Source organism: Vulpes vulpes, chromosome 10 (genome assembly GCF_048418805.1).
Source record: "Vulpes vulpes isolate BD-2025 chromosome 10, VulVul3, whole genome shotgun sequence".
Classification (NCBI taxonomy): domain Eukaryota; kingdom Metazoa; phylum Chordata; class Mammalia; order Carnivora; family Canidae; genus Vulpes; species Vulpes vulpes.
In genome coordinates this window covers 29174546-29244948 of record NC_132789.1, presented here as the reverse complement: position 1 = coordinate 29244948, position 70403 = coordinate 29174546, and the positions used below count along the sequence as shown (strand labels likewise).

The 70403-nt window shown below is 50.9% G+C and overlaps 2 protein-coding genes across 4 annotated transcripts in view; both read right to left on the bottom strand.

Moving 5' to 3' along the window:
* The window catches only part of MAPK1 (mitogen-activated protein kinase 1), a 120854-nt gene extending 110260 nt beyond the window's left edge, over positions 1-10594 (bottom strand). Inside the window, exon 1 of one of the 2 annotated variants that reach the window (XM_072723414.1) lies at positions 10252-10594. In XM_072723414.1, the coding sequence (XP_072579515.1) occupies positions 10252-10370 (119 nt within the window). In that variant the 5' untranslated portion in view covers positions 10371-10594. Of the gene's footprint in view, positions 1-9775; positions 10001-10251 lie in introns of those variants that run through there. The other variant, XM_072723413.1, reaches the window with a different exon arrangement.
* Positions 10595-36284: 25690 nt separating this feature from the next.
* On the bottom strand, positions 36285-67876 carry PPM1F (protein phosphatase, Mg2+/Mn2+ dependent 1F). 2 transcript variants are annotated; one of them, XM_072723412.1, is made up of 8 exons: positions 67799-67876; positions 60064-60310; positions 55508-55650; positions 50251-50453; positions 49444-49632; positions 46326-46469; positions 41575-41668; positions 36285-40382 (listed from the first exon to the last, which is right to left on the bottom strand). In XM_072723412.1, the coding sequence occupies exons 2-8, from the start codon at positions 60258-60260 to the stop codon at positions 40030-40032; spliced, it is 1323 nt and encodes a 440-aa protein (XP_072579513.1). In that variant the 5' UTR covers positions 60261-60310; positions 67799-67876; the 3' UTR covers positions 36285-40029. The 2 variants fall into 2 exon arrangements, with proteins under 2 accessions (XP_072579513.1, XP_025838441.1); XM_025982656.2 differs by lacking the exon at positions 67799-67876 and adding an exon at positions 66574-66804.
* Between the last annotated feature and the right edge of the window lie 2527 nt (positions 67877-70403).

Here is a 70403-nt window from a genome sequence, read left to right as displayed (position 1 = left end):
ACTGCAACATTTGTGAGGGAGATCAGGAACACGGCTCAGGGCTTGGCACAGAAGATGCTCTATGATTGTTCAATCAAAAAATAGGAAAGGCATTTGCCCAAGATCACACAATTGGAACTTGACAAACAACTTGTGTGACCCAATGCACATGCTGCTTTATACTACAAGAAGCTATTCCAAAAGACTGGAGCACCTGGGTGGCTCAGTCAGCTGAGCATCTGACTCTTGGTTTCAGGTCAGGGTCATGAGATCCAGCACAGTGTCAGCTCCATGAGCTCAGTGTGGAGTCTACTTGAGATTCTTTCCCCCTCCTTCTCCCTACCCTCTACTCCTCCCCCACCCATGTGTACACTCTCTCTTAAATTAATAAATAAAATGGGACACCTGAGTGGCTCAGTGGTTGAGTGTCTGCCTTTGGCTCAGGGCATGATCCCAGAATGCCGGGATGGAGTCCCGCATGGGGCTCCCTTCAGGGAGCCTGCTTCTCCCTCTGCCTGTGTCTCCGCCTTTCTCTCCGTGTCTCCCAGGAATAAATAAAATCTTTAAATAAATAAATAAAAATTTTAAGAGAAATGGATATTCCAAGAGACTGAGGTGAGAGAGGATCCAGATTTGCAAGGCCCACTGACTTCAAGGGAATAATTAGAGCATTAATTGGACACTGAGAACTCAGCACTTCACCTACATACCTCACTTAATACAACACTGAGGTGTACACCACTACTACCTTTCTACAGATGGGGAAAACAAGGTTCAACCTGGATAACCTGTCAAAGCCACATATGGAAGTGTTGAAAACCCATGCTCTCAATCCATTGTACAAGCTCCCAGAAAGAAGTTAAACCTTGGAGTGAAGGCTGTGGCCAAGTATCAGAATGCTGGCCTCAGACAATCTGGTCAAGAAGTCACTGAAGGGCGTGGGGGGCGGACTTAAATAGCTCAATTGGTTATCAAACATCTGCCTTCAGGGACGCCTGGGTAGCTCAGCAACTGAGCATCTACCTTTGGCTCAGGGCATGATTCGGGGGTCCCGGGATCGAGTCCAACACTGGGCTCCCTGCATGGAGCCTGCTTCTCCCTCTGCCTACGTCTCTGCCTCTCTGTCTCTCTCATGAATAAATAAGGTCTTTTTAAAAAATTAAAAAATAAACATCTGCCTTGGGACGCCTGAGTGGCTCTGCGGGTTGAGCATCATCTGCCTTTGGCTCAGGGCGTCATCCCGGAGTTCTGAGATTGAGTCCCACACTGGGCTCCCTGCATGGAGCCTGCTTCTCTTTCTGCCTGTGTCTCTGCCTCTCTGTGTGTCCCTCATGAATAAATAAAATTTTTTAAAAAATAAACAAAAAATAAATAAATAAAAAATAAAAAATAAACAAACATCTGCCTTCAGCTTAGGTCATGCTCTCAGAGTCCTGGTATCAAGCCCCAGGTTGAGCTCCCTGCTCAGTGGGGAGATTACTTCTCCCTCTCCCTACGCCCCCATGCTTGTGTTCTGAGATAGATAAAAAGAAAAAGAAAATCTTGCAAAAAAAAAAAAAAGTCACTCAGAGGGTGGTGAGTTCTTAAGTATTTATTGTTAGCCTGCATAAGTCATACATGTTAGATATGTATGAAGTATTAAAGTTTGAGATACCACTCAATTTAGCTGCCACCCCCATAATGCCAGAGACAGGAAAACAAAAGAATCCTAAAAGCAACCCAAAGCCCTTCTTCTGCCTCAACTACTTCTCCCAATCTTCATGTCTCCTCTCTTGCTTTCCCACAGGCTCCAAAAAGCAGGGGAAAATTCCAGCCCAGAGAAGAGCAGAGGAAGCAGCACTAAGAACTTGAACCTGGCAAGTCAGCAGTCAATAGGACTTTTGACTACCCCCACCTCATCCCTCACACCTTAAAGAAGTCCAGCCTTTTCAAATGACTCCACCAACTGACTGGATCAGAGGTGAACACTATCCCAAGCTGGATCAGATTCTCTCTCCCAGGAATTGGATTCAGAGTGCTCTTAACCTCTGGCTGTCAATGTACTAAAGACACATACCTTAAGGGAGCTAGAATAAACGCTCTTCTGCCAAATGCATGGGATGTGTAAAAGAGAAAAGAAAAAATCCCTAGCTGCGTAAAGACGCAGGATGCAAGATTTTTGTAAACATCAATATAGAGGGAGGGAGGTGATTTAGTCTATTTTCTAGTTCCAGGTTACAACCATACCTGAAGTTTTAACTGCACTTGCTGTCTCTGGAGTACCACGAGAAAGATCCCTGAATTTTAATAAAATCAATTTCTTCAGTCATTTTCTGTAAGGTAGTGGATGAAACACTCCAGCACCTTACAGCACCTTTCAATTTGCTAGCTCCAAATCATTCTTCAGGTCCCAACTTAAACACCACTTCCTCTAAGAAATCTTCCTGGACTACCAACCCAGCTCCATCTTTTATACTCTCCTGTAGCACTATGCACTTCATCAAACTCAGTAAGTTATTACTTTCCTGTTGGGACAGTAAACATCAGAGTAAAAACCATATTTTCTGTTTGCCACTTTGATCTTACTGCCTAGCACGTAGGTCAGGTACACACTTAATATTAAGCTAATGGAAATAAAGAAACTGCTGGAGGTAAGTAGAAGGGATGAAAAAAAAAATCAGCGCTACCCTCCTAAAAGTAAGTCTGACCCTACCTTTCTCATTCTTTCCAGGTATCAAGCTTTTCCCTCTTCTACCTTCCTATAGCCCCAAGTCATCTATGACAATTATCATTTTATATTTTAGTGCCAATGCATTCAAGAACTCAAGCTGCAGGAAGCATGTTTCCAGGTAGCTTGGTATACAGAGCAAAGCCAATCAAGTAATAATACAGGTTTGGGGATCTAGATAAATCTCAGTTCTGTTGTATATTTACTGGCTGTGAACCTTGGACAAATTACATGAGACCTGGTCTCCTTATCTGTAAAGTGGAAAAAAAAAATCAACTTAAAGATGAGAATGCAAATGAACTTGAAACCACAGTACCTAAAATAAGGTAGGCCTGTAGCTAATGTCAGTTAATTGATTGTGGCATACCCCTACACCCTACTTCCCAGCTCCTACGGGCCATGGATTCAGAACACAGAAAGTGTCCTAAAACTGCAAATCTGAAAAGGACCTTGGAGACTATCTATCCTGCCTGCTTTCCAATGTGAGGTAGCCCCAAGTAGTCAAAGAGAAACAAAAACAGAGAAACAGCACCTCATTTAGGTGGGTGGGTGAAGTGGAATGGAGTGTATTCAGGGTGAAATAGCTCTGGAAGTTTGTTGGGGAATCAGCTCTTTTTTAATGAGTAGATACCTTAACGTGAGCAAGGTATAGAATAAATTATATACGGTTCCTGAGAAAACTCAGATGCTTTTCATAAAAAACTTTTCACAAATACTTGAGAGGTGAAAACATACAAATTAAATTCATGGAAATGGCTTATCACTTACAGCTAATCACTAGAATCCCACACATTAATAGAAATGTATGTTATTAATATTAAAAGTAATTTCATTAAGTACTCAAAACTATTCAGAAACACTGTTTTCAATACCTCACGTAAACCGGTGTACTCAGATCTTTGAGCTCCCAAAAGCATACCAGAGACTCCCTTAAAAAGTTAACGTTCGGACAGCCCAGGTGGCGCAGTGGTTTAGTGCCGCCTTTAGCCCAGGGCGTGATCCTGGAGGCCTAGGATCTAGTCCCACGTCGGGGTCCCTGCATGGAGCCTGCTTCTCCCTCTGCCTGTGTCTCTGCCCCTCTCTCTCTCTCTCTCTCTCTCTCTCTCGTGAATAAACAAAGCTAAAAAAAAAAAAAAAAAGGTTAACAGTTGGGCACCTGGGTGGCTCAATGGTTGCGGCTCTGCCTTTGGCTCAGGTCATGATCCTGGGGTTCTGGGATCGAGTTCTGCATTGGGCTCGTTGTGGGAAGCCTACTTCTCCTTCTGCCTGTGTCTTTGCATCTCTCTGTGTCTCTCATGGATAAATAAATAAAATCTTTAAAAATAGGGACACCTGGGTGGCTCAGTGGTTGAGCATCTGCCTTTGGCTCAGGGCGTGATCCCAGAGTCCGAGGATCAAGTCCCACATCGGGCTTTGTGCATTGAGCCTGCTTCTCCCTCTACTTATGGTTTCTGCCTCTCTCTGTATCTCTCATGAATAAGTATATAAAATCTTTTTTAAAATTTTTTAAAATAAATAAAAATAGAAGTTTACAGTTAATAAGCAAAACTAAGAATCTGAATTCAGATATACTTGTAGGTCTTGAGCTTCTACAGGTGATATATACCACTGCTGGTCTCGTCTTTCAAACAATTGGTATGAATACCCAACAGTTTCAGGAAGGGAGGGAGTGCTACAGCCAACAGGAATAAGGGTAAGTTTATGGAGAAGATGAGCCTTAGAGGAGCACAGGACTTCAACATCCCACCCCAATGTTTCTCAGGGGTGGGATGGAGGGGTGCACTACTAAGCATCTTGACAGGACGATTCTCCAGTGCAGACTGTACCATGCACCGTAGGTTGTTTAGCATATCTGCCTCCACCATATGCACATGGAAGGCCTATAACATTCCCCAATCAATGTTAACAATGAAAAAACTAAAAATAAAAACAAAAAGAAATCCATATATATTTCAGACACCTGGGTGACTGTTGGCTAAGTGTCTGCCCTTGGCTGAAGTCAGGATCCCAGGATCCTGGGATCGAGGATCCAGGATTCTGGACCCCTGTGTCAGGCTCTCTGCTCAGCAGGGAGTCTGCTTCTCCCTCTCCCTCTGCCCCCCGCCCCCCCCCCCCAGCTTGTGCTCTTTCTCTAATAAAATGTTTAAAAATAAATAAATAGGAACGCCTGGGTGGCTCAGCAGTTGAAGATCTGCCTTTGGTTCAGGACATGATCCTGTAGTCCCGGGATCGAGTCCCATATTGGGCTCTCTGCATGGAGCCTGCTTCTCCCTCCTATCTGCCTATGTCTCTGCCTCCCTCTCTATCTCTCATGAATAAATAAATAAAATCATAAATAAATAAGTAAATAAATGGGCCACCTAGGTGGCTCAGTTGGTTAACTGTCTTCAGCTCAGGTCATGATCCCAGAGTCTGAGGATCAAGCCTGCATCAGAATCCTTGCTCAGCGGGCAGTATGTTTTTCCCTCTGCCCCTCACTCTGTCTGTGCTTGCGCTCTCTCTAATAAATAAGTAAAATCTTTTTAACAGAATGAATGAATGAATGAATGAATGGCTACAAAGTAGAGCACCTGGGTGGTGCAGACAGTTGAGCATCTGACTCTTGGTTTCAACTCATGTCATGATGACAGGATCCTGAGGCTAAATCCCACATGGGGCTCCAGGCTTAGCACAGAGTCAGCTTGGGATTCTCCCTCCCTCTCCCTCTGACCCTTCCCACTCGTGTTCAAGCACTCTCTCTCTCTCTCTCTAAAATAAATTTAAAAAATCTTTAAAAAATAGAAAATTACAAGGCTAAAATTTAATACAAGTAAAAGCAGACATGTATTTCTTGAAAGCATATACTTTCTCAACTTTCATCTTTGGTTGAGTATCATTTAGGAACCGGACAGAATGGGATGCACTATCATTTCCTAGTCATGTGTCTTTGGGCAAATTAACTAAACTCTCTGTCCCAAGTTTCCTCACTTTCATACAAAGTAATCATGTTTGCAATGTGGTTGAAGATTAACTGATGTACATAAAGCAAAGTGTTAACTAAATGGTAGTGCTACTAGTCTGCCATAATCAACATGCCTCAATAAAACAGGATATTGTACCATAGAGAAGGTGATCACACTGAAATTTTGCCTCTCTTCAAGTTGCACTGTTAGTCCTCTATAGTATTCAATACCAATCCCTGATGACTACAGTCTTTTTGGTTCCTTTGATGATGCACACTCCTCATTGTCTGGTCTCTCTAGCCACACTTTCTCTGTCCTCTTCTGTAACTTGCCCTCTCTGTTGACACCTAAAATCAGACATTCCTGTGGCTCAGTTCTTACATCCCGCCCCCCATCTTATCCATCCTCAAGGTATCTCTCTATCTCTATCTCTATGGAGATGACCCCATGACCTCTCAATCATTCCAAAAACTGTTTCAGAACTCAACCTATTCAAAATAGATACCTATCTTTTTTTTTTAAGATTTTATTTATTTATTCATAGAGACAGAGAGAGAGGCAGAGAGAGAAGCAGGCCCCATGCAGGGAACCCAATGTGGGACTCAATCCCGGGTCTCCAGGATCACACCCCGGGCTGCAGGCGGCCCTAAACCGCTGTGCCACCAGAGCTGCCCTACCTATCTTAATTAATAAATGATCAAGCGTAAACAACTTCCGTTTCTCCTCTCATTCATTTTTTTTCTAATTCTTATACATCTGACCAGTCTTTAGGATCCCATTCCTCTGCCTACCTCTTAAAAAATATTATCAAGGGGGCACCTGAGTAACACAGTCGGTTAAGCATCCAATACTTGGTTTCAGCTCAGGTCATGATCTTGGGGTCGTGAGATCAAATCTTGAGTCAGGCTCATGCTCAGCAAGGAGTCTACTTAAGACTCCATCTCCCTCTGCCCCTCCCCATTGAATGCTCTCAGGCAGAGAGCGCGAGCGCTCTCTCCTCCTTTCTCAAAAAAATAAGACTTAAAAGAAATATTTGTCAGGGTTACCTCTGTGGTATTCCTATTCTACCTCAGTGGATCTTAATCTTTCTGGGACAATGGACCTCTTTGAAAATCTACTGGATGTGTGAACTATTTACTAAAAAGATGAATATACACATCTGCTTGCAATTTCACCTAATCAGTCACCTCAGATCTCAGATAAGAATCTCATCCATGAAAGACCACTTACATTAATTTTCATCTCGATTCTATTTCCCTTTTCTATATTTCAAGATGCCTTCTAGATGTTGCCTAAATAGTCTATAGTCATCACAACTTACTAAGTCTCAACTCACTATGTATCCCTAATAAACTTGCTTTGTCTACAGTATTTCTTCTCTGATAACAGCAACACCATCCTCCCAGACTTCCAAACTAGAAGCCTTGGAATTAACAAACATGACCATACCCAAACTAAAAAATCCTTGTCTCAGAAATCCCTCTTAAATCCAAATCCCACCTCATTAAGACTCTTGTCCTTTAAGATCTCATCATCCTTTGCTTCTTCCCATATGTGCCATAATTCAGTCTACCATTCTTCTGATAAGAACCCATATGGATTATTTTTTTAAGATTTGATTTTTAAGATTTTATTTATTTATTCATGAGAAAGAGAGAGACAGAGACACAGGCAGAGGGAGAAGCAGGCTCCACGCAGGGAGCCTGACGTGGGACTCCATCCTGAGTCTCCAGGATCACACCCTGGGCTGAAGGCAGTGCTTAACTGCTGAGCCACCCGGGCTGCCCAAAGATTTGATTTTTAAGTAATCTCTACGCCCAACATGGGGCTCAAACGTACAACTCTGAGATAAAGAGTCACATGTTCCACTGACTGTGCCATCCAGGAACTGCACGAATTCTTTGTGTGTGCCTGTGTGTGTGCAGAGCCCAATGCATAACTTGAACTCATGACACTGAGATCAAGGCATGAGCTGAAATCAAAAACTGGACACTTAACCGACTGAACCACCTAAGCACCCACGATTCCATCTTAACAAGGTCTCTCAACACTTCCATCTGTTACTTTCCAATGCCATTATATCACTTCACCTCTAGACAATTACAATAGGTTAATTGATTCCCCTCATCACAGTTTTTTCTCTATCATTTCCACCAGTGCTGATCTACCCCTCAAAAATCTCAGAATTGACCATAGGACTTCTTTTTTTTCAAAATCACTGATGTTTCTTCCTTGCACTAATATACAACAACGCTCATTTTTGCTTTTAGAGTCCTCTACAGTTTGCTACTTAACTACTTTTCCAGGATCAGATTCCACAGCTCAAACTCATTTGTGCCTATTACCCATCAAAATTATACCCACTCTTAAATATCACTATTTAAATATTAACATTTCGGGAAGCCTGGGTGGTTCAGAGGTTGGGCACCTGCCATGGCTCAGGGTGTGACCCCGGGGTCCCAGGATCAAGTCCCGCATCGGGCTCCTGCAGGGAAGCCTGCCTCTCCCTCTGCCTGTGTCTCTGCCTCTGTGTCTGTGTCTCTCATGAATGAATAAATAAAATATTTTTTAAAATAAATAAATATTAACATTTCATTCAAGAAGCCCTCCATAAACCCAGCATTCTTAATCAACACTTATTAAACGCTAATGATGTGCAACATAAATTACATTCTTACTAAGATAAGGATTAAAAACGATAATCTGGACCAAGGATTTTAATTCCAGTTGTACTTGTATTTGGATTTTAGGAAAGGAAGATTACTGTAAAAGTACTTGGCATCTTCCCTGATAAAGACTTGGAAGGTCAAATATGTCTACAGCAATGATAGAAATAGTTACCCTATCTTACTTATCTTCAAACTAGTAACAATCTCATCGGGGGGAAAAAAAAAAAAAAAACTTCCAATTAACCTAAACCTAAAAAAATTTAAAAAAAAAATAGTATCCTAAACCTAGTTTTTTCAGTCCATATGTTAGATGCTAAATTTTCAAAAAGAGCCATGGGACATGACGGACAATTCTGAACCTCTCATGACACATGCCTACTTACCAGCAGGTGCCATAGCAATCAGATGTTATGACAGAGAAGTGATGCTGTGGGCAGTACTTTCTAGGGCCTTATTTCTTTTAGACCTGACCTAGTTTAATTCTTCTTTTGGCTCCTAAACCTGAGTTCACGTTAATTTTCACAGTTGTATATGTGAAGCATTTTGCTCCTCAAGAGAATGAAAATAGTCAAGATTCAATTAATCTTTTTAAAATTTAATTAGTCTAAAATACTTGTTAAAACAGGCCCTTTACGGCATTTCTAAAATCACAATCACTTAAATTTGAATACATTTTTAAAGCAGATTTGCTTACAACAGTAAAATATACCAAACTCTAAAGCTACTAATAACACTACTTAAAGACAAAATATAACGGAAAGAGTTCCAGCAAATGAGAGAGGATCTCAGTCTACCATCTCAAGTCTGTCTCTTCTAGACGTAGGACTTGAAGAATTTGCTCCACCTCGAAATATTTTCTCCCCTGAAAGAGGGATATCACCACCTCGAAGGCAGCTGTTCATATAAAATGAGATAATATACCTAGTACAGTACCTGCCACCAAGTGTTCCTTAAATATGTTTGCTTCCTTCATTCAACTCAAGACACACAAGAAAGAGGTGTAAGGGAGCCCACGCTTCCGTAAGTCTTCATCAGCACAAAATAATACAGCTAATTCTAATAAAAAGAACCAAGAACGTTTCTGAGGGATATGATCAAGATAAGGGAGGCTGCACGTAGTCCTGCAAGAATTCCATTAAAGCTACACATATACTGACCACTAAAACATCATTAACAGGACAAGTCCACAACAATTCTGCTAAAACGTGTGAATACATTTACGCCAAGAGAATTCACTAGGGTAAAGAAAAAAGTGAAATTAAGCCCAACTCCAAATGACTAATAAATCAATCAAGAGAGCGGCGCAGGCTTATCCTTCTTGAAACGCATACAGTGTGGGTATTAAAATCCATTTTAAAACTTCAAGATTAAAATATTTCACAACCCACAGTGGTACCACTGATGCTTTTTACGGCCAGCCTGCGCGGGGCACCGTTAGCACGACCGAAAATATTTAATGAAAGCCGTTCGCGGAATACCGGGGAGGGGAGATTATTTCAGGTTCTGCACACAAGACCGCGGCCAACACCACCACCGACGAGCATCCGATGGAATTCCTGGCTCTACAGTCGGATGTCAAGAGAAAGGCCACGATGCTAGCATCATGGGGGCGGGGGCCCGGGGACCACTTCCGTTCCCCTCCCGGGGGTCCCGGCTCTAAAACCCGCGCCGCGCCCGGATCCCCGGGTCCCCGGACACTGGCCTCCGCCCCCCGAGCCCCTCCCCTCGGCGAGCGGAGGCCGGCCCGCGAAGCGCAGTGAGCAACACCCAAACCTCCAGCGGCCCCCGGGCCCCGCCCGAGGCCCCCGGCGCCCACTCCGCACGGAAGCCACTGGCTGGGGGCGCCGCGGCGCGGGAGGCCGGGACGCAGACGAGGCCGCGGCTGCGTCCGCCGCGTCCCCGGGCGGCGGGTGGGCGGGCGTGGCGCGGCCTGCGGACAGGCGCCGACACTCACCACACCATGCCGTAGGCGCCCTCGCCGATGTAGGAGAGGTTGGTGTAGCGCGGCCCCACGTCGAACACCTGCCCGCGGACCATCTCCGGGCCCGCGCCCGCCGCCGCCGCCGCCGCCATGTTGGCTGCCGGGCCGCCGCCGCCGCCGCCGCGATAGACTCGACGCTCCGCGGCCGCCGCTCGCCCACGCCGCGCCTCCCGGGGGGACTGCGCCGCTGCGGGTGCAGCTGCCGACGCTGACCGGAAAAGAGCAGGGAGGGCAGCGCTCAGGACCGCGGGAGAGACTACGGCCACTCGGACCGACTGCCTGCCTGCCTCACTGACGGGCGGGCCGGCGGGCGGCGGGAGGGGCGCGCGCCGAGGAGGGCGCCGGGGCGGGGCCAAGGAGCGTGCGCGCGGATTGGTTCCCCGCCGCCTGGGGGCGGGGCTGCGCGGGCCGGCGGAAGCGGCAGGTCGGGGCGGGGCACTGCGGCGGCGGCGGCGGCGGACTCACCGCCCTGCCTGGTCACGTGCGCCCGCGGGGGTGTTGGCGCGGGAGGGGGCTCCGAGACGCAGAAGGAGGGCAGGGCGTCGGGACGGGGACGGTGGCCGCGGGCCGGAGAAACTTTCGGGGCGAGGCGAGCCCCGGAGCGGGGCGCTGACTGGGCTGGGGCACGACCTGGGGCCGCGCGTGCGGCATGCCGACGCTCCGCACACCTCCGCGGGCCCGCGCGACCCCGTGGCCCACGCACACACTGAGGCCTCCAGACGGGGCCAGAAAATGAAAGGCATGACCGAGACCACGGAAGATATTTGCATACTGAGAAAGTGTGAAACACAAAGGTCGAGACTCCAGCGAGAGGCTCAGGATCCGCTAATCAGACACCTTCCTTCAACCAGTGTTTGGTGAGCACCTGCATTGTTCCTGGGCATCCACATTCTAGAGTGAGGAGATAACCCGGTGGGTAGATGAGACAGGAAGGAAGAGAGGTAAAGAATACTCAAGTTGTGGGACCCCGGGGTGGCTCGGTCGTTGAGCGTCTGCCCTTGGCCCAGGGCGTGACCCCGGGGTCCTGGGATCGAGTCCCGCACCGGGCTCCCTGCAAGGAGCCTGCTTCTCCTGCCTGTGTCTCTTCCTCTTTCTCTCTCTCATGAATAAATGAATAAAATCTTAAGTGCCAGGAAGAAATACAAAGCTGACTGAGGGGTTGGGGTTAGTGGAGAAAGACAGAGTCAGACAGACTGAGACCCACGTCGGTACAGGTAGACAATCTTAGGACATAAAAAACAAATGCAAAGATGGAAACACCAAAACCAAAACGTTAAGATCTAGAGAAAATGAGACAGACACAGTGAGGCCCTGAAGTACTCACAAACGCCAGAGATTGAAAAATTAAAATCAGAATCCTAAAGCAGGTGAATACCAGGAATAGCTAAGACAAATCAGACAGGAGTGGTAACAGCCACTGCTTCTGAGCATTTCCCAGGCCATCTTTGGAGGGGAAATAAGGATGCAAGATCCTGCATCCCAGTTCTCCAAGACTGTGATCTTGAAAGCCCTCAACTCTGGACTTCTAGACGTCAGCAAAGTTCAGTTAGTCAATCTCAGAGGTGAATAAGCATATATTTAAAAACCTGCTAGCAGGACGCCTGGGTGGTTCAGTGGTGGAGCCGCTGCCTTTGGCTCAGGGTGTGATCCTGGAGACGGGAGATCGAGTCCCGCATCGGGCTCTCCGCACAGAGCCTGCTTCTCCTTCCTCTGCCTATGTTTCTGCCTCTCTCTCATTGGGTCTCTCATGAATAAATAAATACAATCTTTAAAAATTAAAAAAAAAAAAACCTGCTAGGAAAAAAAAATACATGGCATGGGAAATAAGACAAAGTTCTAGAGGCAAGGGCAGCCCCAGTGGCTTAGTGGTTTAGCGCCGCCTTTAGCCCTGTATGTGATCCTGGCGACCCAGAATCAAGTCCCACATCAGGCTCCCTGCATGGAGCCCGCTTCTCCCTCTGCCTGTGTCAGTGCCTCTCTCTCTCATTCTCTGTGTCTCTCATGAATAAATAAATAAATAAAATCTTAAAAAAAAAAGTTCTAGAGGCAAAAAATTCTCCTTTGAAATATATTTAGTCCACCAAGCAGAATCCAGTTTTAGAGGACACCTAATTTTTATTCTTTAAGATCTTATTTATTTATTCATGAGAGACACAGAGAGAGAGAGAGAGGCAGAGACACAGGCAAGAGAGAAGCAGGCTCCACAGCAGGGAGCCCGATGCAGGATTCAATCCCTGGATTTCAGGATCACGCCCTGGCCTGAAGGCAGAAGCTCAACTGCTGAGCCTCCCAGGGATCCCTAATTTTAATTCTTGATTATAAGAAAATCATCTTTTGAAGAACAGGCCAAGATAAATGGAGAGTACTGTGAAATTAAAACTACAATAGCCAAAGTAAAATTCAATAGTTAATGTAGTAAAAAGCAGATTTGACAATGCAGAAGAGCAAATCAGTAATATAGAAGATAAACATAAGAAATATTCAAAGCAGCAGAACGTCTGGGTGGCTCAGCGGTTGAGTGTCTGCCTTTGGCCCAGGGCATGATCCCAGAATCCTGGGATCAAGTCCCACATCAGACTTCCTGCATGGATCCTGCTTCACTTTCTGCCTATGTCTCTGCCTCTCTCTCTGACTGTCTCTTGTGAATAAATAAAATATTTTTAAAAAATTTTCAAAGTGGGGATGCCTGGGTGGCTCAGTGCTGAGTGGCTGAGGTCATGATTCCAGGGTCCTGGGATGGAGTCGCACATCCAGCTGCCTCCAGGAAGCCTGCTTCTCCCTCTGCCTATGTCTCTGCCTCTGTGTCTCTCGCAAATAAATAAATAAAATCTTAAAAAAAAAATTTTTTTTTAATTTTAAAAAAATAAAATAAAAAATAAATAAAATCTTAAAAAGATATGTTCAAAGTGGTGGAATTCTTTGAGAAAAAACAAGCAGGAGAACATCATGAAGATTCAAGCTTTAGGCATCCCTTAAAAGAAGAACAAATCAATTTCAGGCAATAATAAATTATAATAAAATTGTCTTTAGGTCTGAAAAGATCTGAAGTGCAGGTAGAAATTTGAGTAAATTCACTGGGATCCAGAAAAATAAGCAGACACCAACTTCAATATATAATCTGGAAAATTTCTTAGATTTCAGGGATAAAGAACAAACATAATATCTAAAAAGAAAAATATATTTATTAAAAAAATAACTTGGTCTTTTCAGATTCTTCCTTTGTAATAATCAAATGCAAAAGGAAAATGGGAGATCCCTGGGTGGCTCAGCAGTTCAGCTCCCGCCTTCAGCCCAGGGCGTGATCCTGGAGTCCGGGGATCGAGTCCTACATCGGGCTCCCTGCATGGAGCCTGCTTCTCCTTCTGCCTCTCTCTCTCTCTTTCTCTCTGTGTCTCTAATGAATACATAAATAAAATCTTAAAAAAAAAAAAAAAAAAAGAAAAGAAAAAATGGAACAAGACTGACAGCACTCTTAGGTGGTAGGTTGTAACTTCTTTGGATGATTTCATTCTCTCCAGTCCCGAATTCCCCTCAGGTCTTCAGCCGTTGCTCAGAATCCCATTCCTGACCTCCAGTCCAGCTTGTCGACCTTGACCAGCTTTACATGACCTCTCCACAGATGCTTCAACTCCACATATCCAGTCTGCCTTTGGTTAGCTGCAGGAGTCCTGCACTCAAAGTGCCAGAGGGTTTCAAGCTTGGCTGTTTCACTTGCTACCTGTATGACCTTGACTTCAGTTTCCTTACTCTTTTTTTTTTTTTCAGTTTCCTTACTCTTAAAATGAAGATCACAGGGGCTGCCCAGGGGGCTCAGTGGTTTAGCGCCACCTTTGGCCCAGGTTGTGATTCTGGCGACCTGGGATGGAGTCCCACCTCAGGCTCCCTGCATGGAGCCTGCTTCTCCCTCTGCCTGTGTCTCTGCCTCTCTCGCTGTGTGTCTCTCATGAATAAATAAATAAAATCTTTAAGAAAAAAAAATGAAGATCACAATAGTACCTATCTCATAAGTTTTTTGTGCAGAATGAGTAAGACAACATATATGAAGAGCCTGGCACATAGCAAGTACTCAATAAATGTTATCTTTTATTATTATCTACCCCACCCAAACCTGTTCCTCATCTTGTGTCTGGGTAGCATCACCACCCAGATACTCGAGCTGGAAATTTGAATATGATCTTTAACACCTCCTTGCCAACTCTTCCCTCATCTAACCAATCACAAACTCCTATAAACTGAATATTTCTGAAAATTCTGAGGCCAGTTCAGTTGGTGGAGCATGGGACTCTCGATCTCAGAGTTGTAAGTTCAGGCCCCACATTGGGTATAGAGGTTACTTAAAAATAAAATCTCTAGGGACACCTGCATGGCTCAGTGGTTGGGCGTCTGCCGTTGGCTCAGGGTGTGATCCCAAAGTAGCAGGATCGAGTCCCACATGGGGCTTCCTCCATGGAGCCTGCTTCTCCCTCTGCCTATGTCTCTGCCTCTCTCTTTCTATGTCTTTAACGAATGAATAAATAACATATTTTTAAAAAATAAAATAAAATCTCTAAAAATAAAATCATAATAATAAAATAATATTTCTGAAATCCTTGCTACTCAAAATGTGATGTCCAGACCAGCAGCATCAGCACTATGTGGGTGTTTGTTAGGAATGTAGCATCTCAGGCCCTACCCCAGACCTACTGAATCAGGATCTGCATTTTAACAAGATCCCCAAGTGGTTTGTGTACATATTTTACTTTGAAAAGCACTATTTATTTTTTATTGAGGTATAACTGACATACAACATTACATTAGTTTCAGGCGTACAACGTAATAATTCAATATGTATAAATATTGTGAGACGATTACCATAAGTCTAGTTAACTTCAAGTCACACACTTTTGAAAAGCACTGTTTTAGACATACCTACTTCATCCCCATTGCCATTCTGCTACTTAAAGCTTGCTGCATCGACTCTCTCACCTACAGCACCACGGAAACCTTAGTCCTTCTGCTTTCAGTGTTGCCCATCTCCAGTTGCTTCTCTTTACACCCAGGTCAATCTTTCCATAACAAATTTGACCATATCTCTTTCCTTCTGAAAGCAAATCAGTGGCTCCCCATTATACTCAGAGTGAGGCCTTTGCCAAACCATCCCTTCACCCCAGCTCTGCTTAACCTGCCCTCCTTACCTTCCATGTTTTGGCCAGATTGGACTATTTTCAGTTCTCTCCTGTCTTTCATTCTTACCACACACCTATCTCTCTCATCCTGTAACATGTTCTCTCTTCAGTCTTCCAGCATTTGTGGACATCTTAAAGCCACCAAGCTAGCAGGGCATGATGCACCTGACCGCTAATTTTCTCCAGAGAACTACTCTTGCCTGCTTCCGTGGGTGCTAAGTAACCTTATGATTAGAGTTTGGCTTCACTTGTGGTTTTCAACAGAGAAAGTTCACTAACCAGAGGATAGCTCTGTTCAGGTCCTTTGGCAATTACTATTTATTCTAAGATAGGAATTAGATATACATCAATCTCTGCTGAGTCAGGTTAGCATGAGCCAGGCCCAGAGGGAACAACCATCTAGCTACACTGACAGCAACAAATATTTGGAAGCACAAGGCTGAGAACGAGGTTCTGGAACACTGTGAGACTGTATGAAATCATCGTCTAAACACAAAACCCTGCTTAGATGGGCAGCTGACCACCTGGATGTCTTCCATGTTGTCTCTCTAGGGTGGTGACAGTTCACAGATCTGTAGAATCTTAGAAAACAATGGATGCCTGTTATTTTTGCCTGCCCAGCGTGAACTCCTTCTTCTGGAACCAACAACCCAATTTAGCTTTGAACTGTCCCCTCTATACTCTTATGTGGTTTGAAGGCTGGCCCCACCCCCCAAATCAAGTGTAAGCCTGTGACCCAGGGCTCCCCAGTTAGAGCCAGAGCCACAGACATTGGTTCAGAGGATGGATGTGTGACCTGATCCAGGCCAATGACACTTGGCTTAGACTTTTACAAAAAGAATTGGAAAAAGAGTACTCCCTTGCTGCTGGGGTTCTAGGGCAGTGACTATGAGTTGGGCCAAAACATGCCATGATGTGAGAAATGCCCTCTGAGAATGAAGGCAAGATCTGGAGGGCAGAGTCCAGAAATGGAGAGAATTTCCTGATGACACATTTTGAGGCCATATTCAACTGAATCTGGACTTCACAGGTTCATGAGCCAATATATTCTCTCCTTTTTTTTTTTTTTAATTGAAGTCAGTTTGAGGTAGGTTTCTGTCACTTGAAACCACAAGAGTTTCTGACTAATACACTACCCAAGCTCCCTTTTCTGCAAAAATTGCTCAGAATTGTATAATAAGCCACTGAGACATGAATCAGAAACTCATGAATGATGAAATGAGGGGAAAGAACTGGCAATAAGCCTTGAAACTAGCTAAAGATAGAGAGATAACTGAATAAAAACACCACTCAGTAGAGACTGTTTGATACTGATAAGTTGAAATATTTTCTGTTGCTATGGTAACAAACAAACTGCAAAAGAAAAAACTGAGTAAGAGGATTTTTTTAAAAATTGGATTTTAAACTTCAGATTAATGCAACAAAAACCAGAAAGGAAGAAAGAGGTTAGAAAGATCAAGGCAAAAAAAAAAAAAAAAAGAAAGATCAAGGCATTATGTCTTTGTTTTACATACAATGAAAAGTTATTTTGAAAATAGTATAATTCTATGTATTTTTTACTAAGAAATTTTATGTGTCTTATAAATTATTATTTTTTTTTAATTTTTTTTTTTTATGATAGTCACAGAGAGAGAGAGAGGCAGAGGCAGAGACATAGGCAGAGGGAGAAGCAGGCTCCATGCACCGGGAGCCCGATGTGGGATTCGATCCCGGGTCTCCAAGATCGCGCCCTGGGCCAAAGGCAGGCGCCAAACCGCTGCGCCACCCAGGGATCCCTGTCTTATAAATTATTAAGAGATAAAAGGGAAAATGCAATTCATGTAGCAAAAATCAAGCACCTTATACCAAAAAGTGTATCAGACATTGTCACATTGTAAATGGAAAAGAAATAGCAAGGAATCATAAAAAAAAAATCAAGGGAAAGAAAAGCGAAATTAAACTATTGGGACTACATCAAAATAAAAAGCTTTTACACAGCAAAGGAAACCATAAACAATAAAAACGGCAACCCACTGAATGGGAGAAGATATTTACAAATGATATATCTGATAAGGGGTTATATTCAAAATATAAAAAGAACTTCTAAAAAAAATTAAAAATAAAATAAAAAATAAAAAATAAATAAAAAGAACTTCTACAACTCAACACCAAAAAATTTAATAATCTGATTTAAAAATAGGTAGAGGAAAAATAAATAAATAAATAAATAAAAATAAAAAATAAAAATAGGTAGAGGACCTGAATAGACATTTTTCCAAAGAAGACATACAGATGGCCAACATGAATATATATGTTCAACATCACTCATCATCTGGGAAATACAAATCAAACTACAATGAGATAATTACCTCACACCTGTCAGAATGACTAAAATAAGAAACACAAGAAGTAACAAGTGTTGGCAAGGATGTACAGAAAAAGGAAACTTCATGCACTGCTGATGGGAGTGCAAATGGTGCAGTTTTGGTGGAAAACAGTATAGAGAGGTTCCTCAAAAACTTAAAAAGAGGGGCACCTGTTGGACTCAGTTGGTACAGCATGCAACTCTTGATCTTGGGGTTGTAGGTTCAAGCCCCATGTTGGGTGTAGATTTACTTAAAAATAAAATCTTTTTAAAAAAATTAAAAAGAGGGGCAGCCCCCGTGGCGCAGCGGTTTAGCGCTGCTTGCAGCCCAGGGTGTGATCCTGGAGTTCTGGGATTGAGGCCCACTCCCCTGCATGGAGCCTGCTTCTCCCTCTGCCTGTGTCTCTGCCTCTCTCTCTATGAATAAATAAATAAAATCTTTAACAAAAAATTTTTAAAAATTAAAAAGAGAATTATCATATGAGCCAATAATTCCACTATTTACCCAAAGAAAATGAAAACACTAATTTGAAAATATACATATGCACTTATGTTTATTGCAGCACTATTTACAATAGCAAGAGATGGAATCCAAGTGTCCTTCCATAAATGAATGGGCACAGATGTGGTATATATACAATGGAATATCACTTCAGCCATAAAAAAGAATGAAATCAGGCAGCCTGGGTGGCTCAGTGGTTTAGCGCCACCTTCAGCCCAGGTTCTGACCCTGGAGACCTGGGGTCGAGTCCAAAGTCAGGCTCCCTGCATGGGGCCTGCTTCTCCCTCTGCCTGTGTCTCCGCCTGTGTGTGTGTGTGTGTGTGTGTGTGTGTGTGTGTCTCTCATAAACAAACAAACAAACAAATAAACAAATAAATAAATAAATAAATAAAATCTTTTAAAAAAAAGAACGAAATCCTGTCATTTGCAACAACATGGATGGACCTAGAGGGTATAATGCTAAGTGAAATGAGTCAGACAGAGAAAGACATACCATATGATTTCATTCATATGTGGAATTTAAGAATGAAAACAAATAAACAAAGAGAAAAAGAGATGAAAAGCCAAACTCTTTTTTTATATATAAAGATTTTATTTATTTATTTGAGGGAAAGAGAGCATGAGCATCGGAAGAGGAGCAGAGGGAAAGCGTGAGAAACAGATTCCCCACTGAGCGGGAAGCCAGATGCAGGGCTCCATCTCAGGACCCTGAGATCATGACCTGAACCTAAGTCAGATGCTTAACCAACTAAGTCATCCAGGTGCCCCCCAAAAACCAGACTCTTAAATACAGAGAACAAACTGGTTTTCACCAGGGAGGCCTGTCAAAGGAGGCCTTGAAATCATCCTTGGGCAAAAAAAAAAAAAAAAATTTATTTATTTATTCATGAGAGACACAGAGAGAGAGAGAGGCAGAGACACAGGCAGAGGGAGAAGCAGGCTCCCTGCAGGGAGCCCCATGTGGGACTCGATCCCAGCACTCCAGAATCACACCCTGGGCCGAAGGCAGGCACTAAACCGCTGAGCCACCCGGGCTGCCCCTATTTTTTAATTTTTTAAATATTTTAACATACAGTAAAATTGACTTTTAAGATGTACAACTCGGGATGCCTGGGGTCTTCTTATCTACTTATCAGTTGAAAATGAAGAACATTTTTTTTTTTAAGAACATTTTTTTTTTCCAGTTTAGGGTTGTTATAAATAGAGCTACTATAAACATTTCTGTATAGGTTTCTGTGTGAATTTAAGTTTTCATTTCCCTAGAGTAAATACCCAACAGTGGAATTGCTGGGTCCTTTGGTAAGCCTGTATTTAACTTTACAAGAACCTGCCAAATTGTTTTCCAGAGTGACTACACCTCACACACCCACCAGCAATACAGGAGAGTGCTAGTAACTGTATTCTTGCCAGTCCATGGTATCGTCAATATTTTTTTATTTTGGCTATTCTAATAGGTGTATAATGGTATCTTTTATGTTTTAGTCTATAAGTTTTATAGTTTTACATTTAGATCTATGATCTATTTTTAGTTAATTTGGGCATAACATGAGGCTTAGAGGTTCTTTTTCTTTTTCTTTTTCTTTCCCCTCCCATGGAGGTTCAATTGTTCCAATACCAATTGTTGAAAAGACTGTTCTTCCTCCAGTAAAGTGCCTTTGCAGCTTTGTCAAAAATCAATTGGCAAGAGGTGACATCAGAGAAGATAGCAGAGTAGGGAGTTTCAGGACTCTATTTACAGAAACAACTAAAGTGGCAGAAGGGCCTGCAGCGACTATTTCAGAACTCTAGAGGCCAAAGTCTAGCGAACACTTGCAGTAACAAGGGGGGGGGGGGGGTTGATAAAGAGGCTGGGAAATTTCAGTCAATTTCAATTTTCTTATGGGAGCAGATGCCATGGCTGCCCCTCATTCTGGTAGCGGGCAGCTGCAGGGACTGTAGCCTGCATTCCTGGCAAAGCCTGTGGGACCCAAGGAGTTCAACAACAACCTTGTCCTCCAAAAATTGAGATTGTGGGGTCTGATTACTAATTGCAGCTTTTGATTGCTGAGAGGCCGGCACAGAGGTTGGCCATTGTTTCAACCCCAGCCTGCTGAAGCAGCTCCCCTACTGTGAGAGTATTTAAAGAGATAGAACCTCTTTATTTTTCCTCTCTTGGGAGCCAGACATTTTTTTTCAATCTTTTATTTTTTTAATTAATTTATTTATTTATTCATATAGACAGAGAGAGAGAGAGAGAGAGAGAGGCAGAGACACAGGAGGAGGGAGAAGCAGGCTCCATGCCGGGAGCCCGACGTGAGACTTGATCCCAGGACTCCAGGATCACGCCCTGGGCCAAAGGCAGGCGCTAAACTGCTGAGCCACCCAGGGATCCCCAGGAGCCAGACATTTAAGGAAATTTCATCAGATCGTTAGCTGACTTTAGAAACAATGAAAGAGGAACTTCAGTGGACACCATCACGAGGAATACACCCTGTAAAAATAGTTTGGAAAAGTCCTAAAAGGATGGCTCCAGCCATCAACAAGCAAAATCAACAATCCCTAAAAAGCGAGAGAATTAGATTCCCAGAATTACCACAGAAGAGTACTCAGAATGTCCAGTTTTGAAGAAAAAATTTAAAAACATACAAAGATGGACACCTGGTGGCTCAGTAGTTGAGTGTCTGCCTTGGCTCACCGGAGTCCTGGGATCAAGTCTCCCCACCCCCACCCCCGCCCCATCCGGCTCCCCACAAGGATCCTGCTTCCCCCTCTGCCTATGTCTCTGCCTCTCTCTGTGTCTCTCATGAATAAATAAATAAAATCTTTAAAAGAAAAAAAAGAGTTGGATGCTTAATTGAGCCACTCAGGTGCCCCTATCTTCTAATTGCTTTTAATTATTATTTAATTATACTTGTTTATAACTTTTATAATTATTTTGTAATTGTTATAAGTTTAAGATATTGTCATTCCCAAGACAATCGTTAAGAAAATAATTTGAAATATATAGAAAAGGAAAAAGGAGGGAATTAAAATGGTACACTCCAAAAATAATCAACTAATTTTTTTTAAATTGGTGGTAATAGAATAGACAAACAAACAAACAAACAATATATATATATATATATATATATATATATATATATATATATATATATATTTATATGACACACAGAAAACAAATAACTAAATAAATCCTTCTTCACTGGCAAAAGGAAATTCCAGGACATTTGTGTATCAGGCTTAGTGAGGAATCAGTCCAAACTGGAGCACAAAGAGAATTCTGAGGAGGAGGTCTTCAGGGAAAAGATGAAACTGATCAATTATGGCATGAACATTTGGAAGGATTATTGCTAATGTGTTTGGAACATTTGGAAGAAAATAGGTCTAGGTACTTAGAAAACTAAACAAGTGAAAAAAAAAAGAAACAATTATAAATTCCAGGTAAAACCACCTTGTAAAGGAAAGAAAATCTAATAGTTTACAGCTTGAGTAAAGAATGTTTATGTGGTCAATAATGTAAACACAAACTATTGATTCAACTATAAACTATAGAAACCTATAATGTGAGAATAAGAGGAGAAAAATGAGGGTTAGAGTGATGCACAAAAGCTCATTCCTCACTGCCAGAATAAGAAATAAATATTGGGGCAGCCTGCAGCCTGGGGTGTGATCCTGGAGACCCAGGATTGAGTCCCACATTGGGCTCCCTGCATGGAGCCTGCTTCTCCCTCTGCCTGTGTCTCTGCCTCTCTCTCTCTGTGTCTATGAATAAATAAATTTAAAAAAAAAAAAGAAAAGAAATAAATATTGTCTAAAATTGATAAATAAAAAAATAAATCCTTGTTTTCTAGTAAACACATTAAATGTAAATGGATTAAAACTATTACAGTAAAAGACAGAGATTGGCAGAATGGATAAAAAATAGGACCTGTCAGGGAGCCTGAGTGGCTTAGTTGGTTGAGCATTTGACTCTTGATTTCAGCTCACATCATGATCTCAGGGTTGTGAGATTAACACACACACTGTATGGAGCCTGATACAGTGAAGAGTCTCCTTGAAAATATCTCTCTCCCTCTCCCCCCTCCCATGTTCTCTCTCTCTTTAAGGTAAATAAATAAATCCTTAAAAAAATAGGATGTGTCTTTATGATGTCTACAAGACATTCACATTAGATATAAAGACACAAAGAGATTGAATGTAAAAGGATGGGAAAATGTACTCCATGCAATAGTAAACAAAAGTGCTGGGGTGGCTATACTATTATCAGACAAAATAGACTTTCAATCAAAAAACTTTACAAGACAGGGACGCCTGGGTGGCTCAGCGGTTGAGTGTCTGCCTTTGACTCAGGGCATGATGCTGGGGTCCTGGGATCGAGTCCCACATGGGGCTCCCTGCAGGGAGCCTGCTTCTCCCTCTGTCTGTGTCTCTGCCTCTCTGTGTCTCTCAAGAATAAATAAACAAGGGCAGCCCTGGTGGTGCAGTGGTTTAGCACCGTCTTCAGCCCAGGGCGTGATCCTGGAGACCCTGGATCGAGTCCCACATCGGGCTCCCTGCATAGAGCCTGCTTCTCCCTCTGCCTGTGTCTCTGCCTCTCTCTGTGTCTCTATGAATAAATAAAATCTTAAAAAAAAAAATTCTTAAAAAAAGAATAAACTAAATCTTAAAAAAAAGAAATTAAAAAAAACTTTACAAGACAGAAATAAGTACATTATATAGTCATATAAAGTTACATAAATCAAGAGCATATAACTATAATACGTATATATGTACATAGGGGCTCCTGGGTGGCACAGTTGGTTAAGCATCCAACTCTTGTTTTTGCTCAGGTCTGATCTCAGGGTTGTGAGATAAAGCCTCACATCAGGCTTCATGCTCAGTGAGGAGTCTGCCTAAGATTTTCTCCCTCTCTTTTTCTCTCCCCCTCTGCCCCTCCCACTGCTCACAGGGGGTCTCTCTTGGAAAGAAAGAAAGAAAGAAAGAAAAAAGAAAGAAAGAAGAAAAGAAAGAAAGAAAGAAAGAAAGAAAGAAAGAAAGAAAGAAAGAAAGAAAGAAAAAAGAAAAGAAAAGAAAAGAAAAGAAAAGAAAAGAAAAGAAAAGAAAAAGAAATGAATCTGGGGAAATTACTACTGACTATAGTTCTTGAAAAAGAATTATAAGAGAATCCTATGTACAATTGCATGTTAACAAATTAGATAACCTAGAAGAAACGGACAAATTCCTTGAAACACACAAATAACTTAAATTGACTCAAGAGGAATTACCAGACTTCAGCAAACTTGTGACAAGAGATTGAATCAATAATCAAAACCTACCAACAGGGCACCTGGGTAGCTCGGTCAGTTAAACACCTGTCTTTGGCTCAGGTCATGATCCCAGGGTCTGCACTGGGATCAAGCCCCGCATTGGGCTCCTTGCTAAGTGGGAGTCTGTTTCTTCCATTCTCTGCCTGACACTCCCTGTCACTCTCCCTCTATGTCTCTGCCTCTCTCTCTCTCTCTGTGTCTCTCATGAATAAATAGATACAAATCTTTTTTTTTTTTTTAAAGAAGTTACTTTAAAAAAAAAGAAGGAAACAGAATGATATCCTTAAAAAAAAAAACTACCAATATACAGGGGCGACTGGCTGGCTCAGTTGGTAGATAAGGGGCGCCTGGGTGGCTCAGCGGTTGAGCATCTGCCTTCGGCTCAGGGCATGATCCTGGGTCCGGGCATCGAGTCCCACATCGGGCTCCCTGCGAGGAGCCTGCTTCTCCCTCTGCCTGTGTCTCTGCCTCTCTCTGTATGTCTTTCATGAATAAATAAAATTAAAAAAAAAAAAAAGATATGAGCTTTCAACACTTCCATTCGACATACTATTAGAAGTTCCGGTCAGAGAAATTAGGCATGAAAAAGAAATAAAAAGGCATCCAAATTAAAGACGAAGAAATAAAATTACTTCTGCTTGCACGTGGCATGATCTTATAAGTACAAGACCCTAAAGATCCTACAAAACACTGTTCAAACCAATAAGCAAATTGAGTAAAGTTGCAGAATACAAAATCAACACACAAAAATCAGTTGCAGGGCAGCCCCAGTGGCTCAGCGGTTTAGTGCCACATGCAGCCCAGGGCGTGATCCTGGAGACCCTGGATCCAGTCCCATATGGGGCTCCCTGCATGGAGCCTGCTTCTCCCTTTGCCTGTGTCTCTGCCTCTCTGTCTCTGTGAATAAATAAATAAAATCTTAGAAAAAAAATCAGTTGCATATCTATGCACTAACAATGAATGATCCAAGAAGAGAATTAAGAAAACAATTCCACCTGAAATAGCATCAAAAAGTATAAAAATACTGGGGATCCTTGGGTGGCTCAGCGGTTTAGCACCTGCTTTTGGCCCAGGGCGCGATCCTGGAGTCCTGGGATCGAGTCCCACGTCGGGCTCCCGGCATGGAGCCTGCTTCTCCCTCTGTGTCTCTGCCTCTCTCTCTCTCTCTGTCTATCATAAATGAATAAATACATCTTTAAAAAAAAGTATAAAATACTTAGGAAAAACTTACTAAGGCAACCAAAGGTTTGTATGCTGAAAACTATGAAGCATTCCTGAAAGTAATTAAAGAAGATACAAATAAATGTAAAGACCTCCCAAGTTTGTGGATTGGAAGACGGTATTGTTAGGATGTCAATGCTACCCAAAATGCTACACAGATTCAATACCATCACAACCAAAATTCCAGTGATGTCATTTGTGAAATTCATCCTAAAATGCACATGGAATTCCGAGGTACCTCAACTAGTCAAAATCAAAACAAACTTGAAAGAGAAAAAAAAAAGTGTAGGACTCATGCATCCCGATTTTAAAACTTATTACAAAGGGACAGTACCCAAAACAACATAAACAAATACAGGCATACAGACAGACATAAAGCTGCTTTGAAGTCTTTGTCAGACATTCCCACATCTATGTCATGTCAGTGTTGACATCTACTGATCGGCTCCTGCCAGGCAAATTAAGGTTTTCCTGGCTCTCTGTAGGCTGAGTAATATGTGTTCATTGTTACAAAAGCGTTGGATTGTATCCTGGACATTTTGAATATTGTGTCATAGGACTCTGCGTTCTGTCTAAATCCTATGAGAATGTTGATGTTTTTGTTTAAATAGGCAATTGACTTGGTTGCATTCAGGCTGGAAGTTTTATCCAGTCTTCTGTGGGCTGCAATTTGGCATCAGCTCCATTTACAAAGCCTTTGCAGTCCTATTCAGCTCCGTCCTCCAGATGTACCATCCAGTGGCCAGTCTGGGGCCTGGGAGGTGTCTGCCCTGGTTTAGTCTTCAAATCTACAGTGTGCTGTTGGGAGTCAGATCCACACAGTTAATAAACCACTTTGCAATCTTCCCAATCCTTTTCAGTTCCCTGGGGTTGGTTCCTTTTTGTGTCCTCTGGCCAGAGATGTAGGGCTTTATTTCCCCTACTTTTCCACATTCTCCCACGACTGGACCTATATCTGGAGCCAAGTGGTGGAGGAGAGAGAGAGAGAGAGAGAGAGAGAGAGAGAGAGAGAAAGGGAAAAAGAAAGAGAAAGGCTCACCCTCTTGAGAATCACAGCTCCTCTGATCAGAGATGAAGATTCTTCTCACTCAGAATTTTAGGTTCCTGAAGGCCCCCATTGCCACTGCTACTGCTGCTGCCACCATCAACTCAAAATTGCCTAGGGAATGAGAAGAGAAAGACCAGAAAAAAGACAAAAAGAGAAACAGAATCTTTCCATATTTCTCTCCATGTTTAGAATGGCCTTTCCCACTCCTCTAGCCAGAGTAAGGGAGTTCTCCTGACGCTCTCTTGTTCATGCTATGTGCATTTCCAGGTTTCAGACTGTGTTGAGTCTAGACTGGGTGATACTTGAGGGAGGGGAAGGAGAAAATTCACTACTAATTCACTACTAATACTTTGAATTCTGGCATTCTTCCCTAGTGTGTCCATTATTTTTTTTTAAGATTTTATTTATTTATTCATGAGAGAGAGAGAGAGAGGCAGAGGGAGAAGCAGGCTCCATGCAGGGAGCCCAACGTGGGACTCGATCCCGGGTCTCCAGGATCACACCCTCAGCCGAAGGCAGGTGCTAAACCACTGAGCCACCCAGGCTGCCCCTAGTGTGTCCATTATTATTTACTTTTACTCTCCAGCTTTTATATCTGTATTCAGTGGGAGAGACAGGGTGGAGTTTGCTGATTCCATCTCATTCTCATCTGGCACATTTCATTTTGTAGAGTGTCCTCGACACAGAGATGCATTATGATTTTGGTAGGTTCTAGGCACTTTTGCATTTGTGGGCTCCTTCCTCCAGGAAAAAAATTAAAATACATATTATATTGCTTTGGTACCAAGATGAATATAATCCAGGCTGGATTCATTACTATTAACAGTCTTTTATGTCTTCTGATTGCATGATAAATTAAGACTAAAATATTTTTGTGGGTCTCTAAAAATATGATGGATAAATTGACTCTGTCTCAATCGGGGTCTGTTCAATGTTTCTTCGAGGCTAGACCCAGGACGTGTCAGAGTACCGCTGAGATGATAGTGTGTTATCCTCATCATATCACGATGATGACTTGATTGTCATGGGACCCTCGACTGGTCACAGGAACCTTGGCTTCATTGTCAAATTGCTGTCTGCTGGGCTTTTTTTCCATACAGTTTGCATTTTCTCCTTTGTGATGCATAAATATTTTGTGGGGAAATATCTGAGACCATGCCAGTTGTCTCTATTTGCCTAATAAACTATCCTCAAACCTAGTGCCATCACAAAAAGCACTGTATTGGGACACCTGGGTGGCTCAGCAGTTGGGTGTCTGCCTTTGGCTCAGGATGTGATCCTGGAGACCCGGGATTGAGGCCCACGTCGGGCTCCCTGCATGGAGCCTGCTTCTTCCCCTGCCTGTGTCTCTCTCTGTCATAAATAAATAAATAAAATCTTAAAAAAAAAAAGAAGAAGAAAAAGAAAACCATTTTATTGTTTTTATGGATTCTGCAAGGCACAGTATGTCTGCCTTGGCTCTGCTCCCCCATGATCTGAGGCCTCAGTGGAAACGACTTGAACTGCCAGTGACGTCCTAAGTGGCTGGTGACTGGAGAATCCACTTCCAAGACGGCACCTGGGCTGGGATGGCTGACAGGCTCAGTGGGGATTATTGTCACTGGAGACACCAACATGTGATTTCTCTCTGTGGCTTGGATTTTCTACAGCAGGACTGCGGTTCTGAGAGTTCGCAAGAACACCAGAAAGAGTGTTCCAGGAGACAAGGGCAGAAGTTGCAGGGTTCTTCTGGTCTGGCCTCAGGATTCAGTGTCCTTCCTGCCATGTTCTTTTGGTTACCGGTGAATCTCTATGCTCCCCCGGATTCAAGGAGAAGGCAACTATTCACCTCCTGGTAGGGGTGTGGCTGAAGATCATGTCGGGTGGGGAGATTCTGAGATTTTATTCATGAGAGAGAGAGAGAGAGAGAGAGAGAGAGAGAGAGAAAGGGAGAGAAAGAGCACGAGCAGCGAGCCCAACGCAGGGCTTGATCCCAGGACCCCGAGATCATGAGCTGAGCCAAAGGCAGATGCTTAACTGACGGAGCCACCCAGGCACCCCTGGAATCAGCTTTTTCTTCAAGAAGACCTAATTCCTTTTGGTGAAGGATGATGTTTAGAAACCAAGATCTGGGTGCTGATGTGCTTGTTGCTAATGGGATGACAATGCCTCTAGGCTCTCTCAGTGGGCAGTGCTAGGGCAAAAGTGTGCACACACACACAAACACATGTGTGTGTATAAACACACACTCTCTGTGTCTCTCATGAATAAATAAATAAAAATAAAAATCTAGGGATCCCTGGGTGGCACAGCGGTTTGGCGCCTGCCTTTGGCCCAGGGCGCGATCCTGGAGACCTGGGATCGAATCCCACATCGGGCTCCTGGTGCATGGAGCCTGCTTCTCCCTCTGCCAGTGTCTCTGCCTCTCTCTCTCTCTCTCTCTCTCTCTCTCTGACTATCATAAATAAATAAAAATTTATTTAAAAAATAAAAATAAAAATCTAAACACACACTCATACATATGGTCATATACACACATATATACATACACATGTACAAATATATAATACAGCATATACAATCCTGTAATTACACAATATGTATTTGTTCTATATATGCATGCGGACCATACACACACATACAGTTCACCCTGACACCTCCAATTCCTCGGCCTGCCCCCTTCCCACGTTTGTGGTTCTCCTCCAATAGTGAGAAAAACCTGGCTCCCATTATCCTCAATATATTTGCTCAATCCCCTTGTGTGTAACTGATTTTCCGACCATACCAGCTGCCTCCTTGGCTTCCAGCCATGCTGCCATCTCCAAGGAGAGGGAGGGAGGAGAGGGAAGAAAGAGAAGGAGGGTTTCAAGCACTTTGCAAGCTCACCCTCTACTCGGTCCCTACTTCCCCTGCTTCCTTTGGTCCTGACCCGGCTTGCCTGGCCTCTCCCTGGCTAGGAGCCCTGGGCTCTCCCTGCCCCAGCCCCTGCTTCAGCCCTTTACTCCTTCTGGCTGCCCTTTCACTCTTTCTTTTCATTTTATGATTTTTTTAAATTATAAAAACATTTCTGTGCTCCTCTTTACAAACTCAAATAACGCAAAGCATGCAGAGCAAGGCATGGAAGTTTATAGCTATGCTCTGCACTCCACCTCCAAGACATAACCAGACTTTCCCCTGCTTCTAGGAGCACACTCATGTTGTGCATTCATTTTCATACAATTCATATTCATACAATTTTAAATATTCATAGGATAGTTTGATATATTTTCATTGCTTGTTGTCTTGGTCTGAGCATAACACATCTGCCACAATCTTTCAAAACAGATACATTGGGATCCATTAAAAGAATGTACAGTAATTTCTCCTTTTACCTACAGTTTTTTTTTTTTTTTTAAGATTTTATTTATTTATTCATGAGAGAGAGAGAGAGCAGGCTCCATGCGGGGAGCCCCACGTGGGACTCGATCCCAGGTCTCCAGGATCACACCCTGGGCTGAAGGCGGCGCTAAACCGCTGGGCCACCCGGGCTGCCCCCTACAGGGGCAGGGTAACTTTCATGGGGGCCAGATGCCCTCCCCAAGCACTGTCCCCCTCTGGAGCCCTGTCCAGCATCCGCAGGGGGGCTTTGGCCTGGGTTTGGTCGGGGGAGGCGGGCAGGCCTCGGAAGGGGCGGGAGAGCGAACTCCGGGGTTGGCTCCCTGACTCTTCCCCTGGGTGCACGGGGCGGCCGCGACCCCCACAGCTCCCGCAGGGGGCGCTCTCCCCCACCCCCCGGCCCGGCCCGCACCCCCACCGCCCGCACCTTGCGGCGCCCCACACCCACCTCTCCCCCAGTTGTGTAAATCCCCCTCCGAGGAGCCTGCTTGCGTGCGCAGTGCGGGTGCACCGGGCAGGCGCAGCACGGTCCCAGGCCGTCTGCGCAGTCCCCCCCCCCCCCCCCCCCCCGCGCTCGCCCCGCCCCGCCCCCGCCCCGAGACACTCGAGGGCTTGTTGCTGCAGAAGAGGAGACCAAAGCCTGGGCCGCGGCCCTGGAGGCCCCCGCCCGGCCCGGCCGCACAGCCCGCACCCCCTGCTCCAGCCAGGCCAGGGGATCGGGGGTGCGGCCCCCACTCTCCCACCTTTGCTGGCTCTCTGTTTCCCTTCTAAACGGAGCCACCGGGCAGCTCCTGGGACGTGAGATTTTTGAGCAAAGCATGCTTGAGGCTAATGGGCCGCACGCGCAGGATTCTCAGATTTACTCTATTCTGACTCAGCCACACGGACGGCCACGCAGCCGGGCTCCGTCCCTCTAACACGCGCGCACACGCGCACACGGCGGCTTCCCAGCCACAGCGGGTGGTGCCCGGAGGTGCGAGTTCGAGTTCGGACTCGGGGGAGGAGGCGGCCTGGCCGAGTTGGCTGCACCTGGCCCCTGAGCCTCTCCCTCCAGGGCCTCTGGATGAAACCCGGGCTCTCAGGGAGTGCTACCCCCTAGCCCCCGCGGCCTCCTCAGGCTTCCTTGGGCCCTCCTGGCCCAGGGTCACCTCTCAGCACAGCCCCAGCCCTGCAGCTCCAGGCCCGGCCCTGCTGCGGCAAACCCCCTCCGCACCCCGCCTTCCCTCTCAGCTTTCTGGACTCCCCCAACCACACTGCCCAGAACCCAAAGTCTGGCCTGAGCCTTTTTACTTTTTATCAAGGTGTGCCCCCAGGAGAAGGGGCCTCTGTCCCCCGATTCTGCACTCTCAAGTCCAGACCAGCCAACCCAGCAAGTGCCTGTGAAGAACTGGACTGTTTTGGTGTCCTGAGATAACACTAAAGCTTTTTTTTTCTCCCCTTATGATCTTAAAAATAAAACATACTTACCAAAATTTGGGAAAATACAGAAATAGTAATACAAAACCAAAATAGAAATCCAACCACCCAGAGGTAACTATGGTTCCAATTGTGGTAATTCCTTTGGGTCTTTAAAAGAAACTTTTTTTTCTTTTTTTTTAAAGTAAGCTCTACACCCGACATGGGGCTTGAACTCCACTCACAATCCAAGATCAAGAGTGGCATGCTCCACTGACTGAGCCAGGTGCCCCCCCTTTGAGCTTTTCCTGTGTGTACATACACATTTATGCATAAGCTTTCATACACTTTGTGTTTTACTTTTGTCATTTAACATCTTCTCAAAATTTTCTCCTAATTTTTATATTTTTCTGGTTATTTAGATTCCCCCCCACCCCCCGTAAGCCTCCTAAAATTCAGGAACAGCATTTTAAAGGCTGAGTAAGATTCAACCCTATGAGCAACTCCAGCTGGTGGAGATCTGGGCTGTGCTCCATCGCTGGCTACAGTCGCAGGGCCCTGGTAATTGTGTTACTCCTTGTCCTCCCCTCCTGGTGGACACAGTTCTGCATCCAGACATGGGAATGTTTGCCCTCGTCCCAGTTCGATCATGAATAGGGGCCTCGCTCACCCACACGGTGTCACCCTGTGGATAACAGATGACCTGGACCTCCCTGGGAGGTCCTCCCAGAGGACAAGGGGTTGGCAGGGTGGGGGGAAGTGGATGGAGGTGGTTCCTGGGTTCTGTTGTGGGCACCTGGGTGGAGTGGAGGACGGTGAACCCAATCCCTAAGATGAGGTGGGGCTCACAGGGAGTGTGGTGAGTTTGGATACATTGAGTCAGAAGTGTCCAAAAGGAGGGCAGCCCAGGGTGGCTCAGCGGTTTAGCGTCACCTTCGGCCCAGGTTGTGATTCTGGAATCCCGGGATCGAGACCCACGTCAGGCTCCCTGCATGGAGCCTGCTTCTCCCTCTGCCTGTGTCTCTGCCCCTCTCTCCGTCTGCCTCTCAAGAATAAATAAATAAAATCTTAAAAAAAGAAGTGTCTAGAAGACTTTCCAGGACATTCTCTAGAAGCAGTTGGAGACCCATTGCTCGCCCACCAGAGACCAGTGGTGGGGGTGGGGGTGGGGGAGTACTTTGCTTGCCACGGATTGCTTAGCAGCTCGGTGGAAGGGAGAAGCCAGCCACCCCAAACATTTCACTAACACCTGTGTTAGGGCACCAGTGAGGGGGGGGGGAGGAGAAGGGACACCAAAGTTTCTGGCAATTTATCATGACTGTCCTGTCCCTAAGCTTATCATGCACAGGTCTCAGATGGTCTGAAGTGCAGCATTGTTATCAACTGAACCTCAGTCCAAAGAAAAGGGGGCACATGCTGATGGTCTCAGCTGGAGCTCTAGCTTGGCCAGATTTACCTTCCAACTTGGAACCTCTGCCTCTGTGACTCAGTGGCCCCTGGTGGGGCAATCAATGATGGCCCCTCCCCTCACCGCCAGAGGAAGGATGGTGCCCAGAAAGAAGAGAGACCCTTAAGGTCAGCAGTGGGGGATGTATCCTAGAATTCCAGAGGCGGGGTGAAGAGAGTCTCCACCACTTCCCCGTCTAAGTCAATCCTCGCTGCAGCCCTAGAAGGGGGTTGTCATCATCCCGGTTTGCAGATGAGAAAGCAGAGGCTCCGAGAGGTGAAGTTCCCCTGGCTGCAGAGGCAGGCTCGAACCAGGTCTCTGCTCCCTGCCCCTGCCTGCCACCCCACCTGCTTCCCCAGGGAAGCTCCCTCACCTGTCTGCCTCTGCTGACACTTACAGACCTGGTGAGTTACAGCCTTCCTTCCGTGGATGTGGCAACACCAGCCTGGGGCCCGGCCTTGAGCTGAAGACACAAGATGCAGAGAATGTGGCTCCTGACCTAAGAGAGAGCAATCTAACTGCACAACTGCAAAGCACCATATCTCTATTGCTCAGATGACAAAAATAAGCCCCCAGGAGGGCAGTGACCCACGCAAGCCCACATGGTCATTTAGGGCCAAGAGCAGAACAAGGCAACAACCTCATCCCCCAAGAGTCAATCCACACATACGTTGCCCACCCCCATGGGTAACTGAGGGAGTACAATCTAAAACCACAAGGAAAAAAATAAAAGGAAAAAAAAATGAAGTCACAAGGAGATGCCATTTCATGTTCCACTGATAAAAATTAAAAAGACTGATGGAATCAAGCAAGTGCTGGTGAGAGTGTGAAATGGTGGGCGCCCCATGCACTGCCGCCCGTATAGCACAAGGCCTTTGCACAACCCTTTCCGGGGGGTGAAGAGGCAGTGGCTGCTGCTGTCTTGCAATTCCTAATAGTTTACCGAATGAGGGATCCCTGGGTGGCTCAGCGGTTTAGCACCTGCCTTTGGCCCAGGGCGTGATCCTGGGGTCCTGGGATTGAGTCCTGCACTGGGATCCCTGCATGGCGCCTGTTTCTCCCTCTGCTTGCATCTCTGCCTCCGCTCTCCCGTGCCTCTCATAAATAAATAAATAAAATCTTAAAAAAATTTTTTTTCAAATGGGTCTGCATTTAGATTTGCACAGGGCCCTGCAAGTCCCGCAGCCAGTCCTGCCTGGCAGTCTCACTCCTCCATATACACCCTAGAGAAACTCTCTCATGTGGGTACTAGTAGACCCATCAAGAATGCTCAGACCAGCTCCATTTCTGCAAAAGGCCAGAGACCCACACAGCACGAATGAATTGGAGAAACAGAATGCTGAGAGACAAAAATGTGAAGAACGCACACAGCCAAGTCCTGTTTTCATAAAAAAAAAAAAAAACAAGCAAAATGAATAGCAGCGTGGTGGGCGCCTGGCTGGCTCAGTGGATGGAATGTGTGACCCTTGATCTAGGGGCTAGGAGTTCGAGCCTCGCATTGGGTGTAGAGATTACTTAAAAATAAAATCTTGGGGGCAGCCTGGGTGGCTCAGCGGTCTAGCGCCTGCCTTCAGCCCGGGGCATGACCCTGGAGTCCTGGGCTGGAGTCCCACGTCGGGCTCCCTGCATGGAGCCTGCTTCTCCCTCTGCCTGTGTCTCTGCCTCTCTCTTGCTCTGTCTCTCATGAATAAATAAATTATTTAAAAATAAAATAAAATAAAATCTTGGGACGCCAGGGTGGCTCGGTTGGTTAAGTGGCCAACTGTTGATTTTGGCTCAAGTCATGATGTCAGGGTTGTGAGACAGCCCTATATAGGGCTCCGTGCTCGGTGGGGAGTGGGCTTGAGATTTTGTCCCTCTGTTCTTCCCCTTGCTTGTGTGCTCGCTCTCTCTCAAATAAATAAACTAATCCTAAAAAAAAAAAAAAAAAATCCTCTATAAAGATGATGCAGAGAGGTAGGCCCTCAAAGGCATACGTGGAGCTTTGGTATTGTTGGCCAGACCATTTGAGTTTGGTCGGTGGGTCTGTAGCGTATGCATTATTATCTAGGACATCAGTTCTCGGGCTGTTTAGGGTGGATACTCCTTATTTTGACCAGGGAAGAGCCCACCCGGGGGTGCTGCAGTCAGGATAGGGGGGAGACCTGTGCGGCCGGAGCCAGGGACCCGGCCCTCCTGAGGCTGAGCAGAAGCTGCTAAGATCCAGCTTCCTGATGTGAGGCCTTGGTTTCCAGAGAACACAGCGCTGCCGCCAGACAGTAAAGGTACTAGGTTGCAGCATGTGTACATATAGCTCTGACTCCAAGATTTATAGCTTTTGTATTTTATGTTTCATTTTTAGTGACTTTATATTGTTTTAGTCTCTGGGCAAAAGATGTCTTTCATTTCAAGAGGTTTTCCTTTTTTGAAAAAAAGGTTTTATTTGAGAGAGAGCCAGTGAGCATGCGCACGAGTCGGGAGGAAGCACAGAGGGAGAAGTAGCCTGTCCACTGAGCAGGGAGCCCGATGTGGGGCTTGATCCCAGGACCTGGGGAGGGGAGGTGGTCTCCCGTGCCACAGCCATAGTGGCCCAGGGGCCTGCCCGGGAGGAGTAGTGGAGCCACCGTGGCCGCCCGCGCTGCGGCCAAAGCTGGAACCTGGCCAGGGCCCTCCACCTGGGTGGGAGCAAGCCCACGGCTGCTCTGAGGAGGTTGTGCCCACTGCTTGGCCTTGGGCAGGTGGATGGCTGGGACTCCACCGGCCCAAGTGCCCAGAAACTGGCCCAAGATGAAATGTGGCTTTGTGTCTGGGCCTTGACTGTCCTTGACTGGTTCAGAACCTTGCTCTGGCCCAGACCAGCCAGACCAGAATGGGGGTGCCATGCAGGACCAGAAGGAGGTAGGTAGCTAGGTCTAGGACCTTCTGAGGGGGACTCTGGGGGCAAGGGAGTCATCAGCCCTCCCAGCTGGCTCCCAGTCTCCATCTCCCTGGCTCTGCTGACTGTTGGGCTTGCTTCCCCAGGCCTCCCTCCCCTGCTGGCATAAGACGGGGTCCTGACCACCCCGCTCTCACCCTTCCTGGAGGCAGGCGGTTGTGTGTGCCAGACTTGGCCTCTGGGTGCAGGTTTGTCTCCCTCTGGCTGATGTCCCAGCCCCCACCCACCATCGTGATGGGCTGGACTGGCAGGTGAAGGACACCCAGCTGCCCCAGAAGCCACTCAGCCCCTGCCTGCCTGCTGCCTGGCCCCTCAGGCCTCCCCCTCCCCCTCCCCAGCGGCCCCAGAGGGGATGCTCTCCTGGGCTCAGGCCTCTGAGCTCAGTGAGAGTGGGGTGGGGGTGGGGGAGTGCGGAGCCGCCATCTGGCTACAGCAATGAGATTCAGACAACGAGGCAACTCGTTTGTGAACAATCAAGACAGCATATACTTAAGAACGAGGTTCTGCTGGGCAGATTCTGCAGGGAGCTTCCAAGGAGGCGGAGGGGACCGGGCAGGGGGAAGACAGATGGGTGAGTAGGTGGGGCTGGGGGGGTGGTGCTCAGGGCCTGGTTGGGAGCCCCAGCCCCCTCTCGGTGACATGATGGAGACAGATAAAGCTGCCTCCCTTGCAGAGAGGCCTGGAACGGGAGGCGCACAGAAAGCTCTCAGGGTGATTTGGGAAGGGACTAGAAGCTGGCCTGGCAAGGCCCAAATGTGGGCAAAGGCTTAGCATCCAGGGCAGGGCTTGGGAGGAGCGAGGGACACAGCAATCTGGCTAGCTGGTCCCAACCAAACAAACCCCAAAACACAAGTGCCTCCCTTACACTTTGGGGCCATGGCTTAGCAGTGTCTGCATGGAGGCATTCTGGATGTTTTCCTGTTGCCCTGGAGTCCGAGTTCAGCCAGGAGCACAAGAGAGCTCCTGGCAGCTGCTGGCCTGCCCTCCCCCATCTGAGTGTTCCGCTGGGAGGGGCCCCAGCTCAGGATCCTGCGGGGTCCCCAGTGTTGTGAGGTCCCCCTGGGCCTCGCCCCTCTCCTGTCAGCCCCTGCACAGGCTCACAGTGGCCAGACCCTCGTCCTGCTGGCACAGGGTGGCCTGGAGCCCAGGGAAGAGAACCGGGCTGGACTGGCTGGCCAGGAGGCAGGGCAATCTCCCCAATTAATCTAATCTGCTGGCTTTGTGGGGAGATTGGTAGATGGCCCCCCAGGGCCCCAGCGGCTTTTAAACACACCCTGTAGACACTCAGGGGCACCAGGTGCTCAGAGGTGAGAGAAGGCAGGACTCAGGCGTCAGGGTTTCAAAACTTGTGGTTTATTGACACTTGAGCACAGTGACCCCTGGGAGGAGACTGAGTTTCTGCCCCCACATCCTGGGACTTGGCCCTGCAGACAAGGGCAATGGCCATCCCATCTTGGAACAAGACGCCCCTTGCAGAGAACACCTCTCCCAGGAGCCCTGCTGAGACGTTCATTCAGAGATGAACCCTTGGCAAGGCTGGCATGGCGCACTGAATGGCAAAGCTCGGCGCATTTGGCAAAGCTGCGGAGCTTCGACGAAAAGCGCGGGCCTCCTGGGGCTGCCTCCCATGGGCTACAGGCAGAAGCAAACCCAAACCAGCTTATTTTGCACGGGCCCATTGGGCTTCGGTGCAGCCCCCGTCAGGGCCAGGCCTAGACCCGCCCGAGCCGCGCCCGAGCCCTGGAATACTGCTGAGGTAGCCGGGGCACCCACGAGGGAGGGGGTCGGGACACGGGGTTGCGGCCCAAGGCTGGCTCCGGGCCTCTCCGGGGGGCCTGGGCCCGCCACCGTCCTCCCTACAGCGCACCCCTTTCCTAGTCCTGGGCACGAGGACAAGTGAGGTCGGGGAGGCTGCGCACCCGGCCCCGCACGGCAGCAGGTTGGCAGCACGACTGGGCGCGGAGGGTGCGGCCGAGCCCCGCCTTGTCCCCGGGCCTGGCACCTGCTGCCCCCCTGCCGCTGTCTGGGCTCAGCTCCACCTGGGCCCCAGCTTGTGATCCACATACGGCGCCAGCGTCCGTGGCTCCTTTCTCTTCCAACCCACTTAGCTGCAAGAATAGACACTAATAATACTTCATCACCCCTCCCTGCTGGCGGTCGGGGAGGGCTCCCCAGGATGCACCAGGCTGGCCCCTGCACCTCCAGAATTCCAGGATCTGCCACACAAATCCAGCGCAACCCTGTACCCTCTAAAGGAGAAACTGAGGCCCAGGAAGGCTCCAGGACTTGCTCAGCTCACACAACGAGCTAGTGGCAAGGCAAGGGTTGGGAAGGGGGGCCCGGCTAGGGGCCCTCCTGGGACTGTGGCCTGAAGAGAAGGGGGGCCAGGACTTTCAAGGCTGACCAGCCCCCGGTCAAGAGGGAAGAAGCCTCTGTGCCTAGGTGCTCGCACAAAGCCAGCGTCTGTGCAGCATGAACCAGGGCGCCCTCAGCCCCAAGGCAAGGATGGGCAGCACCAGACAGCAGAGGCCTCTGCCAGAGGGGGGGTGGGCACTGGGACAAGCCTGGAGAGATCTCCTGGGAGAGCCTCGAGCCCGGGCAGGAGTCAGACCATCATGTGGGGGATCCGGGCCCCACAGGTGAAGCCGCACTCCTGATGGCAATCACGGAATAAGATTAGCAAAGAAATGAGAAAAACAGAAGCCCGTGCTTCCTCCATCTGCTAAGATCATGCCCAGGAGCAGCCAGGCTGGTGGTGAAGGGCAGGGCCACATGCCGCCTCCTGCCGGCCCAGGGCCGGGAAGGGCAGAAGAAGGGCTTTGGAACCCTGGAGAGTAGCGGGGCCTTCCGGTTAAGTGGGGCAACACAAGGTCACTGTTGGCTCCCACCAAACCTTCTTGGAATTGTGGTGTTTAAGGTACTTCCCATCATTTCCACGGCACTGACCCCATCATCCGAGCAGCTCTATCCCTGCTGCGGGAGTGAGGGATAAGTGCCAAGCCTGCGGGTGGCACCTCACTGCCCCACTGCCTGCCCTGAGCTGGCTCCCTCCCTTCCTGCGTCAGGGTCCGCTTGTCTGGGGCCTGGAGGGGGGCATCTCACCCACTGCCCTTCCCTGGGCTGAGGGCCCCCGAGGCTCCCACTGCCCACTTCCTTGTCAGCAGGGCTCCCTCTGTGCACGCGATCAGGGTCCTCCCTGCGCTCTCCTTGCTGGGGCCTGGCTACTGCGGGTGGACTCTGCGGACCTCCTGGCCTGGGGGCTAGTGCCACACTCCCTCCTGCTGCCCACCTCCCAGTAACATTTTCTAGAAGCCTCAGCTCAGCTACCTAATGCTCTTCCCAGGCCTGTAGGCCTGGGTCCTCCCACCAGAGATCCCTCTCCCACGGCTCTTGACCTCTGCCTGGACTCCACCTAGCCTGCCACTTCCAACTTGACACACATGCCATATCCGCCTCACTGGATGTGAGCAGCCAGGCACCTGGGGTTTCGTGGCTCCCAAGCCTCAACTGCCCAGAGCATGCTAGGGAATGTGGAGCCCTCCCTGAGGCGGTTAGGCTGTGGGCAGAGCCAGGTGGCAGAGGGTGACAGCCATGGCGAGCGGGAAACAGGAGGAAGGGTTTTGGGGGCTGTGGGGCAGGTGAGCGGGACAGGCCCCAAACCAAGCCAAAGCCCCCCAGCCTGCTTCAGACTTGCCAGGGCCTCTTTAGCGTGTTTCCCAATGAAACCGACTCGATTACTAACACAAGACATTCTAGAACATTCCAGTCAAACAAGGAACCCGCTTCAAGGAGCTCAGTCCCTCAGCCTGGGCACCAACCAGAGACATGAGACATGAGCAGCAAGGCCAAGGTGTGGAGGGAGGCTGGCGGGGCCATGGTCACCCGGAGCTCCTGGAGGCCTGTGTTCTGGCCCAGGTTGCACAGCACAGCCTACACTCTTAGGGGCTGCTTTGCTAACTTCCAGCAGCGAATGGAATCATGAAAAGTGGAAAGAACTCGTCCGGGAAGAATTCTAGCCAAAATCATGCTACTAGAACAAAATAAATCCTGCTTTTGTAAAAACTGAAGCATGCCTATTAGAATCCGTCCCAGGCCTGGCGGGTCTAGCCTTACCTAAAGCTGTTTAAGGCACTTGAATGGCTTATTAACACCACCTGGAAAAGTGTTTGTTTCAATCCTGATTTAGGAAAAAAAAATTCAGTAATACTGCAAAAGAAGTTTCTTCAAAAAAAAAAAAAAATCAATACTTAAGTTTTCTAAGAATAAAATAAATGCTAAGCTCTGCTTTAAGTTATATGACACAACAGGTCAACTTGGCACTGACAAAACAAAGGCAAAAACCTGAAATACTGCTTCTGAGTTAGACTTCCCTGGGGGGGAAAAAGCCCACAAATAAAAAGACACACGTGTTATCGTTCTGACCTTCCCCTCCCTGGGTGTGCACGGGATGGGGGGGCAGGGAGGCTGGGGGCTGTGAGCACCCACTGCAGACCAGATCCCTGGTACTCCCTCCCTCCCCAGGGTTCGCTCTCCCCACTCGGGAAGCCAGCTTGGCAGGCCAGGCCCAGCCAGGCCCATCTGTAGAGACTGGGGCCTCCCAGCCTTGGCCAGTGAGGAGCAAACGAGAAGCCTGAGCCAGGCGCCCAGGACACGCTTGGAAATGTCCCTCGTTCCTGGGTCTGCTCGGGGACTCACGTGCAGCATCTTGCTGCCCCGGGCGCAGGCCCAGCGTCTTTGGTCTGGCTGTGGCCCACGCCTGTGGCCTCTGGCCCTGCCCCTACCCAGTGGGGCTGGGAGCAAGAGCTGCTCCACTTCCTGGGTCATCTTCTCTTTGGTGAGGTCTCTTCCCTAGGCCTCCTTTGGGGATCCGGGCCACCCCACTGCCTGCCCTAGCAGGGCATGAATAACCCCACCACCCAGTGCAGTTCCCAGACACCAGGATGGACTGATGCGAGCAGGGGGTTCAGGGCCCTGGGGAAGCACTGTGAGGGTGGCACCGCCTGCCCACTGCCGCCAGTCGGGTCCTAAGGCATCTGAGGGGTAGGGGTGCGGGTGGGGGCAGGGGGCCTACACCTCCTAGCTGCTCTGCGGAGTGCTGGTTTCTGGCTGTGAGAGGCCAGAGGGCACATCCCCTGTCCCCTGGGCCCCGCCCTTCAGTAGGTCTCGGGGGTCCCTGAGGAAGACCACCATGACCGTGATGTTGTCGTGGGAGCCCCGCTCCCGGGCCGCGGCCACCAGCTCCTCGGCAACCTGCAGCCCGCTGCCCTGCTGCCGGGCCAGGTGGCTGTGGACGAGGCCCGCAACCTCCTGGTGGGGGACGACGTCGAAGAAGCCGTCGCAGGCCAGCAGCAGGTAGTCCTCAGAGCCCGTCAGCTCCCGAGAGGCCGAGTCCGCCTCCCCTGACACGTAGGGCTTCTGGAACACGTCCCCTGGGCACGGGAGAGAAGGGCCTCAAGTCAGAGGGCCGGGCTGCCCATGGCCAAGTGCCATCCCAGTGGGCCCGGGCCTCACTGTGGCCACCCTGCTCCGACCCCTGTGTTCACCGTGGGGCAGGTAATTTCACGTGGTGCTAAGGGCTATGAAGAAAACACAAGAGGGCAATGTGGCAGGCTTATTCTGGTGTCCCAGAGGGCAGAGTTAGAGCCCAGCCGGGCCAGAGGTCAGCTCTACAAATGGCCTTTTCACTTCTAGCGGAGCTGGGCCTGGAGTCGGAGAGGGCAGCTGGCTGAGGTCGAGGGCCTGCTGTTCCTTCCTTGTACTCACGTCTGCAGGTTCCCTTCCTCTCAGGCTCCTCTGCCTGAGACCCCACATCCCATATGCTAGCAAGTCCCATGGGGGTTACCTCCAAGGTGGGCGTGGAACCCACCGTCCCCTCCTCACACCTTGCCCAGGCCCACGGGTCCCCTCCTTCCACGGGTCCCCTGCCCTCCAAGCGTGCACCAGACTGCGCCACTCCCCGACATGGAACGACCCGGGAGGCCCCCTCCGTGGAAGGAGCCTCCGCTTGGAGAGGCCCACCTGCCACCTCCCCAGCCCTGTGTGTCCAGGGACCCAACGGTGGCAGCAGAGGGAGAAGGGCTGTTCAGCAGGCACGTGTGGCAGGAAGGCCAGGAGGGACAGGTGCCACATGGGGCTCGGGAGGAATGGAGTTTTAGTACCTTCAAGGAGACGTGCGGCTGCCGAGCCCTAGGCGGGGGCCCAGCAGCCATAGGATGCTGGGAAAATAGCCTTGTGGAGGACAGGGGGCTGCTTTTTTTCTTTTCTTTCTTTCTTTCTTTTTTTTTTTAAAGAATCAGGATGAATGGGGGGCAGGTAACCAATAATCTTAAATTATAGAATATTTCTAAATGACCTTCTAGCACGTATAGCAGCTATCCAAGGGTCTCCTAGGAGGTTTTTGTGGGGAGCTGTTTTAGTGGGGAGATCATTGCTCCAGCTTAAACCGGGAGGTGGAAGTTTCTGAGGTGTCTGCAAGTGCGCTAACTTTACCAGAGGCCCCTCGCAGTCTGATTACATGGCTCCACAGGCACTTTAGCAGCCCAGGACGCGACTGCCCCAACAGCCGGGTGACCCTTGGGCCTCAGACAAGAGGCCTCCATCTCCTGCCCCTTGGCTCCTTACCGATGGCTCTGGACACGGCCAGGGTCCCGTTGACTCTCCAGCAGTCCATGTGGGACACGAAGCCGCCCAGCGCCTCAATGCGCTCCTTCTCATCCTGTGGGGGAAGCCAGAGTGGGGGCCGGGGTGCACCCGCGGGGCAGGTGCGGGAGTGCGAGGGGAGCTGCAGTTCGTGAATGATGCCCAGAGGAGGCATCAGGACAACAGTCAGAGACCGGGGAGACCTGAAGGGTCTCCGGCTGCAGGAACAGCCACCTCAGTTACCGTGCAGACATGGACCACCCGCGGCCACTGACCCCCGGCTGCCTCACCTTTCACTCAGGATACTGTCCCTTCCTTGCAAGCCGCTGGGACAAGAGCACAGAGAGCAAGCCTGTGCTCCGTCCTGGCCACCTGCCAGGGCTGGATGAAACCTGACCCAGGCCCTGTTCTTTCTCAAAGCCCCTCCCCTAACCCCAAGTGGAAGCAGCACCCACCATCAGGGCACCAGCCTCCCGGCTGGGAGCTTCCCACGCCACCCCCCCCCCCCACAGTGTCTGCTGACAGCCCAGGCCCCTCTCTCTGGGACCACAGATACAGACCTACTGCGGGGGGAGGGGCACACTGACACCAAAGGCTGGGCCTCCCATGCGGTTCCCACGGAGGTTCCCACACGGGAGGCAGGACAGGACCTGACCTGCCTGCACTGCTCCCTCTGGGCCAGAGCACCCACCGTGGTGTGGGCGGTGCCAGAAAAAGGCCAAAAGGGCCATGAATGTGGGCAAGGAGGAAAGAATAAGCAGGTGGAAGGGGAAGAGAGACTCGCAGGGTCTGGGGAGAGGCAGGTGGATCCGCGCACATGCAGAGGCCTACGGACAGGAGCAATCCCTGGCCTCTGGCCAGATCCCCACCCCTTGGGGGCTTTGAGGAGCTTCGCACAATTCAGAGGGCACCCCCAACCTGCGTCTATAGGAAGATACGGTTTCCTACACACTCCGGCCCAGCCCAGTCCACTCAATGTCCACGAGGCGGGGTCATGGCAAAGGGGTGACAGAGGGTGAACTGTGAGCTGCCTCCGGGGCCCTCTCACAGCTGGGCTGCACAGCCCCCAAGTCCACCTCTGCCCCCTGGGAATGGGAACTCCTGGGCACTGCCGCTCCCAGTGGGAGGATCTCCCAGTGGGTCCAGTGCTCCCTGGCACACTGAGCCTGCAGAGGCCATCCAGCCAGGGGACTCAGGCTTTCTGAGCCGGCTGTGGACAGGGCTGGGCTGAACGGGAGGGCAGAAAGGTTGCTGGGTCACAGCTCTTCTGTGGCTGCCGCTGATGGAAGCACCTTTGGGAAACCACTAAGCTCAGGCCCTCGGCTTGATGGGCCAAGTCGTCTGTGAGTCAGAGAGCAGGCGGCCGAACCAGGCCTCACTTCTCTATCCCAGCATCCCTCCTCCCACTCACTCCCTGTCCTGACCCTGGTTTTCTCCCTCTACCCTCATGCTGCATCCCAGCTGCCTATCCCATCCCATGACTCCCACCTGTGTCACCATGCCTGGCCCAGGACTAGGGGATCATTGGACTTGGGGCACCCCTATCTTGGTCTCCTATCTCCTTGACACCCACCCCTCAGCTGCCCTCCCTCTCATCCTCCCCACTGGCCCGAAACAGCTTCTCCACAGTAGAGCTCAGAGCTGGTGGCCAAGTGGGTTTCCACTAAGGGCCATTTCCCACCCGATCTAGATTTCGAGGCCCTACTCAGCTGGGCCTCTGGTCCCCTACTTCAGAGAGGCGACCCTGTCCAGCCATTTCCTCTCATTCCCTCCTGCCCTGGACTGAGTGGCCTCACTCACCTGAGTACTTCCCAGGCAATGGCCTGTTCCTCCTGGGCTTGGCTGGCAGTGAGGTCAGCTGCACAGCCAACGTGACCGGCACTGCACTCGGCCACCCCCAGGCTCCTCCCAGGGTTCCATCAGGCTGTGCTTCCCTCCTACTTCTGATGGCACATGCCCGCTCTCCTGCCATACGCTCCCCCCCACCTCCCACACACCTCAGCTCTGTGAGCATGCAGCCCCTAGGCCCGCAGCCCCAGACCTGCCTGCCTTCACAGGGTGTCTTACCGACCCTGCACTCATAGGGAACACCCCACCTTGTCCTCCCTGGCCCCTGGTCCCCTGACTAATGGCATCACCATCTTCTTGGATACCCAAGGTCCCCGCCCCATCTTAAAAAACCTGGATTCTTCTCTGTCCCTCCTGAGGCTGCCTTGCCAGGCAGGTCCTCCCCATTGCTGGCCAGGAGACTGCAGTGGCCTTTATTGTTACCCAGCTCTCAGCCTACCCTCCGGTGGTCTGATCATTCCAGAAGCTTCCAGAGATTCCTTATGAAGTTCCTAACACAGGAGCAGTTTCTCAGTGGCTGGTCCTGCCTAAACCTACCCTTTCCTTCTGGACTCTATGCCTGGCCTACTGGGGACCACCGACTGCCAGGATTCGGCTCCTGCTCCTTCCCCTCTTTGGCATCTCCCGGCACTTTGCCCACTCCCGTGGCTTGTGGCTGCCCGTTATCCTGAGAGGCGCTAGGAGGCTCACTGTCTCAGTAAACTCCTGGGTGCTGTTTGCTGGCCTGCACTGAATCCAGACAGCAGATCCAGGCTCTGTCCAGACAGCAGCAGACCAAGGTAGAGTGCCATGGGGTCCCCACATGTACCTCACAGCCGGTTTTGGCAGCTGCCAGGCCCTCCCTGCAGCTCACCAGGTTGTCACCAGTTTTCTACTCTCGTGAACAATGTGGTGATGGCTGCTTTTTGTGGGAGACCGTTCACTGGGTCTTTGATTACTTCTCTGTGTGGGTGACAGGCTAAGCTTGGGATCACAGGGTTCATTAGCTGGGCATAGCTGGCGGGGTCAAGAGAGCTCTGGGATCTAGTCTCTCCAGTCATGTGGGGTGCAGATTAACGAGAGAACAGACACTTTGGCAGGCTTCTCCCATGCAAGCTGTGGTCCCAGCACCCCACATGTCCCAGGCAGCTTGATTCTTATCTCCTGGGAACCCCGTTTCACAGACAGGTGCTCAAGGCTGAAATGGGTGGAGCCAGGACCAAGCACAGCTGGCTGGTTGTGCTCTTTGTGATGCTGCCACATTGCAGGGCTCAGGCAGTGCCTGGGAAATGCTGCCCAGAGAAGGCCCTACTGGGCTGGAGAGGAGGCGCGCCAGCAAGCTTGCAGGGGTGCAGGCAGGAGCAAGCCAGGCAACCTGAACAGAGGCTCGTGCCTAGTCCTGACTTAGACTGCATTTCACCTGACTGCCTGTCTCAGGGAAGAATGGTCCACAGGGGAGCAGGTGCCAAATGCCTCAGGGCTGCAGTGAGGGTGGAGGGACACAGGACAGATGCCACTTCTCAGCTGTGTCCTTTGGGCAAATTACTTACGTCTCTGAGCCTCAGTCCTCTCCTCTCTATGGTAGGGAGAACATATGCAGGAGCTGAGGCCAAGGAAAGATGCATTCCCTGCTGTTTTGGGGAACACTGCCTGACACTCCCTGCAGTACTTTCCAAATCCAGAAACCACAGAAGGACAGCTCCGGTTGGTTATATAAAAGCCAACGTGTCTACAAGGCGAAAGCCCATAAGCAAAGACCAAGTGGGGGGCTATGTGCAAACTGCTGCAGACAAAGTGCTGACCTACAAACTGATAAGAACAATAGCAACAGCTCTGGAGACAAATGAGTCAAGGACAAGAACGAAGGGCTCTCCAGAAAGGCAATGTAAGTGATCTTCAGTGTTTGAGAAGGTGCTCAGTCTTGATCCATGAGACAAATGCAAACTGAACAGCCGCCTCCCTTCCCCTCAGACTGTCAGGAGCTGGCAATTCGGTGGGGCCATGGGTAAAGGGACTCCCGTGGACACGCAGCCTGAGGGGAGCAGTGTGGCAACTGTGCCAGGACCGCAGTCGTGAACACTTGGACTCCTCCGCCCCACTTTTAGGAAGCTGCTCTGTTAACGTGCTGCACCCTGAGCAATGAAATATCGTACAAAGCTATTCACTGCGGTGTTGCTCCTAGCACAGAGACTGAGGGAGTCTGGATGTCCACGGACAGGAGTCCAGAACGGAGCTCTGCGGAGCCCTACGGAAGGGTGGGAGCGCTGCTGGTGCTGCCGTGGAATGCCCAACCACGTGGGGATAGCCGAGTGGGGACAGGGCACATGGGCGTGCCCCAGGATGTGATCTCCTGCTCTCCTACTTCAGGAGACAGGCAGACTGGACACAGAGGAATGCCATCCTTGTGTTCAGGTGACGACCCCAAGGCTCAGACAGTTGAGTGACCTCAAGATCTCAGCGTAGCCACTACCCAATGAATCCCCAAAGCTGGTTCCTTCCCACCCGGCTCAGCATCACCTCCTCCCTGGAGCCGTCCCCCATAGCCTAGGTGGCCAGCTACCCCTGGTCCACCCGCACAAAGTGTGGGACCCAGCACTCAGACCCTGCTTCCCGGGCTGCCTGCTGGGCAGAGGCCCCAGGTCTCCCCTGCAGCTCCAGGCTCCATGCCACTGTGGTGAGAAGGGGTCACTTGGGACTCTTGGCTGTTAATGCCCCAAGCTTTAGGGGACCGCCCCTCTTCAGCCCCAGGCACTGGAGTCAGAAGGGCCCTCCCTCTGGAGGAACACCAGGAGCTCCCTAGATAGATGGTCCAGGGCCCCTCTTACTTCCTCACCCATCTGACCAACTGCTATCCTGCAGTGTGACAGGGGCTGGGGATGTCCCAGGCACAGACAGAGGGGGTTTACCTGTCGCTCAGGCCTGTGAGGCTCCATCAGCTTCACCACCTGTCCCTGCTGCACCAGGATGACCTGGGAGTCCCCGAGCCAGGCGATGTGCAGGGTCTTTCCCACGATGAGTGCGCACACCCCTGTAGTGCCGCTCTGCAGCCGCTGCAGGGAGAGAGGGGAGCAGGTGGGCCAGGTGCCGGCTCTGCGGGCCCACGCCTGTCTAGACGGACTGGCTCCTGGAACAGCGCTCAGCCAGGTCAAAGGAATGAACTGGTAAAGCACACTGGGGCACTGGACTCTCCCACGCCGTGTGACAGGAGAGCACATCCTGTGTGGTCCCGTTTACATACAACTCTAGAAAGCACGTGCTCTATCATCTGTAATGCCTGAAAGCAGATAGGTGGTTGTCCTGGGATTAGGTGGGCAGGAGGGTGGGGTGACAAAGGACAGAAGAAACGCTTCGGGGGTGATGGATATGTCCGTTACTGTGGGGAGGGTTACCCAGCTGTAGACACATGCCAAAACCTATCCAACTATACACTTTTTTATGGAACCAACAGCACACTGTACACTGTAATATGCACAATGTATTATGTGTCAGTTATATCTCAATAAAGCTATCTTAAAATACTAGCAGCCTAGTCTAAATACCTGCTTCAGAGAATCACTACTCTGGGAGGTGGCCCGGAGCTCACCGCCCAGGGTGACAGTGGCCATGAGGGCTGAAGCACCTCAGTGGCTCCCGCTTTAGTTTTATTTATTTATTTATTTTAAAAATATTTTATTTATTTATTCATGAGAGATACAGAGACAGAGAGAGAGAGAGAGGCAGAGACACAGGCAGAGAGAGGAGAAGCAGGCTCCATGCAGGGAGCCCAATGTGGGACTCGATCCCAGGACTCCAGGATCATGCCCCGGGCCAAAGGCAGATGCTCAACCACTGAGCCACCCAGGTGTCCCACGCTTTACAGTTTTAGATGCTACACGGCTTTCTATTAGGATGCAAGTCTGGCTTTGCTGATTTCTGCGGGAGTCTGTGCTCAGAGCATCTGCTGTACACCCTTACGAGCCAAGCGTCCTTATGAGCCATGTTGACTGGGGCAGGTCCTTTAAGCTCTCTGGGCCTCAGTTTCCTGATGTCTAAAATGAACACAATTTTAGTAGCCACCTCGCAGGGCTTCTGGGAGGGCCCCATGGAAGTTCTGCAGGTAAGGTTCAGTGGGTGGTAAGTTCACAGAGGAGGGGTCAGATGTGTTCTTTCAGAAACAAGTGCCTCATCCCTACGTGGCTACAATCTCCGAGGAAGGAAACGCCCAGCAGACACCAGCAGCCTGCCAAGACCTGAGTGAGCAAGGGGAGGTGGGGCCGTGTATTAATCATGCGTTTTATTTTCTCTCTTTTCTTCTTTATTTTATTTCTTAAAAATATTTTATTTATTCATGAGAAATCCAGGAGAGAGGCAGAGACATAGGCAGAGGGAGAAGCAGGCTCCATGCAGGGAGCCCAATGCGGGACTCCATCTCAGGACTCCGGGATCACGCCCTGAGCCGAAGGCAGATGCTCAACTGCTGAGCCACCCAGGTGTCCCAACTTTTCTTCTTTAAAAAAAAAAATGGGGGGGGATCCCTGGGTGGCTCAGCAGTTGAGCGCCTGCCTTCACCCCAGGGTGTAATCCTGGAGACCTGGGATCAAGTCCCACATTGGGCTCCCTGCATGGAGCCTGCTTCTCCTCCCTCTGCCCATGTCTCTGCCTCTCTCTCTCTCTGTGTCTCTCATGAATAAATAAATAAAATCTTAAAAAAAAAAAGTTAGAAAAAGATTTTTTTTCAAGATTTTAAAAATTTTTAAGTAATCTCTACACACAATATGGGGGCTGAACTCACAACCCCGAGATCAAGAGTCTCACTCTTCTGACTGAGCCAGCCGGGTGCCTCTATTTTCTGAGGCTCTGACAAATTAAGGTACTTACTAATCCTGGAGAGAGTGCCCCTCCCCGGACAGGCTGATCCTTAAAGACAGCAAATTTCTGCCCCGAGCACACAAACTTCATGCACAGGCCAGCCAGCCGGTGTGAACCCATGTCCTCAGCCACCTTCTCTGTCTCTCATGCCAGGCTCCTTCCCCTGGCCTGTACAGCTGGGGGCAGCCCCAGTAGCAGAGAGCCCATTGAGGTTATTCAAACTATCCAATCCTTTTTTAAAGAATGTTTTTAAAAGATTTGAGAGATGGAGAAAGGAAGAGAGAGAGCAGGAGTGGGGAGACAGGGCGGGGGAGAGGGTGAAGCAGACACCCGCTAAGTGGGGAGCCTGACACAGGGCTTGATCTTAGGACCCTGGGATCATGACCTGAGCTGAAGGCAGACATTTAATCGACTGAGCCACCCAGGCGTCCCAAGAAACTATCCAATCCTAAACATGTCTACCCTGCCTCTCCCAGGCCTTCCTGTGAGGCCACCGTGAAGGCTCCGGCCATGCTGTGTTCTCTGCCCCCTGACCAACCCTGGTGCCTCCCCATGTGGCCCTGTGTGGTAGGGTGTCTCCTCTTGGGCACTATGAGTAACAAAACTCCTCTTTCAAGGTGGTGTCAGTGCCTGTCATCTTGCCATACCTAATTAAAGCAAAATCCTGGGCACATTTTAAAATAGGCTGCCCGGGGGCAGCCCAGGTGGCTCAGCGGCTTAGCGCCACCTTCAGCCCAGGGCATGATCCTGGAGATCTGGGATCAAGTCCCACGTCGGGCTCCCTGCATGGAGCCTGCTTCTCCCTCTGCCTGTGCCTCTGCCTCTCTCTGTGTGTCACTCATGAATAAATAAATAAATAACATCTTTTAAAAAAATAAAAAATAAAACAGGCTGCTTTCCCTGTGAACCCTCCACACCCACCAGAGTGGGACAGGTCCATGTCGCTGTGGGGCCAGGAATGCTGGACCAGAGGCAAGCCTGATGCTGCTTTTATTCAAATGAAAGACAAAAGCCCCCTTTTACTGTAGGAATGAAGAGACATGAGGGCCAGCAGAGTTTAGTGAGGACCTTCTAACACCACCAATCGCTTTGATTCCTTTCCCTCTGCTGGGCAGGGCCTCTCTCTATGGCTACTGGCCCACAAACAGCATGCGAGGCCCGCTCACTGCTTCTCACCTCTCGCTTGGCTTTCCAGAGAAACATCTCATCGGTGTGCCGAAAGGCTTCTCTGAGGGCTCCCGCGGGGTCCGTGAGCAGCTCCGGCTGGCGAGCCAGATTGGTGTGCACGTGCACGGCAGCGTACTGTGCGGCGTCCACCCCTCCGTGACCATCGAACACGGCAAAGTAGGCTCGGTCCACGGGGTCCTGATGGGGAGTGCAGTGGGAGTCACACTGACCTCGCCCCGACCAAGGCTGCCACCCAGCCGGAGGCTCTAGTCTGTGGGTGGAGCCCAGGCACTGCCTGGGGTGGGTCTGGGAAGAATCAGCATGGCCTGTGCCATCAGACAGGTCATCCTGACTCAAGCACTTAGGAGCTGCAAGATTTGCAAAAGGGCAAGGCTCCAGAGCTTCAGTTCACCTTCTGTAACGAGTTGCTGGAGCACATAGAATGAGGGATGGTGTAGCAGGTGGCTCCCAGCACCTGAGACAAAGCAGCGTCAGAACCATGAGTCTGGGGTGAGTCCTGGGGCCTCCCTTATGACAGACTCAGGCAGATCCTTCACTTTCCTCAGTCCCGTAGCTGGGAAAGCAAGGTGGCTGGTGGTTGCTCTGGCCCAGAAGTAAGTGCTGGGGCAACGAATGGGGCCTCCCAGACCCCCGATGAAGTGCCTGGACTCAGTACCTTGGCCTTCAGGGGACAGCTACAGGGATCACTCCTGCCTCAGCTCTGGCTGGCAGCTCTGCTCGGAACCCCCACACAAGGCCTCCTAGCCTGCTCCGACTGGGGCCTGGGAGGAGAAGCACTGGAGGTGGAGCACTCACCGACAGGCCGAAGAGCTGATTGAAGGCGGGAAGGCACACATGCCGGTCCTCCATCTTGCGGCGGGTATTCCGGATGGCATGCATGGAGACCAGCCACTGCCGCTGAGGAACCTGGGCAGTTGAGGGCACCTGCTTCTGCCACTGGCTGCATACTTCCCAGAGCTGGTTAAAGCAGCTTCGTGCCAGGCCCTTGGCATCCAGCACTGATGGGCGTGAGAGAGGACTGTTAGGGAAGCACCAAGGCGGGCCAGCTGGGCCCCACTCACTCGGCCTGCCCCCCTTTCCCTGTGGCCCCTGTGGCTCTCCAGACAGCACCCACCATAGGCTGGCACAGACCCCACCAAGCCCATCACCCCGGGGCCATTCTGAGCGCACCAGCCTAGCAAACTATGCGTGACAGTCTGTGTCATCGGCACTGAGCACAGTCTGGTTTGGCAATATGCACAGGAAGGAGCCTCCCGTCCTACAGTGAGCAATTCCACTCATGGGAGCCCACCCCAAGGAAACAGCCAGAAATGCAAAGATAATTTCAGAACAAAGTACAAAATCATTTATAATTGCACATTAATTAGAAGCAATATATATCCAGTGACAGAGTAAATTATGGTCTATTCTCTTGATGAAGAATTAAACTGCTATTAAACATGATTTTCGCAACTAAACAGGCAACTGCCACACGGCCCAGCAACTGCACCCTTGGGCATTTATCCCAGAAAAATTAAGACTGTGCTCACACAAAAACCTGCACGCCCCAGGGTTCACAACAGCTTCACCTGTAATAGGCAAAAACTGGAAATGGCCCAGGTGTTTTTCACCCTGTGAATGGATAAACTTTGGTACATCATGGCACAGAATACTACTTGCAGAAGGAAGGAAAGAAGAAGCTACTGGCACGTTATAGACACCTGGATGAATCTTCAGAGAATCAAGGCAGAGTGAAAAAAAGCCTATCCCCAAAAGTTATGTACTCTATGATTCCATTTATAGGCATTCATGAAATGACAAAATTATAGAAATAGAAAAGATTAACGGTTGTCAAAGGTTAGGGATGGGGCACAGGGCATTAGGGTGTCCATTAAGGATAACCTGAGGGATCCTTGTAGGAGGAAATTGTTCTGCATCTTGACTATGTCAAGATCCTGGTTGTGGGGATGCCTGGGTGGCTCAGAGGTTGAGCGTCTGCCTTTGGCCCAGGGCAGGATCCCGGAGTCCCGGGATCGAGTCCCACATCAGGCTCCCTGCTTGGAGCCTGCTTCTCCCTCTGCCTATGTCTCTGCCCCTCTATCTGTCTCTCATGAATGAATAAATAAAATCTTAAAAAAAAAAAAGATCTTGGTTGTGATATTTTACTGTAGTTTTTAAAGATGTTACCATTGGGAGAAACTGAAAGGATGCATGCAATCCCTCTGTGTTAGCTCTTACACAGCATGTAAGCCTACGGTTATCTCCAAGTTTAATGGGAAAAAATTAAAGGGTAAAACAAAAATGGACTTTTGTAGAGTGTGAGAGCATGTAAAATGCTGGTTGCCATAATAAGGAAAAACATTAAGAAAAAAATGCAATGGGAAAAGAACAGAAAATCCCACATACAGTTTGATCACAAGGACATGAAAAAGCCTTCAACTGTTTGGATCCAGAAAATAAAAGGCAAGAAAAGCGTACAATCGAAATGTCAGCAGTGGGTGTCTGCAGGTGGTGGTTCTACAGGTGATTTGTTTTTTTCAGAATACTTTTTTGGTGCTGCCTCAACTTTCTGTGACAAGTGTGAGCCCCAGATGATGGTTTCAAAATATGTCCATAAATTCTCTGATGGTTGACTGGGAGCCCAGTTCTCTCTCTTGAGCATGGGCCTTAGCGACCAGCTCCTAATAAACAGAATGCAATGGAAGTGTCCATGAGCTGCTTCCTAAGAGGCGCTACGGCTCCCATCTTACACATTCTCTCTTCCTCCCTGTCTGTCTCTGTCTCTGTCTCTCTCTCCATCTCCCTGGTGAATCACTAGCCCTGAGGGAAGCCAGCTGCCATGGTGTAAGGACGAATGCGTAGCCCTGTGAAGGGTCCACATGATGAGGGAGTGAAGCCTCGTGCCTACAGCCAAGTGACTGAAACCCTTGGAAATGGAAGCTCTGCCCCACTGGCCACAGGCTCATGACCATGGTCTTGGGAAACCCTGGGCCAGAACCACCAGCTCAGCCACTCCCAAATTCCAGACCCACAGAAACCATGCGATAAGAAATGTTTGTTTTAAGCCATTAAATTTTGGGGGGCATTTGTTATGCAACAACAGGTAATAGCCCCTAAAACACACATGCACACAAATCCCAAATCCTACCTAAAGCTGCCTTCTAAAGAAAAGATTAACAAGGAACAGGTCCCAAGGAATGCTTAGGTGGCAAGCCTCGGAGACTCAGGTCATCTCCACGTACTAAACCCTCCTGGGAATCTTGGTGGCCCAGGTGTATGAGGCAGGTACAGGTGGGTCAGGCCAGGCATCAGAGGGGGATTCAAGGGCAGACCCCCAGGAGAGCTGCAAGCCACAATGGAAGGACTTGCGGGGGTGGAAGGGAGGTATTGAAAAAGGAAGAGCTCTGGCCCAAAGGTGGAGGACACAGAACGAAAAGAGAAGGGCAGAGGCCAGGGGAGGCAGAGAGGGTCTGTGAGCACAAGAGGCCACGGCAAGACACGTGTGAGGGAATCCACGCATCAAGGCAGAGGTACTAGTGTCTGGAACTGGCCACTGTCGCCGCATCTGGGACACAGGTGCCCATCAGGGGTTTGGCAAGAGGTGGGGGACCAGCAGGGCCGGCCCAGGGGGCTGTGGGTACAGGAAGGCTCAGCTCGGGACGACAGGTCCACACGCACTTGGCTCAGTGAACCCCTGTCAACCGGTCGGAGGCCCCTCGCTCAGCTGGGCTGTGCCACGGCCTCCGCAGCCCCCTCCTTCCCTCGGCTCTGGATGGCTGGGCTCAGATGACCATGCGGCAGGGCTCCTTCCCTCTCCCTCTGGGCTCCGCTTCTATCAGGCCTGAGATACCCAGGGAGGCACAGGGACCAGGTACTCTCTTGCCTTAGGTTTGTGCTACCGTTCCTGCCAACATGTTTGAACCTGAATTTCAGCTTGTGCAAAGGCAATCATGCCGACGATAAGCGATGGATAAGCAACCGGAGGCGCGGCTCGGCCTCCTGATGCCGCCGCAGGAGCCGCCGGGGCCTCATCCTGGCGCCCACAGGACCGGCTCACTGGAGGGGCCCGGCTGGCGTTTCGGCCTGACCCAGCCACACACGGCTCTTCGTCATACCGCTGCCCTTGAGCAGTGGTGCTTCTAACATGCGCCGTGATGCCAATTTTGCAAGAAGGGCTTCGAGATGACAGACCTTACTGCGTGCTGCTCTGGTGACAGGGATGGCTGACCCAGTCCAGCCCACGCCACACGGAGGGCGGGGGCAGGCTGTGACTTCCTCCAGGCGGGGCTCAGCCTCTTCCCCGGCCTGGGAGCCCCCACGTGGAGCGCTCCGGGGCCTGCCGCCAGCAGGTGGCGCTGGGTTCCCGCCGGGACTCTGGGGTGGGGCCCTCCCTTTGTGGGGCGGGAGCCTGCAGGCTTTGCTGAGGACAATGGCTCCCTGTCACTGGGGCCCCGCCACCTCCCAGGCAGGAATGCGAGGCCCTGCGGCATGGAATGTGGGCAGGAAGCCGTGGAAAAGGCAGGGGACACAGATGGGAACTCAGCACTGGCTGAAGCGAGGGGCCCGCGTGGCTTTGTCTTCTTTCTCTGCGTCCCCGACCCCCACCCCCCTTGCTTTGCCCTCAGTGCTCGCACTAATGCTAAGCTTCAAGTCACACAGATAACAAATATGGGACAAGACGCAAGTAATCATAAACGATATATAAGAGGACCGGATCAACAAACTCTATGGCAGTCCGTCCCCCAACCCCATGCAGGAGTTCGCTTTTCACGGTTTCGGGTACAGGCCATAGACTGCGGTCTGGAAAGGGGACCATCCTCCTGATGTACTGTCAGAGGTCAGTGGTAGCCTAACCCTACACTGTAACCCTCCATCCTTACCTCCCTTCATCTTATCACGTAGGCATCTTACCATCTCCGTCATCACCAACAGGGTGAGAACGGTACACTGAGATACTTAGAGAGAGGACGGCCACCTTCGTAGGACTCTCATTACAGCATGTTTTACTGTTCTATTTTAGTATCAGATATTGTTCATCTCTTACTGTGCTTCGTTTAGAAATTAAAGTTTGTCATAGGTATGTGTGTATAGGAAAAAATGCAGTATATAGAGGATTTGGTATGATCTGCAGCTTCAGGCATCTCCTGGGGGGTCCTGAAATGTATCCCTCTAGGGCAGCTTGGATGGGGGGGGCCCAGCAGTGTAGTGCCGCCTTCAGCCCAGGGCGTGATCCTGGAGACCCGGGATCGAGTCCCAAGTCGGGCTCCCTGCATGGAGCTTGCTTCTCCCTCTGCCTGTGTCTCTGCCTCTCTCTCTCTCTCTCTGTGTCTCTCATGAATAAATAAATAAAATCTTAAAAAAAAAAGAAAAGAAATGTACCCCTCTCAGATGAGGGGGGCTAATGTATTAGGAAAGTGAAAGAAAGACACGCAACATAAGAGTCCTGACTTTTTATGATGAAGTTCACTGCCCACTCTGGGTCCCCCTGGCTGTGCGGGGTGGCCCATGGTGCGCCCCACTAACCAGTGTCCAGGGAGGAGGCAGACCGACAGGCCCACCCCAAGCTAGCTCTCACAGATGCTGCTGCGTCTCCACCCGACGGGGTCCCAAGTTGGATCAGCCGAGGCAATAGGCCCAAATGCTGGCATTTTCTCCCAGGTGGACCCGAGGCCGGCCCCAGGAGCCGCTCACATGTCACCGCCTGGCTCCCATGCCACCCTGGGGCAACGTCAGCTGAGACAGAAGAGCAAGTGGGCGACGGACTTACCACGTCAGCTTCCTCCCATGTAGAACGGGAAAAGCATTATTCATCCCCTGGCTGCTTCTGAAGCTCAGGGAGATGGCTGCCATGCTCCCCCTGCCGACCTGACGCTGCTACAAGTGCCTTCTCTGCATCTGACTGCCACTGCCGCCTGCTGCCCGCGACCGCCCTTCCACCAGCAAAAACGGGAAAAGCAGCGGCACCCACTTGAGCCCTGAAATCTGGCAAACTGGCACTTCCGCGCTGCCTGTCCCTTGTCTGGCTAGTGTGTCACCTGCTAGGCCTCCAGGCCAGGGAGGGAAGAGAACTCACGGGTCACAGGGGCCTTCTCTTCCTCATCGTCATCTTCTTCCTCCTCCTGCCTGGGCAACTTCCTGAATTCAGAAAGGTCCGTCTGTAGAAGCTGGGAAACTGCCTCGTGGGCCAGAGATGCAGCAAGTGGAGGTGGAGCGCTCCTGGGGACAGGAACAAGAAGTGAAGGGGGGCTGGCACGGCCCCAAATGCTCCACATGGAGCCCTCCTCTCCACTCAGGGAGGCCCTTCCGGAGGGAGTGACGGCCGCTTGCACCACAACGTGCAGCAACAAGGAGCAGGCCGGCCTCTGAGCCCCAGGGAGCTGGATGGGACATCCACTCGATGCCACTTACCAGGTCCCAAGCTACACCAAACATGAGTGGGGGCTGCCGGGGGGAGAAGATGTGTCTGCTGGGCCCGGGGCCGGGTAGCACAAACTGCCCAGTGTCCAGCTTGATGACAGCTTCTGGTCACCAATACTGGCTAGGGACCTCTAGTGTTTCAGGAGTCTTATGGGTTGAACTGTGTCCCCCAAAGTTCATATATTGAGGTTCCAACTGCCAGTGCCTTCGAATGTGACCTGACTTAGATACAATTAGGGACACCCGGGTGGCTCAGTGGTTGAGCATCTGCCTTGGGCTCAGGGCATGATCCCAGATCCAGGGATCGAGTCCCACATCAGGCTCCCTGGGAGGAGTCTGCTTCTTCCTCTGTGTCTCTGCCGCTCTCTGTCTCTCATGAATAAATAAATAAAATCTTAAAAAAAAAAAAAAAAAAAGAAACATGCAATTAGAGTGAGGTCTTACTGGACTAGGGTGGGTTCCCTAATCCCGTAACACTGGTGTCCTTCCTTATAAAAAGGGGACATTCAGACACAGATACACACAGCGAGAACTCTAGAACATCTAGAAGATGGAGGCAGATGCTGGGGAAATGAGCCAGAAATCACCAGAAGGAATCAGCCCAACTGACACCCTGATCTTGGATTTCCAGCCTCCAAAACGCTGAGACAATATATTTTTTTAAGAGGCTCGGCCTACATGCGCCGAATCCATAGAAAGTCTCCCCTGGCTTTTGCGCATAAGGAGCCCATCCCAGTGATGCCTGGATGGCTCAGTGGTTGAGCGTCTGCCTTTGGCTCAGGGCATGATTCTAGAGTCCTGGGATCGAGTCCCGCGTCGGGCTCCCGGCATGGAGCCTGCTTCTCCCTCTGCCTGTGTCTCTGCCTCTCTCTCTCTCTCTGTCTCTGTGTCTCTCATGAATAAATAAATAAAATCTTAAAAAAAAAAAAAAAAAAGGAGCCCATCCCACTGGTGGCCCTGTATGTCTAGACATATCCCAACCCCGGAATCTGCCTCCCCATCAGTGGGAACCCTTCATAGGCCAGAGGATGTGTGTTCACCCTTGTGTGTCTGTCCTTGAGGGCTGGGGGCCAACACCCAGGGTAGCCAGTGATTCTCTGCTGGGCAGACACACCTGGCTTTTTCCCCCAAGGGCAAGGACCTCCCAACAGCTACTTAAATGGGTCCACTTCCCTTTGGGGGATAGGCATCCATGGTGTGTCTATAGATAGTCTTAGGAATCTACTGGGATGGATTTATGATTTTTTTAAAATGAGAGGGTGACTCAGGGGAGAGGCCTCTGGAACTACCTTTGAAAAACAACCAGCCGAGACATGAGAAATGAGTTCCCCTGCCATTTGGGGATTTCCTGCTAACTACTGGGTTTTCCTTTTTCACAGCAGGGAGAAGGGGCACTGTTCCCTTTGCTCCTGGGGAGGTGGTGCTGTGGCTTCCTGCAGGCCTGCAGAGGCCACCGGGGCAGGGAAGCAGCTTCCGGCCCTGGGGACACAGACAATGCCTGGACTCAGGCCACAGGCCTTGCTTCCTGGATGCACCCTCCCACCCCATCCAGGAGTCCCCCTCCCCCCTGCCTCTGCACACTCTCCAGGCACTCAGGCCCTGCAGTGGTCAGGGATCCTAAAGACTCTAGAAGATGCTTCAGTGAACAGAAAGTGTGTGCAAGGCCCAGGTACCCAGCAAATACTCCAGTCCCACCCGCTTTGGGGTTTTCAAGCTTGCAGTCTAGCTGCAGAGATGAAAATGAAGAGGAATAATTATAGTGTAAGGTGTGCACTGTCTGGGGACCTGAGGTGAGACACGGAACTGCTGACAACAAGGGGGAAGACAGGATGTAAATCACTGCGCCACTGGACTTGGTGATCTGACTTCCCAACAGTCTCATGAAGGACACCATTTACAACCTGAGACAGTGCCATGCACCACCCTGCTTGCGGCCCCTTACCCCCAGGGGCCTACACGCTGCTAGGGGACCAGAAGGGAGGGATGGGAGCGCGCCAGGATGCTGCCAGGGGACCTGCTGTGGGGGTGCACCTGACAGTCAGACACAGAATAGATAGCATGTGACCACACGTGTGAACACTGTGTCTGCACAGGGAAGAAATACTAGAAAAGGACAAAAAGAACTGAAAGTAAATCCGTTAAGATGAATAGAAAATATATGACTTGCCTGCTCCGCCATCCTGCTAATTAACGGGGTGCCTGTTCCACACCTGAGCCCAGGGCCTGCCACCAGGGCCTCATGGGGCCCCATGTCACCTCCAGCAAGTCCTGCTTTTCTCCTACACGTAGCCTGAGACACTTGCCCTCCAAGTAACAGAAACTCCTCACCCCCCAAGCCCTGCACCCTGCAGACCTGTCTAGTCAGACCCCTGACTTCTCTCTGGGCAGGAGGGCCCATTACCTGCATCTGCTCCTGCCTGGCTACCCTCCTCTTCCTCACCTCCTTCCATCTCTACTGCCATGGAGCAAAACCAGCCCTACCTTCCAGGATCTTGCCCCTCAGGGTACGTCCTTCCTCTGTGCCTTCCCTCCCCCTCCCAGCCACCCACCGATGACCCTCCCAGGCCTGGTCCTATTGCTTGTCCCTCTCCTGACGCTGAGCCTCTAGCCTGGGGCTCTCCTGTTTCCATCCCCAGGTTATTTCCTCTTTATCCCCTGGACATGGCATTTCTGGCACAGCAGGCCGGTGCTCTTGCTCCCCAGGCTCTGGGCTCACATGCAGTGGCAGCAGGGGTACCAACTCTCCCAGGCCTGCATGTCCTCCCACAGCCTCTAAAGCACCCACAGGAGCCCCAGTGGCTGCAGGTGGGACAGATCCTGTGGCCCCAGGCCCTGAGGGAGGCAGAGCTCCGGGAGTCCTTTGCTCCCCCGCACCCAGCAACTATGGCCAATTCTGCTCCACCGACTCACTTTATGCCACCTGCCTCTAAAATATTTCCTCAAAGTGGAACCAAACAGGCCAGGAACGCCCTCTGTACATGCCACACCCTAAAGGGACACGGTCACTGGGCATGTCGGGAAGGATGCAGGTCAGCTCACACTGACCTTCACACTCCGTGACCTGGGTTCCTACACTGTGCAGGGTGAGCAAGAGTCATGAACTCTGTGGGGTCCTAGCAAGCAGGCTCTTAGGGGGGGTGTAGGGATAGAGCTGATCTGCCACAGAGGAAGCACGCTTGAAGAACACTAAAATGCCAGTATGCTGAGGCTAGGGGCATGTTCCAACTTCAGGGGTGACACAGTGACTAGGGACTGTGGGCCCGGCCCCTGGGGAGGACGAGGTTCACACAGATGTTGCATGGGCCACTAGCCTTTACTGTCTTTTGCTTTCTTCCTTCAACTCTGCTAAGCTTGTTGCTCTGTCTCAACTCTGCACCTCAGCTGCCTCGCCTGTGACCAGGGACAGCACCATCACCTCTTGGGCCTAGGGGCACTGTGGTCTCTGTGCGAGGCACACGGCCTGGCCCTGCCCCTCCCTGAGGCCTCAGCCAGTCTCTTAACCCACCCCACCCTCAGCCAGTCTCTTAACCCACCCTCCCCATCTATGAAATGGGACAGAAATAGGATCTACTGCATCTGTTAGAGGTTGAACTGTGCCCTGCTCCCCACCCCCCAAAAGATATGCTGGAGTCCTAACCTGCAGTGGCTCAGAATGTGACCTTATTTGGCATTAGGGTCTTTGCAGGTATAAGATGAGGTCATACTGGAACAGGGTAGGCTCTTAATCCAATAGGACTGGTGTCTTACAAGAGGAAGAGAAGAGACCCAGACAGGGAGGGAAAGCCACGGGAAGACACAGACAAACAGGGCAGACACCACGTGACACCGAAGGCCAGGCTGCAGAGATGCATCTACAGGCCAAGGAACACCAAGGACTGCTGGCAATACCAGCAGCTGAGAGAAAGGCCTGGAACCAATTTTCCATGGCCTTTGTTTGAAAGAGCACAGCCCTGCTGACATCCTGATCTCTGACTTCTGGCCTCCACAACTATGCGATAACACATTTCTGTTGTTCCAAGCCACTGGGCATGTGATACTTTGTGACAGCAGCCCCGGGGAAGGGATGCAGCACTGTCACAGGGATGTAACTGTGGGGCATATTCAGCACAGGGCAGGATGTGGGGGGTAAGCAGCAGTGGCGGTCACCCGCTGGCGCGTGGCACATGCCAAAGCCCTCGCTCCCATCCCCTCCTGGCAGGTACGCCAGCCTACCTGTTGCTCAGGAAGCCCATCACCAGCTCGGTCAGCTCACCCTCCACCTCCTCCTTGCTCAGCACAGGTCCCGGGAGCTTCCATGGCAAAGGGGGCTCCAGGCTCAGTGGGGCTGGAAAGTCGCAGAGGAAGGCATCCAGGAAGCCTGGGATCTCCTCTGCCGTGTGGCTGCTCTGCGGTGGGACTCCAGAGGCCATGCCCAGAGCATGCCGGGGGGTCTCTGCTGGGATTCCAGGCGGTATTCACTCTAAGGAGAGGGAGGGTCAGCAAACACATGAGGGATCAGTGTCCTGCTCTTGGGGTAACCGTGCCCTCATCCCCACAGTGCTGCGTGTGCAGAGGCTTGCTTTCTCTCCTTCACCTCAAGGCATCAAGCAGCAGGTGCCACACCTAGTCCAGGGCCTCAAGACAGAAGGGCAGAGCAACTGGCCTCACATATAGTTCAGGGGACCCAAGTAACTGGGAGCACTAACCCTGGTCAGTGTCCTGACACGGGTCCAAGAGGGGCACTTGGGAGCCCAGAGAAGTGGCTTCAAGAGACAGACCTGGGATCAGAAGCCACATGATGCCCTGAAGGAGAAGCGACAGAGAAAGAAGGCACGTTCCTGGTAGAGGATGGCTGGCAGGTCAAAGGCGGGCAGGAGCGGGGACACGAGGGCCAGACCATTGAGGCAGGAAAACACAGCAGGTAAAGGGGTTCAACCTGACTCTGGGACCTTGGCAGCCAGAAGGTGGGGTAGTGATGCCACCAGGTCTGTGAGCCAAGAGGGGAGAAGGGACATCTGTCAGGGAGAAAAAAAAAAGGGGCCTGGATGGTACCAGGGCTGGCCCTGTGATTTCTTGGATGTGGGCAGGAAGGGGAATAGGAAGGGGTCCCAGAGGCTGCAGGGCATGATGCCTGGCTGCTCCCTGGGATGCAGGGCATCCCAGGGCCTGGGTGGGAGAGAAGCCGGGAGCTGGGGACATCTGCGATGTGTCTCTCCAACAGGAAGAGTCCTGGGCCTCCTGAGCTCCAGCTGAAGGAGACCCACCAGGGACAGCCCAGTCACTGACCCCACTGCCCCTGAGCACCGGCTTCCATCTCTCAGGCTCTTCTGCCCTCATCCTCAGGAAGGCCACAGGCTTACGAGCTGCCAGGCCCTTCGCATTGCCTGTAATGACCCTGGGAGCCAGGTTGAGCCCTCATTTCAGAGGGAACGCCGAAGCTCGGAGAGGGCAGCCCTTTGACTGCGAATGGCTGATGGGGTCTACAAGGGATTCCGGAGCCCACGGTCCTCACCATCCCACCCAGCTCTTCTCCCACGAGGGCCTCACTCGCACTCGCTCCTGCCCTATTCTTCTCCCCGAGGTCCAGACCTCCACGCATGGCCAGCCCCCCCCCTTCCCTCACCTTGCCCCCCGCCCTGGGTTCATGGGCCAGAGAAGGCCTGTCTGTCAGCCTCCTGCATGGCCTGCCTGGCCTCCCGCTTCTCATGCTCAGGCCTCCAGACCCAAATGGTCCCAGGGCATCTCTCTCCTGGCACATACCCTGTCTCCTTCGCTCTGTAGGCCCCACTTCCTACCCCACACCCCTGTGTGCCTCCTCCCCAGCCACCAACCCCGAGCACAGGCCCGTCTCACCCATTCCCCTCTGGCTGGTGCCTGCTGAGGTGGTGGAAGCTCAGCCTTCCTTCCCAGGGCTGGGGCACCCCTAAGGCCTCCATAACGTCCCTCTAGGCAGCCTGCTTTGGGAACGGTAACAGATTGACTGGAGAGTCCAAGCAGCACCCCAAGTTCCAGGAGGAGAATGTGAGGAGCAATTTGGTGGTCCAGTCCCTCCCCAAAGCCTTCCAGCTTCTGAGGAGTACATGCAGGGAGAAGGCATGGGAGAGACTCTTCTGGAATTCTTCATGCCTACAAAGGTTACCAAAGGGCAGCTGTGGACAGGGGTTGGAAATTGGAGGCTGAAGGGACCTGAAACCGAGAGGAGGTGAGAGAGCCCACCCGGCACCCTCAGAAGAGCACACCCATTGGCTTGGCTGTCCTCATCAAGAGCCACTAACTCTCTTTAAAAGGCACCCAGGTGGCTCAGTGGTTGAGCGTCTGCCTTAGGCTCAGGGCGTGATCCTGGGATCTGGGATCCAGTCCCATATCAGACTCCTTGCATGGAGCCTGCTTCTCCCTCTGTCTGTGTCTCTGCCTCTCTCTCTCTCATGAATAAATAAATAAAATCTTAAAAAAGAAAAAAAGCCACTAACTCAGCACAAGTCTTGTGGGAGAATAAAGAGAAAAAAACACAAGAGCCCAGGGTGAAGGGGAGAGGGGAAGTTAAATGTCTAACCTGGGAAGGACCTGCAGGGACAAGGCGGGTAAATGGGAAAAACACAAAACCTCTCTCTTTTGGAGACCTCTCAAAAGTTGACTTTTTAAAGGAGACACAGGAAGAATATAGAAATCAGGGCACTTACGACGGAGGGTTACGGGGACAGATTTAAAATCCTTGCTATCTTCCACATTTACTTGTAAGTAGGAGTAAATACAATGCAGCCCCAGGTTACAAAAGACAACGGGTAAAAAGCTACAGAGACTAAAATAAAGGGGCAGAAATCAGGACAAGAGCAGGCCGGACAACCGTATCATAACCACAAGGGTAAGACTTTGTGAAATGGGGAGATCAGAGAAGGCTGGGAGCCTGCAGGGGGGCGGGAGGGTCACCTGGAGAGAAGGCAGGCTGCTGTGAGCTGTGGAGCCGGAGAACCAAGCTGGGGGTGGGGGGTGGGGTGCGGGGTGGGGGACAAGAAGATGGCATGACTCTCCCAGCAGGCTCCGACACCCTTCGGCAGAGAAGGAGGCCAAGCCACCTCCTCCCCTTGCCAACAGCTCTGGCCTGTTGCTTGAGGAGAGAAATGCGAATGCAGAGCTGCCCTCATGCAACGGCCCTGGGCAGGAAAGGCCTGGCTCCCTGCAGGCCCAGAAACCAGGCTCTAGTACATCACTAAGACCTAGAGGAGAGGAGAGCTTGCTCAGGCATCTCCCCAGACGCACAGGAGGGCCCTAGTTGGAGAAACCCTGCCCCACAGCGCAAAGCACAGAATGCAAGACCCTCCACCTGTGACATCACTTGCTGGTGGCATCTGCTCAACATCGTGGAATGCAGGTACCTCCTTCGGATGCTGTTTCCTGTGCCTGGAGCTCCCTCCCCCCGAGTCTGCCCCTTTCCTTGGGGATCAGAATCCCCCACTCTGCACTGCCTCGGTGCTCTGCCCTGTGCCCACTGCCCCTAGCCCAGGCCTGGATGGCAGCCCGTGTGTGACAAGCCTGCTGCATAGGGCCAGGGGAGGGGGCGAGCACGGGCAGGCGCTGTGGGCCTGACAGTGCTTGTGTGCATGCCAGGCCTGCATCTGCCAGGGTGCGGGCTGGCTTATTCGCAGGGCCTGCGCCAGCTGCCCTCCTTTGCTAGACAGGCAGGTGGCCCAGAGCCATCCTGCCTGCTGAGGACCAACCGGGCTTGTTTCTGCATCACCTGGCTGAGGCGAGGGGCAGGGAGAGGAGCCGGGACCCGGCTTTCCTTCTTGGGGGCCCAGCTGGCATAAAAGACAAGAGTAATTTCCCTCCTTGGCCTTCTTTTTTTTTTTTCAACAAACTGAATCTGTGGGATCCCTGGGTGGTGCAGCGGTTTGGCGCCTGCCTTTGGCCCAGGGCGCGATCCTGGAGACCCGGGATCGAATCCCACGTCTGGCTCCCGGTGCATGGAGCCTGCTTCTCCCTCTGCCTGTGTCTCTGCCTCTCTCTCTCTCTCTCTGTGACTATCATAAATAAATAAAAATTAAAAAAAAAAGATTAAAAAAAAAACTGAATCTGTGATATTTGCCATAGAGATATGAGCAAAACAATCCCTGCTCCCAGGAGCCCGGGACCTACAGATAGAGGCACGAAGAGGGTAGGAGAGATTCCTAAGGCAAAGGGGGCCCCGGAGACAGTCCCAGTGCCAGGAGGTACAGGGGACCGTGCTGTGCTCCTGAGTTCTTGCAGGTCTGCCTGGGGCGGACAGAGTCTCAGTGGTCGGCCGGGAGAAAGCAGGACAAGGTGGGGCAGATGAGGCAGGGCTGGTGGAGGGTGTCCCGACTGGAAGCAGGGGTGAGGGGTCCTGGGGAGAGGGACTCAGTCGGATGTGAGTCTGCGCGAGTCATCAAGGACCGGGGGTGGGCATGGGAGGAACACTGGGCTGCCTGCCTCGACCAGACTGGCCAACGTGGCCCACAGTCGGGTCCTCCTGGCTCCCAGAATGCAGCTGCTCTGCACGGCTCATCAGCTGGCAGCCACGGAGGATATAATCACGGCACTGCCAGCTAACACCCGCCCGGGGCCCGGCTGCCCGCGCCAATGACACACTTCCTACATCTCCTCTTTCCACCTCCCAGCAACCTGTTGTCACTATCCCCAGGTGGGGGCTGCAGAGGGGGGGGGCGGTGCAGCAAAAGACCCGTGCAGTTCGTTCAAAGTCCCTCAGTGGGGTTCACTTTGGGGAGTCTGATGGTGGAGCCTTGGCTCTACACTGCAACAGAAACCCTGCCCACCCCTCACTGGTCACCAGCCTGGGGAGTCAGTCTCTCGTGACCTCTTCTTTCATCTCTCTGCCCATCACCCTGTTGCAGCGCCTCATCTCCATGCTCCTGTGCCTTGCCTCATGGCATCCCATGTTGCCTCACACCCCAAGACCTCTCTGACCCAAGCTCTGCTGAAACTGTCACAACCCTGGAGTCCAGCACACTGTCTTCCATGTGCTAGACCCCTAAGAAAAAAGTATTTATTTTCTTCTAGTTTATCAGTTTTGACTCATAAGCTCAACAAATGCATATTTGTATCACTGCTCTTTTCTTGATCTTTTTTTTTATTTTTTATTTTTTTTAAATTATTTATTTATTTATGATAGTCACAGAGAGAAAGAGAGAGAGGCAGAGACACAGGCAGAGGGAGAAGCAGGCTCCATGCACCGGGAGCCCGACGTGGGATTCAATCCCGGGTCTCCAGGATCACGCCCTGAGCCAAAGGCGCCAAACCGCTGCGCCACCCAGGGATCCCTTTTTTTTTTTTTTTTAATTTTTATTTATTTATTATAGTCACAGAGAGAGAGAGAGAGGCAGAGACATAGGCAGAGGGAGAAGCAGGCTCCATGCACCGGGAGCCCGACGTGGGATTCGATCCCGGGTCTCCAGGATCGCGCCCTGAGCCAAAGGCAGGCGCCAAACCGCTGCGCCACCCAGGGATCCCCTCTTTTCTTGATCTTTAAAAAAGATTCATTTATGCATCTTAGAGAGACAGCGCACACATGTGAGCACACACATGTGAGCACGGGCAGGGAGAGGAGGAGAATCCTCAAGTAGCCTCCCCGCTGAGCGCAGAGCCTGACCCACAGGGCTCAGGGCTCCATCATGACCCAAGCAAAATCCAGAGTTGGCCGCCTAACTGACTGAACCACCCAAGCGCCCCAACTGCCTCTGCCGAGAGGTATGGACAAAATACTTGTTCGGAGTCCTGCTTGACCTGGGAACCCAGGCATAAAGCAAAAAACAGCAATTCTTAAGAAAGAAAACTGCATCATCGTTATAACCGTATTGCCTTCCTTATTAAAAACGTTTCTAGGGATCCCTGGGTGGCGCAGCGGTTTGGCGCCTGCCTTTGGCCCAGGGCGCGATCCTGGAGACCCGGGATCGAATCCCACGTCAAGCTCCCGGTGCATGGAGCCTGCTTCTCCCTCTGCCTGTGTCTCTGCCTCTCTCTCTCTCTCTGTGACTATCATAAATAAATAAAAAAAAAATAAAAAAAAAAAAATAAATAAAAAAATAAAAACGTTTCTGTAAACGGAGGATCTTATTTCTTTATTCATAAGTAACCCCTGGGAAGAATATGGTATAAGTTTTCCAGATCTTTTTCTACACACGTATCTTTCTTCTTTTTAAAATACTTATGTAAAATACATGTGACATACGGTTTATCATTCTGCCGATTTTTCAGTCTCTGGTTCTGTGGTATGAAGCACATTCACACTGTTGTGCAAACAGCCCGTTTTAGGAGCTTACTTTCTCACTAGATACCACACTCCCCAAGTCAGGAAGCCACCCCTGTCCTCTGAGGCATTAGCACAGCCCTTTGTGCCTGGTGGCTGGCAAGGGTGATGGCAGAGGGAAGAGGCTGGCCACCTCCTGCCACTGCCAGTGGGGGGTATGGGCTGCGATAAGCAGCCCGAGGCCTGGCACCTTCAAGGAGGAAGTGAAGATAGTCTGTGGAAGACTGATCAGAGGAGAAAGCTTTTACAGACAAGGGTGGCCTCAGGCAATATCGCAAAGGAATTCTACAAATGTACTCCTATGGGGCTTTACAGCTTCCAAAGTGGTATTCAAAGTGGTATTTGCACAACCCTTCTGAGAGGTACGAGCTCTTAGCTCACATTGCAGACGCAGAGATAGGCTCGGGGAGGGTAAGGAACCCACCTAACGTCCCACAGGTAGGAAATGGCAAAGCCAGACTCACATGAGGTCTTCTCAAGCCTTTGGCACTTCCAGCTTGGTGGTGGGAGGAAAAGAATGAGATTTGACAACAGGCCAGATACGGGCATAGAGGCCAGAAGCGAGGTGCCCTGAGGTGGCGCGGTTGGTTAAGCGTGCAAGTCTTGGTTTGTGCTGGAATCGTGATCTCCGGGTTGTGAGGCTGATTGAGCCCTGGGGTGGAGCCCAGAGTGCAGGGCTCAGCGGGGAGCCCGCTGGGGTTTCTATCTCCCTCTGCCCCCTCCCCTCTGAAATAAATAAATCTTAAAAAAAAAAAAAAAAAAGGCCAGCAGTGAGCTAGAGAGGACTTCAGAGGCTGGCCTTACATTCTATCTCCCAGGGTGGGAGTACAGCTCAGCCCACAGACCTGCCCCAGGAAATCCCACAAGGACGAGTGTCACCGGGGCCATGTGTGCTGCTGGGTGGAGGCTGGGGGGGGTTGATGTGAGTCCCTCACCATCAACTAGTCCCCGCTACTGTGAGGCCCTGCATTAAAATCCCTAGTCAGGTGCCAGTTTTCCCTACTGCACAGAGGTTAAGGGGCTTGCCGGGGCCACAGAGCCTCCAGCGGTGGAGTCACCTCCGGCCGAGATCTCCAGCTCACACCTAAGACTGAAGCTGCGGCAGCCCAAGCACTGGCCTTAACTACATCTCCCGCTTGCAATCACTTGGAGGAGGGTGGGGGCACGCGGGGGACGGGCCGTGGGTCGGGGCACGTGGGCACATATGTGGCCCCGCAAAGGTGCAGGCGCCGGTGGGGCAGGGGCAGGGGCGGGGGCAGGGCAGCGGGCCGGCCCGGAGGCTGGGCACGGGGGCTCGGCCGCGGGCCACCCAGGGCCCGTCACCCCTCAGCATCCCTGCCTCGCCCGCTCGGTGCCCACCTGGCTGCGGCGTGGCCACACCCCCGCCGGCCCAGGGCCCCCCGGTTCTGCACCCTGGCCGCCCCGGCCCTCCGATTCTCTGCCTCGGGTCCCCCAGACCCCCCGCTGCGCCCTCCGCTCCTCGGCCACCCCCCTCGGCCGCGGAACCCCCCGGGTCTTTCCGTCTCGGCCTCCTTGCCCCCCGGCCCCCCTGCTCCGCTGCCCCCGGGTCCTCGGCGCCCCGTTTCACCGCTGCACGCCTCAGGTGCCCACCGGAGCCGCACTCCAGCGCGGCGGGCCCCGGGCCCCGCGCCCCGGGCCTCCCCGCCCCCGGGCCCCCCAGGCCCTCACCTGCTACTCCGCCGCTCGGACCCCGCGAGCCGCTCCCGGCCGGCCCCGCCCACTTCCCGTCCCCCGCCGCCGGGCTCCGCGCAGGCGCAGGCGGGAGGCAGGCGGCGGGCGGGCGGGGTCGGGCCTCTGCTGCCCCCTGGCGGCCGCTCGCCCGGCGGTTACAGGCGGGGAAGAGCCGCGCGGGCCCCCTGGCTTCGGGAGCACGACGCTCGCGCTGGACTGACGGCCTCAGTTCTCGAGCCGTGGGGTGGGGGGTGGGGGGTGGGGGGCCGGGGAAGCAGCCCCTACCGCGCCGCGGCCCGACCCCCGCAGCAGGCGCCGCGGGCAGCCGGTGAGCGCCGAGCGGGGATGCAGGCCCAGGCCCGGGGCCCGGCTGCCCAGAGTGGGTGCATGGAGCCTGCTTATCCCTCTGCCTGTGTCTCTGCCTCTCTGTGTGTGACTATCATAAATAAATAAAAATTAAAAAAAAAAAAAGCAGGAACAAGATGAGTCCTGGAGCTGCCACCTCTCTGGCTACCGCCTCTGGTTCCCTGTTGTTTTTTTTTTTTTTTAAGATTTTATTTATTTATTTATTTTTATTTTTATTTATTTATGATAGTCTTCACACATAGAGAGAGGCAGAGACACAGGCAGAGGGAGAAGCAGGCTCCATGCACCTGGAGCCCGACGTGGGATTTGATCCCGGGTCTCCAGGATCGCGCCCTGGGCCAAAGGCAGGCGCCAAACCGCTGTGCCACCCAGGGATCCCAAGATTTTATATATTTATTCATCAGAGAGACAGAGACAGGCAGAGACACAGGCAGGGGGAGAAGCAGGCCCCCTGAAGGAGCCCGACGGGGGACTCGATCCCGGGTCTCCAGGATCATGCCCTGGGTGGAAGGCAGATGCTCTGCCGCTGAGCCCCCCAGGCGTCCCTCCCTGTTCCATTTTCAAAGACCCTTGTGATGACATTGGGCTGCCCAGATGATATGGATAATCTCAGTATTTTCAAGTTAGATGATGGGGTGCCAGGCTGGCTTAGTGGGATGGGCATCAGACTCTTAGTTTTGGCTCAGGTCACGATCTAGGGGTCCTGGGATCAAGCCCCATGTGGGGCTCCTCAATTACCTGGGAGTCTGCTGGAGATTCTCTCACTCTGCCTCTGGCTCACCTCCCACACACCCATGGGCTTTCTCTCTCTCAGATGGATAAGTATAACCAAAAAAAAAAAAAAAAAAAAGTTAGGGGCATCTGGGTGGCTCAGGTCATGATCCCAGGGTCCTGAATCGAGAGCCCTACATCAGGCTCCCTGCTTAGAGGGGGAGCCTGCTTCTCCCTCTCCCTCTGCCACTTTCCCTGCTCATTCTCTCACTCTCCCTCTCTCAAATAAATAAAATCTTTAAAAAGTTAGATGATGTGAAATCTACATTTTGTCTGCAACCCTGATTTTCCTTTGCCATGTAATCTAACACAAGTTCCAGAGATGAAGTCATGGACAACTTTGGAGTGGACATTTTTCTGCCACCCATGAAAATGTTTCCTTTTATTTTATTTATTTTTTAATTTAAAAATTTTTTTTAAATTTATGATAGTCAGAGAGAGAGAGAGAGAGAGAGGCAGAGACATAGGCAGATGGAGAAGCAGGCTCCATGCACCGGAAGCCCGACGTGGGATTCGATCCTGGGTCTCCAGGATCGCGCCCTGGGCCAAAGGCGCTAAACCGCTGCGCCACCCAGGGATCCCGAAAATATTTCCTTTTAAAGCTGGAAGAAATAAATGAACTTTTAGATCAAGGATGTTTTAATATCTGTATTAATATATTCATCTTTATATCAACACAGTCATACGATAAAATTTTTTTAAATTTTAAAACATTTTTATGGAAGAAGGGACCTTGAAAGTCGTACTGCAGCCCCACCTCCTTGACTTTCAGGTCCACGTATGGGCCTGTCCTTTCCAGGAATCATGGTCTCTGGGGCGCTTCGCTAACAGGAGGGATTCAGGGAAGCAAGAAACCTTGGAGAACTAGCAGTTGACTGATGTGAAAGGAAACCATTTTGGGTAGGGGTGAGCCTGGCAGGCAGGGGGTGTCTAGGGAGAGAAAGCAGGGTGGGGAGGGATGCTGGCTCATGCCTTTCTCCTATTTACACCTTCCTGGATCCTATAACCCACCCGTCAGTGTGGTGAACCCAAGCAAGGCCTGTGGTTACTTCTTAGAACTTGTCCTACTTTGGACATGTTCCTTGGCTCATCTGAGCCTGTTTCCTTACCAGAAAGATGGGAACCGGAGCAACCAACCTATCTCATGGGGTCGTTGTGAGATCACTGCATCTGTGTTTCTCAAGTCTGGCAGCAGAATGAGGATGAAGTTTGAGAACCACTGCACAGGTGAAGGGGTGCTTGGGACGATCTCCTGCGCCGGGAAGGGGGGTGCCCGTGAAAGCTGGTACACCAGCAGGCCTCTTCAGCGTGGGCCCTCGTTAGACTCTTTGAAGCACCGAGTCCACTGAAGGTCGGTGGCTTAGAGATGACAGCGAAGCGAGGCACTGCCACTGGCCAGGAGCTGGCCCCTTAGGGGGCACTAGGCCAAGCCACTGCTTGTGAGATTACTGTGCCCTGTGGCTTG

Bases quoted from the DNA above. Each gene is read 5' to 3' on its own strand.
- PPM1F (XM_072723412.1), bottom strand. From the start codon at position 60,260: ATGGCCTCTGGAGTCCCACCGCAGAGCAGCCACACGGCAGAGGAGATC. The intron at 50,454-55,507 runs GTGAGTTCTCTT...CACGCCCATCAG, and splicing joins AGAGAAGGCCCCTGTGACCC to TGCTGGATGCCAAGGGCCTG. The intron at 46,470-49,443 runs GTGAGAAGCAGT...CTCTCCCTGCAG, and splicing joins TCTGGAAAGCCAAGCGAGAG to CGGCTGCAGAGCGGCACTAC.